The 71,532-nt window shown below is 45.0% G+C and overlaps 2 protein-coding genes across 2 annotated transcripts; both read left to right on the top strand.

The window, feature by feature from the left end:
• Window positions 1-19,168: 19,168 nt before the first annotated feature.
• Hand2 (heart and neural crest derivatives expressed 2) lies at window positions 19,169-21,888 on the top strand. Its single transcript, XM_052162085.1, has 2 exons — window positions 19,169-19,803; window positions 21,142-21,888. The coding sequence occupies exons 1-2, from the start codon at window positions 19,249-19,251 to the stop codon at window positions 21,238-21,240; spliced, it is 654 nt and encodes a 217-aa protein (XP_052018045.1). The 5' UTR covers window positions 19,169-19,248; the 3' UTR covers window positions 21,241-21,888.
• A 9,752-nt stretch (window positions 21,889-31,640) lies between these two features.
• Window positions 31,641-43,600, top strand: LOC127668474 (uncharacterized). The gene is made up of 4 exons (XM_052162124.1): window positions 31,641-31,809; window positions 38,308-38,516; window positions 42,550-42,739; window positions 43,363-43,600. Exons 1-4 carry the CDS (start codon window positions 31,641-31,643, stop codon window positions 43,491-43,493), a joined length of 699 nt encoding a protein of 232 aa, XP_052018084.1. The 3' UTR covers window positions 43,494-43,600.
• The last annotated feature ends 27,932 nt before the right edge of the window (window positions 43,601-71,532 follow it).

Consider the following 71,532-nt stretch of genomic DNA (forward strand, 5'->3'; position numbering starts at 1 on the left):
TTGAGCTCCTCTTGACTTTGATGATTTCCTTCTTTCTCTTCTTTGCCAAGCTCCATCTTTGTCTTGTAAAATCGCTCCAATGTTCATTTGGTTTTGTGCTGATGTTTTACTTGTATTGTTACTAATTTCAAGATTTGCACTGGTTTCAGTCTTAGGGGACTTTTCCCTCCCTTTGTCTATTTTGTCTGGAGAAACTGTGAAGTGAAGGGAAAGTCTTGCTAAGTTCTCCTGAGTGGGCATGGAAGTAGCAATGGTTTGTCCCTAGCACTGACCTGATTCAAAGGCCCTGCCCTTCAAAGCACTTCTTGGTGAGTACCTGGAGTGCTCTTTACATGTTGGAATGGTTTCTGCACACTGTGTCACCAGCCCCCTTTCCCGACACGCCCATTCCACTGCCCACTCTTTGAGTGAAATTTCTTATTCATAAATACATCATTGAATAAAATCTATTGGTCACTATTTGGGGAAAATAAGAACTTAAATGCAGGCTGGAGAGATGGCTCAGTGGTTCACAGCACTGACTGCTTGTCCAGAGGTCCTGAGTTCAATTCCCAGCAACCACCTGGTGGCTCCCAACCATCTGTAATGGGATCTGATACCCTCTTCTGATGTGTGTGAAGACAGCTGCAGTGTACTCATATAAACAAAAAATAAAATAAATCTTTAAAACTAAATAAATGATAAATAAAAGAGCACTTTTGAAATAAAATTTTCAGCCAGGCATCATGGTGCATGCCTTAAATCCCAGCACTTGGGAGGTGGAGGCAGGTGGATCTCTGAGTTGGAGGCCATCTTAATCTACAGAAGGAGTTCCAGGGCTGCACAGAGAAAAACTGCCTCAAAGAGAAACAAAAAAGAAAAGAGAAAGAGAAAATTCATTTTAAGAGTTTATAGAAGCCGGGTGGTGGTGGCACACGCCTGTAATCCCAGCACTCTGGGAGGCAGAGGCAGGTAGATTTCTGAGTTCGAGGCCAGCCTGGTCTACAGAGTGGGTGCCAGGACAGCCAGGGTTATACAGAGAAACCCTGTCTCAAAAAAAAAAAAAACAAAAAGAAAAAGAAAAAAAGTTTATAGAGAGGCTAACCTGCAGTTCAGTAGGTAGAGTACTGGCTTGAGCATGCAGAGAGCCCCAGTTTCAATCAGCAGTATATAAAAGGGAGCACAGTGGCTGAAGATTGGAGTCTCCCAGCACTCAGAAAGTACAGGAAACAAGATCAGAAATTCAAAGTCATTCCTGGCTACCAAGTTCAAAGCCAGCAAAGAGGTTAGGAATGTAGCCCTGTGGTGGAGCATTGCCTGGAATGCACACGGCCCTTGGATTTGGTCTCCAGAACCAGAAAAGAGAAACGGAAAGGAAAGGAAAATAAAGGAGAGAGGGAGGGAGGGAGAGAGGGAGGAAGAGAAAGAAAGAGAGAATAGAACATAGTGTATGTTAAGCTAATTGAAGCAGTTCTAGAACCTTCTAAACTTCCTTATTATGGAAATCATATTCTCTAAATTGGCTCAGTGTGGTGGTGGTACATGCCTCTCATCCCAGTACTCCGAATATAGAAACAGGCAGATAGATCTCTGTGAGTTCAAGACAGTCCTAGTCTACATAGTGAGGTAAGTTCCAAGACACCCAAGACTGTGGAGACAGTGTCAAAAATAAAAAGAAAGAATGAATGGAGCCTCTAAATTAGTGGTTTTCAACTTGTGGATCGAGACACAAGGGTTGCATATCAGCCTGCATATCAAATATTTACATTACAATCCACAACAGTAGCAAAATTACAGATATAAAGTAGCGATGAAAATAATTTTATGGTTGAGGGTCATCACAACATAAGGAACTGCATTAAAAGTTCCCAGCCCTAGGAAGGTTGAGAAATACTGCTCTAAATTAATATATCTTCATTCTACCATTGTGTTGAATACAATCGTTTCTAAAAGCTGTCACTTAAAGATTATTCATGGTGCTACAATGAAGCCAAACAGTCATCCAACTCATTGGGACTTTTTCCAGCTCCCAGTGGCCACCTGGGATTCATCTCTGTTCTCTGATTCTCCGTTTCAAATCAGCTGCTCCGAGATACTATTGCTGTCAACAGGGCCCCTGATTTATTTAATCCTTCTCCAAAGTAGGTTCTGAAATTCTTACAGTTTAACCCCTATGTAAGCCAGCAGCACCCCTACAGGGACCGGCTCTTTCTTACACTGGCAAGTGTCTCTGGAGGGCTCTGTGGCACCACAGTGGCCTGGGACAGGGAGGCCATCGTTTTCCCCTGATGCTATACTTTATCCTTTCCACACACCAACAACAAGGTTTTCAACAGTGCTTCCCACTACCCCTTTCTGAAAATAGCAACCTGCAAGCACACTGTGTGTATATTAGTCAGAACCCAATAAATGCCTATACTTCTTTACATTTGAAGAAGGATATCATTTCGCTAATTTAATCAGCAATGCATGAGAACACTTACTCTAGCTTCCCATAGCCCACTTCTGTGATACCAATACTTACAAGGCTGAGGCAGGAGGATGGCAAGTTCCTGGCTAATCGGAGTAAATACATAGTGAGTGAAACACTTTCAAAAACAAGAAAAAACAACACACTTACTGGATTTTTTAAAATAATTTTAATTTTTTAAAAAACCAAAAAAAAGAAACAAAGAAAGATAGAAAGAAAGAAAGAAAGAAAGAAAGAAAGAAAGAAAGAAAGAAAGAAAGAAAGAAAGAAAGAAAGAAAGAAAGAAAGAAAATGGAGAAAACGTAAGCGCGTCAAGTAAAACTTTTTATTCACCCAGTCTAGTTCTCTAAAGTCAATAGCACATCAGTGGTTTGCCACCTCTAACTGTTCAGTAATATCTCATAGTATGGACACATCGTGATTAATAGTGTTAACTTAAATGTTAGTAAAATGGCTAACAGTTTGTTTACCCACTGAAGGACATCTGAGTAGTTATTGGCTATTGCAAATAAAACTGTTATAAACATTTTATATGAACTTGAGTATTTATCTGGGTAAAAATGCTCAGAAGAAGCTCAATGCTAGGCCATGTTTAATTTTTGGGTTTTGTTTATTTGCTTGCTTGCTTGCTTGCTTTTGGGGTTTTGTTTATATTTTTGCTTTTTGGGTTTTTTGTTTTGTTTTTTGGATTTTTCGGGAGGGGGGTTGTTTTGTTTTGTTCTGTATTTTAAGAAACCACTAAACTAAACACTCTTCTAGATGGTATCATAGCTTAAGTTCCCACTTGCATAGTATGAGCAATCCAAGTTCTTTTCATATTTATTGGTAGTTTATTTTGCTGTGGTTAGTTTTTAGCCAAATCCAGAGATCAAATTTAGAGCAAAAACTTGCAAGAAAAGTTTAATACTCAATTTGTGGTGTTATGTTCACAGCACTTAGGCACGAATTTTTTATCAGCTGCTTTTATTTTAAATTTCACAAGCTAAAAATAATGTATTTGGACAAATTAGTTAACATCTCTGGACCTCAATTTCCTTATGTGTGAAATCTTCTCCTGCATGTCAAGCACTATATATATAAAGGATAATATGCCCAGGTGGTGATGGTGAGTACCTTTAACCCCAGCACTCAGGAGGCAGAGACAGGCAGATCTTTGTGAGCTTGAGGCCAGCCTACTCTACAGAGCTAGTTGCAGGACAGTCAGAGCTACATAGCAAAACTCTGACTTGAAAAAACAAAAGACAAACAAACAAACAAAGAGGACAAAGACTGTAAAGAATGTAGGATACAATGTGTGCTCAATGTGTGTAAGTTCTTTCCCTTTACCTGTTTGAGTTCCTGCTGGTTTTGGCTTTGTTCTAGGGACTGAAACAGGATCTCATGCACGCTAGACAAGGACTACACCATTGATCTAGCATTCTTACATATTTGATTATATGTAGTTTCTTTTAATTCCTTCACAGCATCCTTAGGAATCCCCACTTCTTTTCTCCATTCATTCGGGCTATTATTTTAAACACTGGTCAACAAAATGAAAGAGTATACAATTAATTTCAAATCTTTAAAGATTTATTTATTTTACATATGTGAATATACTACACAGTCTCTGTCTTCAAACACAGAAGACAGTCACCATCACCAGAAGAGGTCATCAGATCTCATTACAGATGGTTGTGAGCCACCATGTGGTTGCTGGGAATTGAAGTCAGGACTTCTGGAAGAGTAGTCAGTGCTCTTAACCACTGAGCCATTTCTCCAGTGCTTTTCTACATACCAGCTGTATGGACTCAAGTGACTGCTTGGCATCTCAATCAACACCAATGATAGCCCATCTCCAACTCTGTCTTTAGAATAAATAGGATCAGACCTGCCTTTGAGGGCAAGAGATGAAGAGTTCAATTAATAAAACATGAATAATTCATAAACAGTAACAAACGACTGCACCACGTGTGATAGAATAAAGTGAGATACAGAAATAATGCCCCACTTAGATTCATTTTGCCAGAGAATACAAGTTTAGAGAGAGGGCAGGAGGTTGAATAGCTTCTGGGTCTAGCATAGTGGTGCCCAAAGCATGAAATACCAGTGCTGTATTCCCCCTTGCATTTGCCTTACTACCAAAAATACAAAATTACACACTACCAGTAAACATAATCATCAGCTATAACACCTTCAGTTGGTCCTAGGTGCTTGCCCGGGGCATCTGAAAAAGGTTGAGTCCAAGATGGGCTTCCAATGGACACCTTCGAAGAACAGAGCCTGGGACGTGTTGTCGTCTGGCTGGCTGGCTCCATTGGGCAGCAGCTGATTATATAACCCAAACGTTCACCATGAATAAGGGGCTTAAAACAATTCCTTCAAAGATCCTTCCGTATAAGACCATGAAAAGAATGTGAGCAGAAACTATACACAGAAGACTAGCAGGAGAGACAGACGCTGCACCCTCCCAGTTAAAAGCTTGAGCAGGGCCCCAAAGCAAGGCAGCCCATGCACGGATCAGACCAGGAATTTTTAAACAGTCAAGATTGACAGCTACCCTAAAATACTTAAGCCTGTTACCAGATTCTTCCTTATCTTACCCCTTGTTTATTTTTCACATGGGTTTATTATGTATATTACATTAACAGTAAAGGAGCTTAAATACTTGTTTTTCAAATAAATAGACATAAAATCTATTAGGCAGGGGTTTTAAGTAAAATCATACAAAAGCCATCCCCTGTGTTGTTTTCTTTCCCGGAGATGTTATCTTTTTCCAGTGAGATCTTCATGTTGGCTACCAGTAGGTCATAAGCACACTGGTGCAGCTAACACAAAGGTAGACTGCACAGGAACATCTCCCATATGTTTTCTTGCTTTCCCCCTTGTTTGAGACTGAGTCACATTGTCATGTAGACTGGTCTTGAACTCAGGGAAGCCTCTTGCCTCAGTTTTATGGGCTGCTGCAATTACAAGCATGCCCCACTACACCCAGATCCCATATCTTTCTCCAGCCTCTGAAGATGCCAGAAGCTGTCTTTTATCCTCGCAGCTTGCTGGAAAGCGATGCAGGCCCCTCAGAGAGAACTCCTGAGGTTTGTGAGCTATCAATATCCTCATGATCAATGCTGTCAGGGAAGCAGCTGTGGCTTGCTGGTAGAACCAGGCCAAAGAAAATGGCTGAGGCTTATTAAGTACTTGGTATACACCAGACCCTCTACTAAGAACCTCGTGTGGGTATTCTCACTAACGTTTGTTACAGAACAACTGCAGCTCTTATCCCTCCTGTACATATGAAATCCCTGCACCAGAGAATGGCTATCCAGTTAGCAGCTGAGGTTCAGGAGTCTCTGGACCCAGAGCTTAAACACTGTGCTCTGCTGCTGCTTGGCAGGCACAGCAATAGCCTCACCCCGGTATCACCGAGATTTGCTTTTTAACAACAAAATGAATGTTGCATACTGGCTGCAGTCTAATTGTGATTTTGTTTCTCCCTGAGATCAGACCGCATCACTGACCTTGACCTCAATATCAAAAGTAAATTGCAATCGTATTTTCAAGAATTATTCTCACAAACAGATTTTGAAAAAAAAAATGCATCTCATCAATTCTTGAAAGTCCGTTAAGTCCCTTCTAACACAATAAAGTGTGTTCAGCTTCTGATTTGTTCTACAGTTTAAATTGCTAAACTCTAACATAACGTGAAAGAGACAGTATGTCAGCCAGTTACTTCCAAGTATCAGAGATAGCAATGAGAGAACAACGGAAAAAAAAAGAGCTGAGAAAATGTGTCAATTTTTAATGCAGCTAAATTTATACCATGTGATATTAATACATTTAAGCAGAGAAAACCCCAGTAAACTGCAGTGTCCATTCCCCTCTCATTCTAGAACTTTCTGATAAAATACAAGTGGACGTATGAACAGAGGGAAAGAAATAAAAATGTCTTTAGGGGGAAAAAAAAGGTGCTTTTGAGGGAAGGCTCCCTAACATGATTATATGTTCTTAGCTGTGCAAATTGGGGGCTCAGATTTCTCTTCTCAGACGCCCCCACTGGAAATACCAAAGTCATGATTTTAAATGCAGTATAATTTACAAAGTCCAATCAACACCAGACAGACTTAAATGTTACTTTGTTACTGTGGCTATTTTTAGCTTTGATAACCCCTCATATTTATCTTTGCAAGTAGCAAGTGGCTTTAGAAGTAATGCTAAATACTGCTATATCTAAAAAGAGAAAATTTCAATAGTAAAACAGCTAAGCAACTTAATACCTCAAGATGATGCATTCATTTTGTAATAAAGCAAAAATACCTACTTGATACAATTCCGTAATTTGGTTACTGACATCATCTTTACTTGGCTAACACACAAGATGCATAGGAACTAGCAATGCTTGCGAAAAGTAGAAATGATTACCAGGAGTGTGGGAAGACAGCATCTCCCCCTCTTGATCTCCTGTTAAGAACAGTTAAAATTCCTGCTTTCTTTCCCATTTGGCTCAGCAATTTGGAGTATATAGAAAAAAAATCTCACAATTTTTTTAAATCAATACTTTATGATACTAAAAGTCCCATGTATTGGGCTGAAAGGAATGTTCCGTATTTTAAAGTTCTTATGTTTCAGCATTGATATTAAAATTCACTGCAAGCCTGCATTTGCATATATGTAAAATATTTGCATATGTTTCTTTGGGGTTTTGAATCCACTTTAAAAAACAATTTTAAAATAAAATCACTGAATCAAAGAAAACAATAACCTTGAATTTAGTTTCTTACCTTTCTGTTTATGAACACAGTCAGACCTTCTCCCAGCAAATGTTCTTTTTCTTGTCTTATTTTTCAGGATCCTTCCTGTCTTTTTTTTTTTTTTTATGCACCTCTTCAAGCCATCAGTCCAAAACTACAATCAGGAAAGCACTTGCTCATTTTATCTGGTTTCACATTTAACAGGGTTTTTTGTTTTGTTTTTGCTTTAATTGATCACAAGCAATCTCTTAGGGGAAAAACCCCAGGTCCTGGTAGCTTCTACAAAGGGTGTGCCATCAGTCCAATGTTCTGTCTGTCTGTCAGTCACTCAGCAGAAATAAAGAATCCTATTGCCTACAAAGGTATTAGGAAAGTGCTCCCAGATGAAAGCATTTACCCAATTCCAATTGTTTGAAAGTCTAAAATACTAAGGAAGATACTGTTCCAAGAGCTACTGTTTAAAACAATGCCATCTCTGTTCATAGTGAAATTTTGTTACTTAGAAATCTGAGTTAGCTTTTAAAATAATAGCTGTGTATCCAAAAAGGAATTCCAAAGAAGCATTCTTATGCCAAGCACATGTTTTTAATTATAATAGCATTGGCTTACCTAAGTAAATCTATAAACCCTAATAATTGTGCCTTACATGTTGACAGTTTTGAATATTATTTTTGTTTTATTTTGTAAAAAAAAATGCTGAATAATAATGTAGAAAATGCAGTATCTGTCAGTATCAAATTGCTGTGGTTTGTTAGAATTGCAAAATACTGTAGCTAAAAAAAGTTCTGTTGAAAAATAATAACTGAAAATTGCCCTGATTTTAAAAGAAATGAATATAGCTATATTCTTATAGGATAATGTCAAATACAAAATAATCATATTTCCAGACAATCATGTTTGTTGGCATTTAAATGAGAATAACAGTGCCTTACGGTTATTTTCATAGTCGTTGACTTAACATGGGATTAGCTTCAACATCTTCATAATTATCTGAGATCACCGGATTGAAAGTGGTATGGTAAAAACATGTTAATGGTTACGACACTCTCACCATCTTAATACCAAACAGATTAACACACATGAAAGTAATAGTATAATTTGTACACGGAGTAATATGCCAGACCAATTCTTATGGTAAAAAGAGAATCCTTATGAAGTCTAACGACTGCTTCCTATGCCTTGGAATATTAAAGCAATCAGTTGCCTAGACGATGACAGAAGCATGCATGGGTATATGTAGCTCTGTGGACCTCAGATATTGATCTTCCATTCTGCCGCTACAGAGACTATGAAGCCATCAATCCTGAGATTTGCTTTAATTAAGATGGAGAGGAGGTTACAGGACAGTGAAATTATAATCTAACTGGGATTGAAAACCAAAAAGAGAAAAATGTCTAAACTGTGAAAGAAAAAAAAAGACTGTTTATTGTTCACGGTGGCTGCAAATTTAGTTTATGGCAAACAAATAAAAAACACACTGTACCTTACACGTTCTTCAGTAATATACGTCATGTCATTATGGATGCCAGAGTCTCATAAAAATATTCCCTTCCTCAACTTCCCCTACTGTAAAATCATCATGAAAGGAAAATGGCCCATCTGTTTGCAAAGTGCTATGAAGTCATAGCTACTCACAGTAACCCACCTTTCTTGAATCCATACACAACCTCACTGTTTGATAATCCTTATTACACAGTGATAAAGATCAGAATGGAGGGAGAAGTCTCCCCATTATGCAGGTGCCTCCCCATCAGGGGTGGAAGTGAGTTTTAGATGACAGCCTCTTCCAGCTCCGGCCATTCTTGAAAAAGGGGGAGTTGGGAGGACTTTAAATCATGTTGTTTCTACTTATGCAGGGAGAATCCATAAAAAAGAGATTTATTATTGTATTTTCTGTTTGAAATGTAATATTTGCTTTTTTTTTACTCCAAAAGTGCTCCTCAGTGTACAGCAGAGTAAATATTACAATTTCGTTAAACAGCCGCCAAGATTTAATTGTCTGTGAAATATAAGGCTTAGGAACTGACTTAACTACTGTTCTCCTGACACAGAAGAGGCTCCCGGCACCGAGGGGAGGCTACCCCAGAAAGAAAGAAAAGTGAGCTAGATGTCCCCAACCACATGTGTGGATAAGCCTGTCCGTGGAACTCGGGGAATGGTTCTTGCAGGAGATTTAAAGGAACTCTGTACAAAAAGTCAAACAAGAACAAACAGCTATGGCAAATACGACAAATCATGCTAGCAGTTTAACAGTGAGGGAGCAGGCGGAAATCCAGTAACCGCTAACACTTACTGAAGAAAATGTTCAGAGGACAAGAGAGAGGGGAAGAGAAGCAGAGGACGGACAGAAAGGAAGCTGGAGAAACGACACTGGTGTCCATATGTGGATTCTGCATTTTACTATTGTTGCTTATACCTTGGTGGCTCGGCCAGGAAGCTGGGAAGCCAGTGTTTAACTCCACTCTGAGAGCCCTTTGCAGAGGGGTTTGGGCTAGGGCTCCGCCAGCTCCAAGCGACCGGGTCACCTAATGCGCCCCCTCCCCACTTGCACCCCCACCCCCCACCCCCGCCCCTCGCTCCTTTCCCAGCAGTGGCTCCGCGGCCGCTTCCACCAGCCGCTCTGGGTGCAGAGGAGTCAGCGGGCCGCAGCATATTTGCCCCGGTGGCACCACAGGCACAAGCCAAGCCCGTAATTGCAAAGCAAACAAGGCTGAAATGTTGGATTCGCCTCCATCCTGACAAGATGTACGCTTTTGCCGCCAATTTGTTTTTGCAGCTCTATTTCAGGGCACTTGATTGAGGAAATGTTGAAAATAGCGGCAAGGGTTTTCCCTAATGAGACCGGGGGATGTTGGGGGAAGCGGTGGCCTTCCCTCAGCACCCGGGGCTCCGAGGTGAGCAAGAGGGGCGGCGCAGTTAACCCCTTCATGCCCGCATCGGGCGAAAAGTTCTTGGAGATCCACTAGAGGAAGGTACCAAGACCTGGTTAGTTTCCAGCAGCGGATCTCTCCTGACCCGAATGTGGTGGACCCGCTTCCTCTTGTCCACTCCATGGAAGGGCATGAAAATGGAATGAGAATTTGGCTGCAATGAAAGGGGAGAGATCTAGCATTCATCCCAGGGCCTGGACCACAGGTCTGTACAGGGGCAGCAGCTCCCACAGCCCCGGGTTCCTCTGCCCGAGAGTCGCTGCAGCTCTGAGAGCATTGCCCCTGCTCCGTTCCCCCCACCCCCCCACCACCCCCACACCCACGCAGTGAAATCCTGCGAGAGGGTTTTTAGCTGCAAAGGACACCGAGGCAGGATGCTGAGAGTCAGAGACTTGATGCACTGTTAGGCCGCACTGGAAAGACGCACTTGGACGGCTGACTCCCAAGACTGTCAGGCTGTGTCTATAGGCAACTAGGTCCGGAGGTGAATTTGAATTTAAAATAAAAGCAACTAAATATTGAAAGAAAGAAAGAAAGAAAGAAAGAAAGAAAGAAAGAAAGAAAGAAAGAAAGAAAGAAAGAAAGAAAGAAAGAAAGAAAGAAAGAAAGAAAGAAGGAAGGAAAGAAAGGAAGGAAGAAAGAAGGAAGGAAAGAAAGAAGGAAGGAAAGAAAGGAAGGAAGGAAGGAAGGAAGGAAGGAAGGAAGAAGAGAAAGAGAGGGAAAAAACGAAGAGGCAGGAGGAAAATATGTAAATAATTATTGAGCGTAGCTTGGTATCAGGCAACACTCTCTCTTGATCCTTTTAATCTAGGTCACATCCCGAGACCTGTTTCATTTCCACCACTATTTGAATGAAGAGAGACGCACAGGAACCCAGAACACTGACCTCGATAATACAGTGTTGAAGTGGCCCTGGCTGCCTCTTGAGTTTGGGATATTTAGGATGGGTACCAAATAAGCCAGGTCAGAGTTGGTCCTGCAGCCTGCAAGCCAGACTGATTTGGAAGACACTTTCTCCAGTGTCCACAAAGGCTTGAGGCTGAAGGTCTGTTCCTTTCCAAATGGCCTTCAAAATAGACTAAAATAACCCGATTGCAATTAGAACACCCGGGTTTCTCTAAATCATCTTCCCACCAGCTTTGGGGGCATCTTTTTGTGCAAAGTATTAGTTGTGTTGTTAGAGAACACAGACGCACAAAGGGAAAGATCTGCGCCCTGAGAACTAACTACAAGCCTATCTGATTTGGGAAAAGGGGAGAAAACTAACCAGAAGGCCTCCTGTGAGGCGGAAACAGTCAGGAAGGACCTGGAGGTAACAGTGAAGCTAGGATTCTTCCGCCAGCTTGGGAAGGTACGCCTTTTGTCAAAGAGGCTGGCGTGACAAAAGGTGCCAGACCCACATTTGGCGACAATGGAGTCTGGTTACCACCGACGTTCATTTCACAGCTCCACTTCTATCTTGGAGAATGACAGGTTGATCTGGTCTTGAGCCAAAATTCCAAACAGGACTTTAACATTGAAATCCCGAGGTTTGGGGGAGTTGGTAGTCTTTGGCTGGCTTTGGAATTTGTCTCAAAGGGAATTGTCAAGAGCAGGAACAGTGAAACGGCACTAGGGGCGCTCTCTCTCTCCAGAGGAAGGTGACTTCATGAGCCTACACTACACCTTTGCTCTTTTCCCTGGGGTCTAATCTGAGATGTACCTTGGCCAATCCGAAGTTTCTTTCTGAAGTCACATTCTCCTGTAGACGGAAAGAGAAGACCCCCAGGAGGTGAAGAATTGCTCAAGAATCAACTGTGCCTTCTGTCGGCAAAAGAAAAAAAAAAAAAAAAAAAAAGCATCAGTCACACGGATTTAGTGAAGTCTCCAAATGTATTAGAAATGGAATTCTCCTTTTCCTGTATGCAAACATTTGCTTCCTTTGAAGTTGGATGCTTTGCAAGAAAAATGCGGTTCCACTTTTTTAGTACTCGAGTTTGGGGCCTATGTTGACTTAAATGAGCACTCTCACACGAGTATTAAAAAGAAAACCATTCTCTTTTGGAAAATAGAACAAAGTAGCGCTTCTCCAATCAGAGTGCAGATACATAATCTGTAACAACAAATTTGCCTCCTAGTGCTCCGCATTTCCAGCAAGCATCCTGCCTTCTCTGTTTATATTATAGCTTTGCTGCCTGCAATTATTTTTATTTTAATTTTCTGTCACTTTAACAGAAACCAGATCCTTTTCTTTTAATGTTTTGTACACAGCATGTTCAACTTGATAAGATATTCTTTCCTATCCTCTTTTAGGTTGCTTTTCCTTGTTTAGAGTTCTGTATCAGAAGTTTCTAATATTTCTCCCTCTTTTTTTTTTTTTTTGAGAATTTGTCCCTGTCTTGCTTTATTTGTTTGTGTGAAATTTAGTTTGAAAGGAGATCAGAGAGAGCAGGAGGGGTTTGTAACAAGAGAATGACCGAATGACCCAAAGGCTGATTATCTATCATTAACTGGAGACTTGGTGTACCCAAATTACCAGGAAGACCTCAGTCTGCCGGATCCTTACCCGGCCAGAAAAGCAACCGTGGAATGCACACACTGAAAAAGACTCATGACATTGCAAGTGAGGACAGTGCGTGAACATATTTTCTTAAAGGATTTCTCCTTCAAAACTCAGCTCCAGTTGAAGGAATAAATTACTAGATCATAATATGTTATGTATAGGTAAAAATCTGTATCCCAATGTTAATTTTACCAATGTTTTTTGGAATAGCTTTCTATTGTTTCATTAGAGCCAAAATTGCAGTTAATTGTCTAAACTCCAGAGAATATTGAGAAATCAAGACAAGCTGCTTTTGATCTGCTAAACCCAGGGCTTGTAAAAATCGAAGTTTGCCATTAATATTGACAATAAAAGTGTTTCTTTTTGTTAACCTGAAACCTAACCTATCCTGGCTCAAGTCCCTTGTCTCTAAGCAAAGACTGTAGAAGAATGCAGGAAAGGCTTGGAGGGAACTGTCAGAGGTAAAGAAATCCATCTAGGTGGTGCAGCAAATGAAGTCATATTGGGGAGTGCCCCAACATGGCAGCTAGAACTGGGAAGAAAGGGGGCTCAAGTGACAAGGAAATCCTTCAGTCCCACAAATGATGCCTCAGAAGCTGCACTGTTAAACAGCCATTTCACTCCTATATATCCTGAATCCCAGACTGTATTGCATGCTTGCTTAAATCCATTGCTGGCTAGTTCTAAAGAGTGCACATACAAAATCATAGTGATGTTCTCATCTGAATTCTGAATGATTTCCTTATGACTTGGAAGAAATAATTCTCTTTATCTTTAACTTTTATGTTATTATTGTGGTTTTTATTATTTTTACTTTTATTTTTATTTTTAGTTCTGTGAGTGAAAGCCAGGGCCTGCTTCTCAAATGTACATGTAGCACTGAAATATTCCTGTATGTGCAATGCTTTGTGGATGTTTTGTAAATCCTATGGGATGTATTGTCTTATAACATTTTATTCTAAACTCACTATTTTACTACAAAGTGGCAAAGATCAGATTTATCATACTTCTTGTGATGACTGACAGCAACATATATTAAGCTTAATGTTATTATATATAGTAGTATCCTTTGCAATGCCAGTTCACAGCACATTTTATGTTGCCTTTAGTCTGAATGAGTATTTTTAATTTACATACCTGTCAAAGTACCAAACCCTTCTTCATCAATGAGAACTCTCCACGGCAGCAACATACTTTCTCATGAATGCAAGAATGTAGTTATGGGTTATTGAAGAAAATAGAAAACTAACTGCTGGTCATAATGGGTAGTAGGCTTTTCCATAAAGAATTTAAGGGCAAACTAGTCCTTCGTTCTTCCACAAGTCTAGGGTTCAGTGACAGGGCTAAATAAAAATATAAACCACAACATTTCTGGGGAGTAAGTTTGGAGAAAAGCAAAAGGGGAAGCAGAAAAATAAGAGGAAAAATGTGCAGGGACATTGGAAGTCTTGACTTTACTATTTCCTAGGTACCGAGGGTTCATTTTTTTTAATCATCCTCTCCACTGCCATCCCTGCCATTGAACCAACCCCTCTCTCCTCTATCCACACAGATCTGTTTTGAATGGAGAACTGGGTGGCAAAGGCTTACTCCCCAAATGCCCCACCCTTCCCCAAAATCCGAGAAGAAATTCCTCAGAAGAAAAGAAGGCCACGTAAGAGTCAGGGCACCTTCTCCTGCCCTTCATATATATATATATATATTTTTTGAATGGGACATAAAAGTTCAGTCCACCAGATTCTGTACTTTACAGTTGTCTACTTTGAAACAATTTTGCCACACAAATACTCAAAAAGGAAAAGGAAAAAAAGAAAAAAGAAAGGATCTCTCAGAGAGAAGCTTTGTCTGCCACTCAGCCCGTGGGCCTTGTTCTTGATGTCCTAAAACATGGTAGGACTAAGTGGCTAACACGAAATGTGACACAGTCCCTCCCCAGGAGAGAAAAGGCCTGCAGGGTAACTAGAGTGTGGCAGAAACAGTGACTTTAGAGTAGGTGCGGCTGAGGTTACATCTTCAGTAACAGATTCCTTTTTCTGTCATTTTCTAAGTTTGGTATTCCTTTGGGATCTTTAGCATGCTCTGGAGTTCACTTGGTTACAGATATTTCCAGGAATCTTCCCAATCAATTCTAGTACTTCAGTTCAGAAAGGAAGGTAAGAAGGGGCTTGAAAGATGATGAAGGGAATTGAGCCACAATTCCTGTAAATATAAAATGTGTGTTTATGGCCTTCTGGCCTGGATCTTTTCAGATCCAGTTTATTTTGAGTACTCGTGAGCAAAACACAAGATACAAAATTGCCCTTGCCTTTGAAATAATAAATACTCGGAAAAGATCTGTATTTCCCCTAAAAAAGAGACTGAAGTTTAAAAAAATATTTAGTTTAAAACAGAGCTTAAAAGTCATATCTCACATGGGGCAAAAAATGTTTGCAGTGGGGTCCCCAGCCTTTTTCTTGCCCTTTGAATCTTTTCCAGAGAAAGTGGCAGTAAAAGGAAAAGAGGCAAGAAACACGGACCCAAAGTAAATGTTTGAAACCAGCCTTGTCCGTTCGGCTGAGCATGTAATGTACAGAACTGTAGATACACCATCAGCCTGAGAGAAGATTATGGACACAGAATCTCCAACACTACCCTAAACCTGGGCTGCCTTCCTGTGATGATATGCAGACCCAGGACCACTCAGCCCCTTAGCCTCCCAGGGGAGAGATAATCCTCTATGGGATTCCTCCTTACACATCCAGAATGGCCCACAACCAGCGTCATCACAGATCTTTGGTGTTAGAGAATTCTAAACGGGTATCTTAGGGGACAGTTCACCAGAGGCCCCGCTTGTACAGCCCAAGAATGAGGGAGCAGGCTGATATCTAACCTGTAAACTGTACACCCATGTTCCTCTTCTCACAGAGTGCCAATTTCCCTGTCACATCACCCTGTTGGTGCTCTCAAAGCCACCCCTGGGGTGGGACAGCGCCCCCCCCCAAACTAGGGACTAATTTAAAATGGCATCTTAGCTTCAGAGTTTGCCAAAGCAGCAAGTTCACCTGGTAGTCCAAAATTATTGAAGTAAAATGTATCAAAAGATTCTAAAAAGAAAAAAAAATGAACAAATGCAGTACGGGTATATAGCTCAGTTAGAGCCCGCCAGCTACATGGTAGATGCCACCAAAACTTACCCACTGGACTCCCTCTCCAGTCACCTACAGAAAGCTATTCTGCCACTCTAGTCTCTGGGTTTGAGTTTCTGAGATACATGAAGCTTTAGACCCCTGGATTGTAGTAATTAACTGATAATGGTGCTGTCAGTGAGGAGTGATGGTCAGATTAGCATTTTTTTTTACAGCCCCTTTTCTGTCCCATGTTGTCCATTTCTTTTATCACTTGTGACGATGCTATCTGGAGCTATGAATTCATACCTCTACATTTTGTTGTTGTTGTTGGTTGTGGTAGTTTCAATTTTAAAAGCAGAAGGCTAAAAGCAGTATGTTCTGATCCCTAAATCCTCAGGCTACAAGTGAACAGATAGTTTCTCCATCCCCAGGCCTATCTTTGTCTGGATTCTTCTTCTGTCTCCCAACACCCTAAATGTCTATTTCCTGAGGCAGCCAAGAAACACATTTCCTAATTTTTTTTTATCTGTTGTTGACCACAACACAATCACCTTACCTAGTCTACCTGTTCCCAAGGCCTAAATGTTTTTATAAATGGTTTTTTTTTTTTTTTTAATGTATCAAATGTCAGAGGCTTGGACTACCAATATTTACTGATTTAGGATACCCCTCCTGCTGAAAATGTAAACAGAATCCCCCACACACATTACCTCTACTTGTTTAAAAAGGCTCTTCTTGTACCCCAAACTGCAGACCCACAGAAGCTAGAAAGCAGAGCTACGTAGGTCATTTTGTTCTGCTACCAGACGGCAAGCCTCTGGGCTAACCAGCAAGACTGGTTCCAGCTATTTCCCATCCTGGATGTGTTGTTCTGTCTTAGGACCCTCTGCTGGGGGTGGCCTGGAAAACTGACCCCTTGCAAGCAGTAGAAAGGCCACAACCTTTGAGTTTTCCCCCTCTCCCACCACCCAGCTCTAAAGCTCTAAACTCTTTTTCTTTCTTTCTTTCTTTCTTTCTTTCTTTCTTTCTTTCTTTCTTTCTTTCTTTCTTTCTTTCTTTCTTTCTTTTTTTCTTTTTAATTCTCTCTGATTACCACAGGGCAGTTAGGTCTCAGCCCCAGGCACCATGGGAGTAAGAAGATGGACCCTCCGATTTCTTCTGATGTGGCCTTCCAGACAGAATCACAGTCAGCCAGATTCTAGGGCCATGGGAAGGACTGTCCATGCAGGATTCTTAGCTTGGGGTTCTCCTTAATGTCTGGGACCAGAATGCTTCTGCCTCCAAAAAGCGATGCTAACGGTGGAGTCACTTGGGTCCCTTCTGCTTGCCTTCTCAGGTCCAAGGCCAGCTCTCGATGTGATCATATTTACAGCCTAAGGGCTTCTGTGGACACCCTGTTACACACCGACTTCGCTTCGTGTGAGCGAGTAGTAGAAATTCTCATACAGGCTGGAGGGTGATTTCACCTCCTTCCACTGACTGCCCCTACCCCGCACTGCAGCGGCCCGCTGACTTACAAGTGGAGATCCTTTTGCCGTTCTAATGCATTCAAGATCGCCAAGGCAAGCAGTCTAAACATCCACGAGCCTTCCTCCCTGCCTGTCTCTTAAACGTCCGTTTAATGGCTCCCCTCCGATAACTAAACCTGCTTTCCACAGATGCCCGCTTTTATGAGGGAGGCAGGAATGCAGAGATATATTTATATGTTTGTTCATAAAAACTAGAAAATAAGCTCCGAACACGCTGTAAAAACTATTCAGTTACTTACCAAACAGGCTAGTTAAGCCAGAGGAACACGGATATTCGCCACACCACAGATTCGAGAAATCGAGGTGCCCCATTTTGAAAAGCTTCGCAATCTCTCTTTGGGTTGCTGGGCGAGAAAATTATGCAAATGAGTGCGTGCACAAACTAAAGGTCTCGTTCCGTGCAAGTTGTCATCATAACCTGAATCATCCACTTCAGTGCCTAAGCAAACTGGCCACTGAAACTTTTCCAAAGTGTGCCGGGTCAAAGGAGCACTGGCGCTCCAGCCTGGTCAAAGAGGCTCGGCTAACTCCGAACCGCAACCTCCAGACTCTTGTCGCCGCCACCCACCACCACCACCACCACCACCCACTCACCCACCCCAAATCCCCTCCCCAGCCCAGCACAAAACTACAGGAGGCTGCAGGCTCAGTTTTCTGCCTCGGTTACCTACAAACACTTGAAAAAGCTTAATCTGCGTTCCTTCCCCCTCGTCATTCCACCCCTGTAATCAGAAAAGAAAGTGAAATAGTACTGTACCTGGTTTAAGATTCTTCAGTATTGGGGGGAAATATTTTAATAGCGAAGCATCTGTTAAACACTTGCATTAACCTATGGCTGATAAAAGTTTTTTTTAACCCTGCCCCCCCCCCGTTTTAATTATCTTATGATTATGAGTGGACAACCAATCCTAGAAGAGGACTTCGGCAATTAGCAACGTGAACATCAAAAAGTTTTATTGCGGAGAGCGCGAGGCGCCGCCCCCGCCGCCCCGGGATTGGCGTGAGGAGCCTCTGACGACATATATTAACCCGAGCGGCCCTAAAGATGTAGCTGTACATGGAGATCTTGCTGGGAAAATCGGCTTGCTCGCCTCACCGCGTCCAGCCCAGGAGAATCGCTGCCGCCACCCGGGAGCTTCCACGGCCACTGTGCACACCCCTCCGAGAGTCCATTCGCCGCTTCCCAGCTCCGAGGCGCCTTCAGGGGCCCAAGATTTTTGTCGGGAGAGGAGAGGATCTTAGAAAATGGATGCGCTGAGACCTCTCTGCAAAGCCTCGGAGAGAGCCTGAGAGGAGCGAGGACGGACACGTTACTCGCAGCTTTAAAAAACAAATCACACCCAAGGACCAAAACAACAACCAAATAATTTTTATTAAAACAATAAGCGCCCAAGAACCCAGATCGAGCTGGTGGGGGAGGGGAAGGGGCGGGAAGGGGAAGGTCGCACCAAGGTAGCTCCACGCTGAGCAGCGACCCCGCCGCCTCCCGGCACAGCCGGGCCGGCTCCTCCAGCCCCGGCTCGGACTCTCCCCGGATTCCAGGTCAGCTTCGGAGTCAGGAGTCCCGTGCGGGCGTCTGCGGGACAGCCTCGCGGGAGCCGGCCGGCACTTTTGCATGAGCACCGGAGCGCTCTGCCTGGTCGCTGCAGCGGGGAAAGCGGGAGCCGGCGCGCGGGCTGTAGAGCCGGGCGGGCGGCGGCGGCGAGCAAGGGCGCACGGTGCCGGGACCAGCTCGCCGCGCCCCATGGGGAGCCGGCGGCCGCGGCACAGCTGAGGCGGGCCCGGCGGGCCAGGCGCGGGCCCCGGGCTGCAGCGGCCCCCTCTGCGGCTGCAGGGCCGGCCCGGGAGCCCGGGGGTTGGGGGGTGGGGGGTGGGGGAGGCCGCCGATCGCCGAGGCCGGAGCCCGATCGGAGGGCGCGGCGGGGCTGCGCGCACGCTGGGGCGCGTGGAGGGCCACGGAAGGCGAGATGAGTCTGGTGGGGGGCTTTCCCCACCACCCCGTGGTGCACCATGAGGGCTACCCCTTCGCCGCGGCCGCAGCCGCCGCCGCCGCGGCCGCCGCCAGCCGCTGCAGCCACGAGGAGAACCCCTACTTCCACGGCTGGCTTATTGGCCACCCGGAGATGTCGCCCCCCGACTACAGCATGGCCCTGTCCTACAGCCCCGAGTACGCCAGCGGTGCCGCAGGCCTGGACCACTCCCATTATGGGGGAGTGCCGCCCGGTGCCGGGCCTCCCGGCCTGGGGGGGCCGCGCCCGGTGAAGCGCCGCGGCACCGCCAACCGCAAGGAGCGGCGCAGGACTCAGAGCATCAACAGCGCCTTCGCCGAGCTGCGCGAGTGCATCCCCAACGTGCCTGCCGACACCAAACTCTCCAAAATCAAGACACTGCGCCTGGCCACCAGCTACATCGCCTACCTCATGGATCTGCTGGCCAAGGACGACCAGAACGGAGAGGCGGAGGCCTTCAAGGCGGAGATCAAGAAGACCGACGTGAAAGAGGAGAAGAGGAAGAAAGAGCTGGTCAGTACTAAGGGACAGAGGGTGGTGAGGAGCTCGGGGTTCTTGGGACCGCTATTCTGGTCTTTCCAATCCGGCTGAGAAATTGTTTGCCGCATTCTTTGACTATATAGTGAACTGCTTTCACCAGGTGATGAAGTAGGCATGCTTTCCTCAAAAGCAAGAAAGGGAGGGTGTCAACAGCAGAATTTCACGCTTCTAGTTTTCCTTCGAGGCTCCAAGCCCCTCTAGCCATTTAGGACTGACTTCCCAAAACGCAGGGACTCACCAATCTCCCAGTCGCACTGACCGGGTCACCTCAATCTGTGTTCATTGAAGCTATCTTTGGCTTCCAACCCAAACTTTCTACTAAATACTTCTAAAGTAAGTTACCTAACGACCTCTCGGTTCCAGTTATTCCACTATTGATCTCATCCCCCACTCCAAAACCGAGGCTGCCTCTGACTCTGAACAGGAAGAAAATGTTATGTTTGTTCACATTGCTATTAGCACGCGGGAAGTAACGGTAAACATTTTACCTTTAACCTTTAACGTAAAAATACAGCTTTAGTTTCTCTTTGGCAATAATGTTAGAGTGTGAATTCCCCCCCCCCAAGTAATTCACGAGTGTTTCTAAGTGTATCTGAGTGAGCTTGTGCACTTTAAGAGGAAAAAAAAATGCACATTGTGGTCATTGTTGTCAATTCTAACATGAAGTTATGCCAAGCCACTTAAAAATGTTCTTCCAACTGCCGGTAAAGTAATGGTGTTCAGAGTAGGGCATGGCCAGGAAGAACCTAGGAAACAATTCTACTTGTGGAGATTTTCTCTTTTGCGGCTGGCAGCCCTTTGATTCGTGCATAATGGAATGACCCTCTGAATAACCAGAGATTTCCAGGGCCTTGGAAGAGACTTGCTGCTGGACTCAATGCACAGAGCTGCTGCTAGCTGGCGGGAGAGGCCCAGGCCAGAGCAGATGGGGCCTTTGGATGTGGGTTCGCTATTGAAAACAGAAGGCAGGTTTAGCAGTGGCCTCTGCTTCCACTCCTGCAATGGCAATAAGGGAAAATAAGAACGTAGGCATCTCTATAAACGACTAGAAATCGGCCGTTTGTTTATAAACTTGCTGACTGGGTCCTTGAGCATTTGGTGAGGAGGCCTCGGCGGCAGCGGCACTAACTAAAGCACAGGAAACCAGCACGAGTGTTCTGCAGGGGCTGGTACCTGCGTCATGCCCTTCTTTAGGCCTTCCCTCGTGCCCTAGTACTCTGTATCCTCTAGCCCTGGGATTGCTAAGGCGGCTGGGAGCAGGCGCTAAACCTCTCTTTCCGTTTCTCTCCCTCTCGCCCCCTTTCTGTTTAGAATGAAATCTTGAAAAGTACAGTGAGTAGCAACGACAAGAAAACGAAAGGCCGGACAGGCTGGCCACAGCACGTCTGGGCCCTGGAGCTCAAGCAGTGAAGAAGAGGAGAGCTAGCGAGCCGAACCGGGAGCCAAGGCGTCAGAGGCAGACCCAAGACTCCCCGAAAGCCCTCGGGCTCTGTTCTGAGGACTTCTTGCAGTTGAATCATCCGGTTTATTTATGTGCAATTTCCTTCCCCCTCTTTCTGCCCCTCCTCACCTTTGAGCATCTGCTCCCCACCTCCCTCTCAAAAAAAAAGTGGATATTTGAAGAAAAGCATTCCATATTTTAATATGAAGAGGACACTCCCGTGTGGTAAGGGACCCCGTCATTCTCTGTATGTGAATGTTCCCTCTTGGCTGTGTAGACACCAGCGTTGTCCCCCGCCTCCTTACCCAACTCTTTCCAGATAAAACGAAGTGGACACTAGTGTACATGTGAAGTGTATCTTTTTAATACTCGGCCTTCGGATATAAATATTCCTGGGGGTTGTAAAGTTTTATTTCAAAGCAGAAAATAGGGCCGCTAACATTTCTGTCGGGGTCGGTTAACTAGTACTGCCACATTTCAAATGTCGTTGTCCCCTAATCGAAGATGTTTCCACCAGCTTCGTGTTTTTGTGCGCTTCCGTCCGTGGAATTTAATTAATATTGAAGGTGTAAACGTTGTAAGTATTCAATAAACCACTGTGTGTTTTTTTTTTTACAAAAAAAAAAACTAATCTTTACATGGGCGATACCTCAAAAGAATTTTGAAAACAAAGCTGTTATACTTGTTTTCATCGTATTTAAAATATTCAGAAGTAAACTAAATGATCATAATTGCCTCCAATTTTATTTTAAAAGAGTCAGTGGTTCTAATCAATCAATATGATCTGAGGCTCCCTAGCTGAATGAGCTGTTATTAAAGCAAACTGTGCTGGTGAAAATCCTGACCAAAGGCCTGGGCTTCTATCCAGTCCTGTCTCTTTTTCTTCTTGCCAAAACTCCCAGGAGAGCTTTGAGTAGTCTTTAGGAGTATCTGGTTGGGAGAAGGGCCTGTGTCTTGTGCAGAAGGTTTAGGTGGCCATGTTTTATATGTATCTGGAAGCCCCGTGCCTGGTGCTTCGTTTTGTGTTTGGGGAGCTTCTCTCTCTCTCTCTCTCTCTCTCTCTCTCTCTCTCTCTCTCTCTCTCTCTCTCTCTCTCTCTCTCTCTCCTGTGAAGGAAGTGTGAGGAGGATCCCAGGCCTTATTACAGGCATAGGAAATAGTCTGGGGCGTTTAGTTCGAAGTATAGGGCTTTTATCCAAGTTTTTTTTTAAGAGGGAAAAAAGAGAGAAGGAGGTTTAGCTAGCTGTCCAGATCGGAAGATTCTCATATGAGCAGTGGCGGTGGAGGAGGGGAGTGGAGTCTTTTGAAAGAGTCTATGATTAGGTAACAAGGAATTTTACGTCAAGTAAGAAATCGCGAACAAGACCACAGATTTAAAGGGGGGCGAGTGGTTGGGTTAGATTTACAAGGAGCTACAGGGAACTCAATATACACTGCTCGGTGTCTGAAGTCTTCGAGCAAGTGGTAACGTACCCCCTGAAGAGCAGCCGCCCAGAACTTCACCCTGTCCCAGGCTTTGCAGTTCTGGGGTCCTGTACTATCCCAGAAGAAAGTTCACCCCTGGCTCTAGAAATTAAAGAAGCGGAAGTGTTATTAGGAACGTGTGGAAAACTGGAGAAGATAAACATTATTTGAAAGCGGTTTGTTTCCCGGATGCTTCGTGTAAGGATATCTGGTTAAAGGGTTCCAGCTTTAACCATCCTTGGGGTGATATTCACACCTTGCCTCCAGGCACAAACCCTCAAGAGTTCCCACGGCTCACCCATACACCCATAGTTTCTCTGACCCGGGTGGTCTGCAGTCAGCCAGCCCAGCCCTTCGTGGGTGAGTGTAGGGGGCGGGTACGTTTGGTGTTTCGGACTTCTGCGGATGGCTGACAACAGGAGGGTGAGGGGTTAGAACAACTAGGCCAAAGCGATCTGAACTTTCTCCCCTTAGGTCAGCCGACGCCAGGCGGACCTGGTGGGCTAGGGGCTGTGTTTACAGACACTTGCCTTTGTTTATAGCTGGGGGAGGGTGCGGTTGCCCAGGTTTTCTGTAGCTCTCTGGATCCTTGTCTGTTTGACCAAGCGGCTCTCTCCTTTTGCCTGCGGAGACCTTCTGCTTCTTCCCTTTTATCAGCTCAGAAGAAAGATTCTGTGTTTTAGAGGTAGAAGAAAGGCACCCAAGAGGGTTCTGGAATGGATGGAGGTGAGTTGGGTGACGGCCTCAGCACTTACATTATCTTCACCATGAGCGTGTGTGCCTGTGCCTGCTCGCGTCCTCTCTTCTAGGCCTTAAGGAAGTCCGGTTTGATCAGCTGTTCTGCTTTATTAAATACCAGCACAAGGGAATCTAAAGACCCCAGTGTACTCTTACTAACTAGTGTGTTTAGACTGGCAATCCAGGCATCCAGTCTTCAGACTATCCAGAGTCAGTGAGCTGCAGAGACCCCTCTCCCTCCGGCCAGAATAAACCCAAAAGCTCAGTTGACCCTACCACTCCAACGTCCAGGAAACCCCAACTGGCTGGAATCCAGCCGACTTAGTAGTACAGCCAGTAGAAAGCGCCCCCCCCCGCCCCCCACCATGCTCCAGTACTTCAGCTGAGCAAACCCGCTAAATGGACACAGTTCTGAACTCGCTGGACCCTTCAACCCACTGAACATACAGACAATCCTTTCTTGGTCCCAAATCTAAACCGTCCCAGCATCCCAGCCACCTTATTTTCCCTCAAACTCCCACGGAGCAGGTTAGTGTGTTGCAGGGGCGGGGGGGGGGGGTGGGGGTGGGGGTGGGGGTGGGAAATTTCTCCATTGCTTCTGCGCTTTTTCTCGGCTACACATTTTTTAATTCTTTGTTTAAAGGCGATGGAGGGGAGAGGTTCCAAGCTTCTGCTTGTGGGAATGGCTAAAAGGCCTCTGCTTTAATTGCTCGGATAATGTGTTTGCTGCCATTTTGTTAAGAGCGATCACTCCTGCAGCGAATTCACAAGCGTTCTAGACAGGCCGGAGCCGACAAAAAATGTAGGATTTGACGTTAAAAGCTAAATGGGAAGCTGGGGGCGCGGAAAGTAAATTGATGGTAGAGCTGGCTGTCAGGGCTCAGCCCCAGACCTCCGAACAGGACACAAGTCTGATAACAACCCTCAAGCGCATCAGGGCTCGCTCTCTCTCTCTCTCTCTCTCTCTCTCTCTCTCTCTCTCTCTCTCTCTCTCTCTCTCCCTGCCTCCCTCCCTCCCTCCCCCATCCCCCCAATTTGGGAATGGATCGGAAAGGACCTCAGTATCCTCCTCGGCTGGCTTTTCAGGACTTTTGCTCCCAGCCACAGACACTGACAGCAGCTACCAGACAGCGTGTCCGAAATGACAGCTAGGTCACCGGGAGACCCTGCATGTCTACTAAAACCCAGAGACACACACGGAGGAAGCAGGGATTTCAGGCTAGTTCCGTTGTAGCATTTTCTTTGGAGGATTTTAGATTGTAGAAGGAACTGCCAGCCGGGGATGTTGGCTTCAGGGATGGAAATGGATGCAGCGGTGTCAGAGGGCGATGCCACTCTCCGTGACCCTTTCAAAATATGCCACCTCACTTCCGGGTGGAGTGATGGCCCACTCCGCTTCCCCCACCTGAGGTTCTGCTGGCTGTTGCCCCCACGGGGGCAGAGAATCTCAGAGCTAGTCTCTCCTGGTGTCAAAATATGAGGAGAGGGGCAAGGAGCAATTTAGGACTTCAGATTTTTGAAGGAATGGTTGTGAGAACGTCAGAGCGGTTTCAAATGCAAAACCACAGGAGGCAAGGGCTTTGGGGTTAGCTACTTCCAACCTCCAACCCCCACCCCCGGACTTCGAGGAGAGAACCTAGGTCAGGTGCTAGGGCCTTACAGGGAGGGCTACCAAACAGAGCAAAGGTCTCCACAAAAGCCTGGACTTGCATTGGAACCGCGGGGTCTACAAACTATGGGAATCTGCTCCATCACTCCTGGATCTTTACCCGTATGCTGTTTCTAAGGTCGGTTTTTTGTTGTTGTTGTTGTTGTTGTTGTTTTTGTTTGTTTGTTTTGTTTGTTTTTTGTTTGTTTTTTTGGTTTTAGGGGTTTTTTTGTTTTGTTTTGCTTTGTTTTGTTTTGCGGGTCGTGGGCTTATCATCCACCGCCGCCTTTCATTTTCCTTCCTTCTCCTAGTGCGTGAGCCCCTACCTACGTGCTTGGAAGAAGGGTTGGCTGGTGGACACAAAACAGAGTTTGTTTGAAAAGGAAGTCTGTGGCTGCATAAACACCATAGACTACTGAACCTGGGCCCTGGCCGCTGCCAATCTAGTCATGTATCTTTGCCTCGGAGAATCAGAGCCTCCGAAAGTCAAATCCTCCAGCCCAGACATCCGCACGAGGAGGGCGCTAATGAGTCCCCGGATTCCTCTCTTGTCCAGCCCTTGGACCTCGTGGACAGACATAAAATTCCCAAGGAACCGCCCTCAGACTGGGGTTCAGAAGCCGGCTGGAGGGCCCAGCAGTCTAAATTACTCTCGTAGAGATTATTGGGGTGTGTGGAAGAGATCCGTTAGATATTTTTAACTGTTTAAAAGAGGAAGAAAGGGGGCTGTTCCAAAAAAGGAAACCAATCCCACGTTTCCGGGGGCCGGACAGTTCTAAGAGCGCCGCCTCACCATCCAGCCGGTGTGCTTCGAAGCACAGCAACTGTCTGCTCCAGTCACTAGCCGATGATGGCTGAGCGCCTTTTGGCCGGCCAACCTCCTTAAAGTAATGTAACGGAGTCCGGGACTCCTGCGCACAGTTCTAAACTCCCCCCCCCCCCCCACCCTGGTTCTCATCGGTTCCCCCAGGTTCCCACCATTTCACCCTGCCCAAGTCAGTTCTCTTGCAGGAGCGAGAACAACCCCCTGCATATACATTCCCTCCAAATTTCTCCCGCTATTTGGACCGCTTTGATGATCAGATGGTAGAGCCCTGATTACAAATTTATTCCCGGCCTCTCCGTCCGTCTTTATCTCCGCTATTAGGGACATCTGGGAGTGATTAGTGCCGCGCCCGCTCCCGGCCGCTCTCCTATCTCGCCGCAGCAGCGAGGCCCAGAGCCTCGCTGACGTCAGGGCAGACGGCTCGGAGCCATCCCAGCAGAGCTAGCTGGGTGTAATCGGCGGCTGCGCGGCCAAGTCCTCCCGGGGCCAGGCAGGCAGCTGGAAAGCTCTATCCGCCTGCGCGGAGGGAACCTTCTAAATACATATTTTTAGCCTGGACCACTTTTTCTGTTTTGTTTTGTTTTCCTTGTTTGAGGTGAGAAGGGGGCCAGTTGGCGATGCTTACTAGAAATCTTCCAACTCTCTTGGTCCTGTGCATTCCTCTTAGAAAAGCCTCTAATAGCCTAGGACTATCAGCCTGGGACGATTAGCCTACCGATCAGCGCTCCTTTGCTACCCATGAACCACGCGCTGCTGCAGTCCTACACCAATAAAGGCAGCCTAAGGGGTAACGCCAGTGCAAACCGGGGACCCACGTGGTTACTAGTGGTATCTGGCCAAACCACTCTCAGGGAACTTTTTTGAGGTAATTAGTGTCCCGCCCACAGCACCCGCCTGTACTATAAGTAGTTCTCGGGACCAAAATGGTGGAAATTTTTACCTAAGGGGACGACCTGGCAGAAGTGATTACAGAATGTCACTTGAGACTGCACCTCTGCACCTGCTTTAGAGCCTAATAGATCTAGTGACAGCTGGCCAGCTGGTGACACCTCTTGAACAGGACACGCGACTAGCCGCCTAGCGCAGCAGCTTTGTCCTCTGCTGTGTTGCAGCGTCCGGAGCAGATATGTGTGTGATTCCTAGATGCTCATGACCCCTGTCCCTGCCGAGCCGCTGGCAGGCAGGACAGGTGCTGTGAGGAACTCAGTATCTGAACTGTCCAGGGTGGAGCTTCCCTCCCCCACCCCGAAAGTAGCAAAATTACAAATCCACCCATATTTCATCTCCAAACTTCCAAAAATTCAGATTGGGCAAGCCAGGGACTTCATTTCAGAGCTTTTTGTTGTTGTTGTTTTGTTTTGTTTTTGTTTTTTTGTTTTTTGGGGGTTTTTTTTGTTTTTGTTTTTCGAGACAGGTTTTCTCTGTGTGGTCCTGGCTGTCCTGAAACTGGAACTCACTCGAACTCAGAAATCTGCCTGCCTCTGCCTCCCAAGTGCTGGGATTACAGGCGTGCACCACCACGCCCAAGCCCCCCCCCCCCCACTTAGAGCTTGTAATTCTTAAAACTCCTGCAGAAAATTCTAGAAACACTGTGTGAGGTCACACCCACCACCACAATTGGTTCAGAGTCTTAGGAATGTTTTCCTTGAGCCACCAAAATACTGCCTGGTGTGGGTAAGGGTGCACTATCAAATATGAAGAAAGAATAGGCCAAGGCCTCCCTTATTAGAGTCTACACCCTCCAAGAGAGAATTGGACAAGGCGTGTATCACCCTGTAGCTCAGTTTGCCTTGAACAAGGATACATGCCTTGCAGCAGCCTGGGGTTTACTTTCTCATACGTGCAACAGGGCAAATGTCTGTTCAGTCAGAGGCTACACTGGATTTAGAGGTAAAGAAGAAAGGCTTGGTTTAAGGGAAGAGATAAAATGACAAACTCCATGTAAGAGATTATAAAAAATAAACTGGGGAATCAGAATTGAGAATTCCCAAAAGTTCTCCTTCACAAGCATCTGAAGCAAGTCTACAGAATGAACTCCACACGTCTCCTTGAGATCTAGACTGGAAAGGGGCCATCTCCTCTAAGTCAGAGAAAACTGTCTTCCTGAGCTTCCATTCCCATCCTCTGCACACGGAGAAAGCACTCAAGTGTGTGCTTTGAAGAATCCATCCTTGGATTCAGGACTTGGACTTCAGGACTCTGGCCTGGCTGAGAAACAAAGGGAAAACCGGGCACTCACCTGGGTTTTACAGCACTGCCAGGTGGGTTCTCCATGGCCTGCCTTAATGTTGGAATCTGGTTGGTTCAGACAACCAATTTCTCAACCAGGGCACTCAAAACCACAAAGAACCACATTATTCTGACCTACAGTATTTTTTTTTCTCCAGGTAAAAATTATATGAGGGTGGAGTCAAATCAGATGGGCCACTAGCCCAGAGATCTCAGTGTAGGTCTTCAACCAAAGAAGCTAGACTTGTAGGAAGCTGTGCCTCTCTGATAAAAGATCATGAAGTATGGACATTTCTAGTGTCCAACCGATGCCTCAGTAGCTTTTGTTTTCCAAAGTGTGTTTGTATCTGTTGCTAAGACTTACCCAGAAACTCTCTATTTAGACTAAGTCTCAAAACATGACAATCCCTTTGCCTCTGACTTTCAAGTGCTGGGATTCCAGGCGCATGCCTTTATACTCAACTTCAAATAATATTTTTAATGCACAACCCATTGGCCCCAACTATCCTAATGCTTCTCTCATGGCTAAATGGAGTCTTTCAAAATACCAAGCCACATTCCAAGCTTTGCTGACTGAGAGAGAGCTGCAGAGTCATAGAGACCTGCAGAAACATATGATTTGTTCCCCTAATGTTTTCTACTTGGCCAGGTAAATTTCACTTAAAACAAACAATGCACTTACTCCAGGGCCGAGTGTTCAATCTTCATTAAACATATTGCCTAGAAGAGGCTAGAAAAGATAGTATTCTAAACCAAGATGGCAGAAAGTCCCTCCTTTCTGAAAAGACCAATGGTCATCCACCAGGGCCTTCTTCTTAAGATACATTGTTGCTATTGCTTGGCACTGATATTTTTGTCTTTGGGATAAAACAGAAATGCCGAGAGAGAGAGAGAGAGAGAGAGAGAGAGAGAGAGAGAGAGAGAGAGAGAGAGAGAGAGAGAGAGAGAGATGCTTGTGACTTTAGTTTTAAAGGAAATAAACAACCCTGAAAACAAAAATCTAAGTTTGTAGTAGTAGTTGGGGAAGAAGAAAAACTGATGTGGTTTTAATGGGGGGGGGGGCGGTCAGACCGCCTGACCATCGCCTTCCCTTGAAAATCTGGTTTTCATATTCTCGCTCAGTAATCACCCAAAGCCATAACTGTCTCTGAAATTATTCATTAAAGTCATTTTCGGGGATTCTCACAGGATGACTCTTACGTTTATGGTCTGAAAGCAATGACATCAGCCTCTGTCTTTTTTCCGCTTTTAATTAATGCTCTGGGAAGACAGGGTTGGGGGAGGCTGTGAGCCTGGGGAGGGGCGGGAGGGGTGGAACCCGTAGGCCTCTCAGTTTCGGCGCGGTCAGCTGAGCGCCGGCTCGCAGACATCCTTTGATTAAGGAGGGTATTTCGGGGAGTGCAGGCTGTGCAGAAGATCACGGCTGTGCCCTGTGGTGCTGTCAGCAGTGACAGATCCCAGATGGGGCCGCTACTGTATGGCAGATTGAGTTTCTCAACAGAAAACTCACCCTTCCTCCTAAACGTCTTCAAAAAAACCTTCTCCGGATGCTCCATTCATCCAGGTCGTGTCGTCTGAAATAGAAACAGTCCAACCCCAAAGTTGGTTTTGTGTGCGTGTGTGTATGCTAGGTTTATCTCCACCGCCATGCCCTCCCTTCCTCTTCTCTCTGCACTTCCTCTCCTTTGTGCTTCTTGGACTCACAAAGACCACTCAGAGCATAGAAGGCGGTGAGTCGGGGGCTGGGGGGGGGGGGTCCATGTTTACCAGGCTCACAGCGCCAAATGGTAGAACCAGCCTCAAGTCATCGTCCCCTCACCCACCCCCGCACCCCGAAGGACAGGCAATCCTGTGGGTAGAGAGATGCGGGGTAAGGCAGTGGATCGCTAGGGGAAGACAAGGTGGACCCAATGAGTCACTTTCTCTGGAGTGGAGAGGCTGGGGGCGGGGAGCGTGGGAGATGAAGGAAGAAACTGGAGGCGCCTTGTCCCAGCTCCAGCCAGCTTAGCTCTTTGGAGGTGCAGTGTGGAGTCCTAGAAAGGGAGGCTGGTCTTACCGCTGAGGTCGGTGTGGTCGGTAAAGTCTGCAAGAGTCAAGCACCCTCAAGAGGCGGAATCGCGGGAGGATTCGAGCAGCGATCTGAGAGGTAAGGCCTCCTCGAGGTGAGAGGGGAAGACGGGTGAAAGCCCAAATTTCTACACAACACTCTCCCAGCAAATCGGGTTGTAGAAATATGGACTTAATTGCAAACTGTTCTTTAAAGGTGATTTCAGAAATGTCCCAAACCTTTGCTCTGCGGAAGCAACAGAGATTCCTCCCTTTCCCCGGTCCTTCTCCTCCGGAAGAACTCTGGCCAGCTCGGAGCTAGGAGCAGTGGTTGAAGAGAAGGGAAAGAAAGGTCGAAAGCACCGGATTCCTAGCCCTGCAGAGAGCGGTTTCTAGGCCTCACACACCCTCCCCACAAAGGTTTTCTTAAAAGTGAATCTTACCGCGGTTTTTGCAGACCAAACATCAGAAACCCCAGAGAGGAATCTAGAGAGCGCATTTTGTTCTGTTTTGCTCTAATAATAAGTAGTGTGTCCTTTTAAACACCCTAGTAGCCGCCTCCCCCCACCCATCCACCACCCCCACCCCCGGCCCCGGCCCGGTTTCTCCCACAACCTCTCTGGATAAGAGTCTGTCAGGAGCTTCTGGAAAACTAAAAATAACGTTCCACCTCTACAGGGTGGGGATGCTGTCGGTGAAAGGTCATCACCTTCTTCACGCGACAACCTGACAACAAAGCCCAAGCAGTTGATTCTTTCTTTCTTTTGTGACCAGGATCAAGTCCGAAATAGGTGGGGGAGGCCCCCAATCTTACTGCCACGGGGAGAACGCTTCTCCTCTTGACCTTTGGTCCAATCTAGAGACCACACTTTTAATGCCTTCCAGTGTTCCCCTTCTCGAGTCTAACTTTTGCAAAGAAGCGAGATGGGACCATTAGACTCTGCCTATGTTGCTGCCATCTGGTGTTGCAAGCATCTCCAGCTTGGGCTAAGAAGCAGCACGGGCTGAGCATACTTAGGGGTAAAGCTATGAACCCGACCCCACCCACCTCCGCCAATGTAAGAGTTCTTCCTCCCCTCCCCTGACAATTCCAGCCTCAATTGTCAGATAAAAAAAAAAAAATCGAAAAACTCTTTATATAAAAACAAAACACGCTGAATTTCAAAACGACCGCTCACCTCCTCTACAAGACAGCTTTTATTTTCATTGGCCATGATGGATGAAAGTGGTTTATTTTGATTTTGTTTTCTTGTACCCACATGTCTTGTAAAAGGTTCCTGTGCACGGGCCTGCCCCCCTCCTCTGATGACCGCGGGGGCCTCGCTCCCAGACTTTAGTCCCCACCATTAGGTTTTAAGCCCTCGCCTGGAGCCGAGGTGTAATTGTGACCCTCCCCTAGCTCCGATCCTCGCGGGGGTATGGTTGGCCTGGCCAGACTGAGGCCGGGACCTCCCAAGTGGCGGCCGGGACTCTGGAGCGTCGAAGTCCGCGTCTCCCAGCCTCCCCCAACCCCCTTTCTCTCCTCTGTCGACTTTGCAAGCTTTTCCTCCTGGGTCTGTGCTTTCCTCACTCCCCAGCTCAGAAAGGGTAAACCTTTTCTCCCTTTGTATTTGCTTTATTATTATATCTTTTCCCTGCCAGGCATCTTAATAGGGCTCGCGTGGTCGCTTTCCCATTGAAACCCCAGGTCCACAGAAGGTAACGGTCTTGATGGAAATCTGGGGCAAAGAACCGGGAGCCTCTAGCCAGCCCCCTCCGCGCCGCGGCGCAGTCGGATCCCGGAGCGCTTCTGCATAACGTCAGCGCGCCGGGTAATTTACCTTTCCTGCGCGTCTGTCAATATGACTAATTTCCACCCGGGTCAAAAAGCCTTTCTCCAGCAGTCCATCTTGGAGCGCTCTCTTAACGCGGTACACGGGGGTGGTTGTTTTGTTTCCACCCTAGAAATAAATACTCTTGGGGCGTCCCAGCCAGGGCAGCCCTGCGAGGAGCAAGCGAATATACACCGTGTCAATTAAAAGTAGTTTGCCTTGAACTACGAACTGTGATTGGGTTTCAACGACACGACTTGCTTGCCTTTCTAATACACATTACCTAACTCGTCCTTGATTCCAGTGCTTTCTTTAGAACCCTATTTTTTTTTTCCAAGAAGGAAGTAATTATTGCTCCAATTCTTCTCCATTGGGTGCAATTCCCTAATGAAACAGGGTGTGTTTTAAACATCGGATATGATTGCTAATCTGGCCTAGGCTATATATCATCCAGGCGATGTTTTACAATAATTTTTGAACTGCTACCGACCTTTAAGTGCGGACCATGTTGTGGAGGGGAGTTAGCCGTTCTCACAGAGACCTCCAATGGAAGCTGGTAGAAGATACCCTGGCTAGAGAGACTGGGTGATTCTCCAGCATCAGACTCCATCTGAAACAAAGGAATAGCTGACGCGGACACTCGTCTCTGGGTGGCACCCAGTTAGGTCCCTTAAGCTCTGAAGCATTTTTGCTTCATGGATCCAGGGACCAAGGTGAAACTGGAACCGAAAAGTCTTCAATAGTAAAAACACAACTCATAAAATTTAAAAATTTAACAAACTTGAACACACACACACACACACACTTGGGGAATTTCAGGGAAACCTGACAACTAGGAGGCGAGACCTCTGCCAGGGGAGGTGAGTGGCAGACACACCTTACACCAGGGCTCAACACACACCATCACACCTGTCTCTGGTGATCTCTCTCTCTCTCTCTCTCTCTCTCTCTCTCTCACACACACACACACACACACACACAAACACACACACCTTGCCCTTTCTCATCTGCTGGAGCATTTATAGCCTAATGAAAGTATATCCTTTAGGAAAAAGACCCGTCTATAAAACATGAAATATGGGGAACCGGGTTGGATAGTCCCACCCAGGGTCTGGCCTGGTCCTGGAGGGATGTTTTTAGCACACACACACACACACACACACACACACACACCTTGACTCCTGCTGCATTCATAATCTCCTTGTTACTTTTACCAAACTATGAAAGAAAAAAATTAGTGACCCCTGTTTATTCTCCGTGGGAGGGGAACAATGGATTTCAGCCTGAAGACTTATCTTTATTTGCAGGGAAGTCATAGAGGGGGGGAAGGAATTTTACCATCTATCCTTTGTCATCTTTGAAAAACCCTGGCACCATATGTTCCAACAGCTGGGGGAAACCAAGGGCTCTTTCGATTCCCTTTCGGTTCCTTCCTATCTCAACGGATTCCCTCTATTGCTTCCTTTTGTGGTAGCAGGCCCATGCTTTCTCCTGATCACTAAATGAAATCCCTCCTAGTGTCCTGTAGAAATCGCATAAGCACCTGTTTTGTGGGAAAAGATAACCTAATTTTAGTTCCAGAACAGGATCTGTTGCTTTACAGAAATGGACAGAGCAGGGTGTATTCCCTGTTTGTTTTTTCCACGTACTGTATCTTTAAACAGGACAGTTCCCTTTTAAGTCCCTTTCATTTGGCAGTCTGACCTTTGCCACTAGAGCAGGTCAGGTTGTTTACTAGCCAGGACTATACAACATGAAAAAAACTTTTGGAGACATAAACATCAGAGTGAACTGCAGGGCAGTGTCCTTTGACAGGGTGGATTTGTTTATTTGCACATTCTGGAGGACCACAGCAGTTCTAAATTAAAATATTTTGGGCATGCAAGCGCTCTTTAATTACCTGGAAGTAATGAAAGTGAATGGTTATCCAACCCCAGACATTCAGTTGGTTCCTTTGATTTCTGAATTCACCCTTAGTTTTGACGGCTTTTATTCTTCTTTTTTAAAATTTAGGTTTGAGCCAGGCGTGGTGAGAAGCCTATAATCTGAGTGCATGGAGACTGGATACAGGGGAAATCACCAGAAGCGGCAAGTCAGGACTCAGCAAGTTCCTGCCAGGACCTTAGAGCAATACTCTGTTTCTGAAACAGACACACACACACACACACACACACACACACACACACACACACCTTTAAAGCATTACCTTTTCCTTCCTGAGAAGTAGTTGTCCAACTTTTACCCCTTTAGAATTCTGGCAAAGAGGCAACGTGTCCAGCCCACTCTGAGAGGTAGAACAGGGTGTTGGTTCTCTGAGAGGAAGCCCTTTCTAGGCAAAGACTCTTCTTCAAAAACAATTTTTTTCATAAAATTGAAATTTTTACAAAACATCTGCTAGAGACTGTCTTTTCAGTTATATTGTAGCTTACTCTTTCCCTGAGACTCTAAAGACTCTCAGTCCTGCAAGCCCACCCTCCCAGTATCTTAACTGGAGTTACAAGTGGCTTTAAACAGGCGGGGCCCCTGTTTGGCAACATCATGGATTATGCACTTTTGTCTCATCTAAAATGTTTTTTTCTCATAAAAGTAGCATTTTTTTTCTGGTCAGATTTTCAATTTAGAACACATTGAACAAAAGAAAATGTATACCGTATGCTTTTAGATCCTAGAGTCTACACAGATAACAACTAGTTCTTCAGTATATGATAGGTGCTAAATATGCTACTGTATGTCCCCATGAGATGCTTTTACTTGCTTTTGTTTGTTCATAAAGACAGTATCTGCCTCAGTAATCCAGATTGACTTTGGTCTAAACTTATATCCCTTCTATGTCTATCTCCCAAGTGCTGGGATTACATGTCTGCACAATTTTACCCCATGAGATACTTTCCTAATGAAAAGGCAAGATGTCCTTGTGAGTCAAAAGCATATACAAAATATACAGGCAAAAATCCTTTCCAGCTATTAGTTTCCACTGTTGTTCGTTGCTTGGGAATCTTCTCTAAGCTTCCTAATACGTGGAGAAGCCAAAAAGAATGTCATTTCTATGGTTCTAGCATTGAAAGATCCCCCCTCCCCACCCAATGGAGACAGATGGGGATGGAGATCTTTGGAGGCTTGGAAGAGGCACACAGAAAATTCAGTCTACTCATGGTATAAGATATATCTGGATTGTGACTTACATTTTACAACACAAGGGTGTATGTAGAACAAATGATTACACTCCACATTGGACTATGTGAGCGATGCTAAACAGGAAGGAAAGAGGGAAAGATACAACTAGAAAGACAGAGATTGTAAAATCCCTTCTTTTAGAGTTCTGAAAGTGACTTTTTTGTATTTTAGTGTGGCCCTCCCTCCAACTCAAATGGATTTTTGTGTGTGTGTTGTTCTGGGTGCTTAGGATTAAGCCTCAGGCCTTGCACAAGCTAAGTATTCCCTTTCCCAACAATCTATCCCTTCATCCCTCCCTCCAGATTGGAAACAGCTAAACTGCTACGCATCAAATAAGTCATGAATAAATTTTCTCTTATTATAAAAGAGTTTTTTACAATGTTCTCATCTGCAGTTAATTTGCACAGGTTACAAATAGATAGGCCAAGGATTAGATGATGCATATCCACTGTAAAATAATCGAGATGAGTTCTGTAATAGCCATGTGGACTTTCAGGAGTTTGGTTATTTAAAACTCACCAGAAGTTGAAGAGTTGGAATGATCAGTGATAAGAGTGGTAAAGCCCTTGCCCGCGTGCCTGAGGCCCTGGGTTTGACCTCCGGAGACATATGGCCCCCTACACACAGCAGTCAAAGGAAGGTAAAGCACAGGTGATTGGTTTTTATAAAAAGTAAGAAAAATGCTCTTGTTTCTCTTAAGGTCCTCTGAATCTTCCCGCTTCTGCAGGACAAACATTTTCATCCACATCTATGTGGTCTTGGGGGAAGTTGAAGAATCTTAGCTCCTGGTTCTAACCTAGACCGGGGCTTATCTTTACTCTTGTCTCTCTGAAAGGTGTGGATGGAGACCTTTTTTTTTTTTTTTTTTTTTTTTTTTTTTTGGTAGGAAACATTGCAAGACATGAAGTAGTTCTGTCTTCTGGATGTGGTTTGACTTCCAGTACTGCACCAGAATTATAGTGAAGTTGACTCCAGCCCATGCCCTTTCTCATCCTTTATGTAACCATTTTGGAAGCAGTTTCAGCCCCTGGGAACACTGCAGCCATAGTGGAGGGGAGGGGGACTGCTAAGTATCTACACATTTATTAGTAACAAAATGTGTCTGTTTTCATTTTGGACTGTCCCCCAACCCTGCATAACAATAGCACCCGAATTAACAATTACAGCAAAGGTTTTTGTTTCCTTTAGGTTTTTAGGTTTTTGCCTGTTGCTCTTAGGGACCCGGGGACAGAGTTTTGCCTTAGGGGCTGAGGGTAAGCTATCTAGGAAAGTGGACTGGATTTCAGATCATGTATTGTGTCTAACTACTGATGGTCTCTTGGTGGGACCAAAGGGCATTTGATGGTGAAAGGGACCCCAAACCTTCTACCCCTGCAGCCCCAAAGCTGTTCATCAGACTAGCAGCCACAGAGCCATGTCACTCTAATTAACGTGTTCGCATGTTGGCCAGCATCTTGGCCAGTTTTATGAGGTTTCACTGGCAGGGTCAGAGGGTCTGATGCTAGTATTCTCATGAGGATTAAGGGTTCTAATGAATCATGTGACTGTGAATAGATTGGGATGATGGCTGTGTTTAGGAGACTTACTTACCCACCCTCACCCTTGGGGTTTCCACCCTGGAGGTCTGTCTATATATTCCCAGAAGGGAGGTCTGCTCTTTAAGGACCAACCAAAGAGGATGCTCTCAGAATTTTAAAATGTTCTCCTCTTGGTTTTACCATTGGCAATGTAAATGAAGATGATATTCAATAAAAAAAAAAAGTTCTCCTCTGCATCTTGGCACAGACTGTTACAAATGTTATATATACACAAGGGTATAGAGTACATTTCTGAAAACCTGCACTTGCATGCATATAGATACCTGACTACAGCAGAAAAGAATTAAATCCAGCTGTAGGTGTGGACTTGCAGATTTCATCTGGTCTAGCCTTGTCTATCCATGATAGGTTTGAAGATGCCCCTAGTTCTAGGCCAGCAAGTCTCATTAATTCGTGGAGAACAGTGGGCTCCTCTTCCTTCTGTGGGTAGTATTTTCAGGGAACTCCTGTTTATTAAAGATAAATAAAGAGGATGTTTTGGCAGGAACTGTTTTAAGGAGGAGGCAGAATAGAGAATCAGATGGGAAGATAGAAATGTTCCTGGGGGTCAGAGGATTGAGCAGCCCTATCTCCACCATTTCCTGACGTCTTTATTCTGTTCCAAGACAGCTGTTGGAGCCTGTTGATTTTTCACACCACAGATACTTCATGCTGGCTAATAGTCTACCAAGCCACCTAGGGGAAATGAACCCATCTCCTGGGGCAAACAGAAAATAGTGTCTCTAAGAAGAAAACAGTCCTAATTCAAAGATGCTGGACCTGGCTTCCTTTAATGCCCGAAGTTGCTGAAGTGGGGTTGGGATCATGGGCCCAGAGGACTTCCAGCCTAAGCCAACAAGGTACTGATCTGTTGGCCCTGCCCTTCGGCTGAAGGGAGGCTAGGGGACTAGAGTGGATTAAGAAACTTAAGAAATGTAAATAGATGGAATGGCAAAGAGGAGCGCGCTGGGGATTGTTTGGGTGTGAACGGAGAGTTCTGAGTTTGTACACAGTGAGGAGCCCCCTCCCCCAAGTTACTTGTTTTGCACAAATAACCTCCATCCAGCGCACACCCCACCCAGCGCGCCCCACGAATCTCAGTAGGGGCCGAGGCTATAGGTGTTCAGGTTTCTTGGCTGTGAGGGGACGCTCAGAATCAACCAGACAGGGTGTAAAATCAAAATCAACCAAGGAACTCAAGCAACCCGCACACACCAGTCTTCCATCTCTGAAAAGCCGCGCTCTGACCCGGTGCTCAGTTTCCCAATACGAAGAAATGGCGTCAGATCTCATACTACACTCCCGGGACAGAGTTTTAATGTAAACGTAAAATATGCTTGTAATAATCACTTGTGGGCCCTGAAGCGCCACTAGAATCTCTGTTTAATTATAGGGCATGAGAGGAGTATTACCAGCTAATTAAACCCCATCCTATTGGTAATTCCTCCTCTGCTGCTGCCGACTTTTAAAAGCCAAATCGCCTTTTCTTTTTAATGCTCTTACATATGAATTTTTAAAAACAGAACTGAAGGGAGAAACAAGGCGAAAGGGGGCGGGGCAGAAAGGAAGAAAGAAGGAAAAGAGCCTCAGGCCCTGGCCCAGAGTCAAATGGGCGTCGAGAACACAGGCCTGGCCCTCGGCCGGCGGCCGGGGACTGCGACAGCCGCTTCCTCTGGATCCTGGGCTTTCTACTTCCGCTCTTTTCTTGGATGAATTCCTCCGGGCTCCGAGCGTAGGTCTAACAAGCCCCTGGGGGAGAAAGGAGAAGGGTGAAGGCCGGGCTGGGAGTCGCTGGCTGCCCGCTGGGCAGCATCTGGAGGCCGCAGCAGGGTGCAGGCGAGGGGGATGGAGCAGCGCCGGAGGAAGTGAGCTCACCCCGGAGGGAAGGGGAGGAAGGAGCCTGGGCTGAGCGCGCGAGTCTGGGTGGGAAAAGAAGCTGCGAGCCCCGAATCAGCGGCCTCGGCTCTCGGGAGGCCCGTTTGCCCCGGGCCGCGGGTGCTGCAGATCCCTCTGCACTTGCCCTGTGTCCCCGGGAGCAGGAGCGCAAGGTGTGACTTTGGAGCTTCGGGCCTTGGGATGGAAGTTGGAGGTTTGCAAAGCACGGCCGGTTTCCGGCCTACTCCAGTGTCCGTTTCTGATTCTGATTTTCCTTGCGCATCCCCATCACGCCCTCGCCAGTTTTCTCCTGTAGCTTCGGTTTGCTGTTCCTTAGAACGTGGAGTTTGTTTGTTTGTTTGTTTGTTTGTTTGTTTGTTTCCACGAAAAAGCCAGTGACTGCGGACCGCTCACTTTTGAATAATGACTGAATACTTGTTAAGATAGAATAATATGCTCTGGGGTCTGTTTTCAAACCTGGTACCAGTCTTACCATCTGCCAGCACCTGTATCATGGCTTGACCGCTGCGATGCAGCCTGATGGAGTCGTGTGCTTGCAAAAAGGTCTTCAAACTGTTGCTAGGGGAGAAGCCAGCTGGAGGCACAGAAGCGCCGGCGCCTGTCTCTTAGGTGGCATTCTCTTCCCTCGCCCTCAACTGAATGTGGAGAAGTTGCCTCCGGGCTCTCGGAAAGAGGCAGGGATGCCCAGGGATGCAGAACGTGGAGAAGGGCATCTATGTGCATCTATGTGCATCTATGTGCTCTTCTGCCCGGGAGTGGGGGTGGGGTGGGGGTGGGGAGGGGAGGACAGTGTTGTGTCTTTATTTCCCTATCCCCCAAGTCAGGGAATGGGGAAAATGGCACCTCTCGAGGATTATTGAGAAGGTGGGAGGTCTGGCTCCCTCTATTCCTTCAGGTAGGATTTGCTGAGGCCAAGGTAGGAAGATCAGAACGCCTGTGAGTGCATTGGAGGAAGAGATAGTATTGTCAGAATTGGGGGAGCCTTTGTCCACAGGGCACCGCCTAGGCAGCCAGGTTTGGGTGCTCTAGATCTAGGGTTGAGACTTTTCCATCAGTTCAGCGTCTTGGCTTTCAGTCTCCACCTCTTGAGGAAGCCCCCACATACTTTCTTTCCGGGCCCTTGCTGAGTTGACAGGCGTTTTAATAGTATAAAATATTGTTTTCATCGTTTATATACATTCACGCATAAGATGCAGTTGAGGAGTACAGGAAGCAGGGCTTTAGTTCCAGCTGTCACACGGGTCATAGTTCGCACCTCTCTTCTTTTCTCCCCCCCCCCCCCCCATTCCACCTCCCCCCTCCTTTCTCTGCCTTCCTGTTCACAACTCCTGGAGCACCACAAAGGGGCTTAGGGACTCTGGGTCCTTCAGGCCAGCCAGAGCCCCCCACCCCCCGCCTGCTTGGAAACGCTCCATTTTCCCACAGTATTTCACGTCCATATTACTTTTCACACCCTGTTAGGCAATAATGGCACGGAACCTGCTAAATACTTCCATGCACCAAGCCAGGCCTCCCACAGCACGCCAGATCCTGAGGAGCCTTCTTGCAGCCTCCAAGAGTTGCTTTCTTCTCTTCTCCTCAGACTGGCCACCCTGCCCAGCTTAATAAAGTGCTGGGCACACGGGTCTAGTGAAAGTCTTTTTAAAAGTGGGGGGGAGGAATACCCAGCCATTGGAAGACAGGGCTTGGGGACAGGTGTGGTTTCTCTTAATAGCCCACATTAGATTGGTGACTTGAAATCATAACAGCGCTAGCTTTGGCGTGAGCAAAGCCCTGGACTCTCTCCCCAACAGCAATAAAGACATAAACAAACAGGGCCACGCTCCAGCCCTTGTTCAGGAGATGGAATCTAAACCTAATTACTAACAGTTTGTGGTCATCCTTTCCCTTCAAGGGCACCAGGCCCAATGGGGTAGCACTTGGGCACTAAGGGACTCTGAAGGCGCAGGATGCAGTGTCTCCCACCCCTTATTCTGGCTCCTATCTGTTATAGCCAGGAAGGCTGGAGAAGGGGTGGAACTGATCTTGATACTGGGGGAGGGGGTGAGAAATAGAGAGTTATTTAGATCATCTATGGCAGTAGCACTCTGAGAATCCACCTGGGATGCCTATAGGCCCGAAATGGAACACTATACACCTCTGTACTAGCCCTCACCTGCTCAGGAGACTGCTGAGTCTGCCATCTTAATAGGTCTGGGGGTGGGCTCTGGGTTTCAGTGGAAGGGTTTCAGGGCAGTTAATGCTCCTCCACAGCTCCTGGCCTCAGCTCTTCCATCTGGAGGAGTCATAAAATCTGCCCACCCACCCACCCCACCCCACCCCACCTCCTACCTTCAGGACAGAGAGGAAAGGAACTAGCTTTTAATGAGTGCCTATTAAGTGCCACACATTTTACAGGTTCTTGTTTAATCTTCACAAGCTACAGAGAGGACATTTCTAAACGCTTTATGCCCAAAAGGACTCGGTGGCTGTATAAGAAACAGCCCTAGCTAGAGTATGTGCATCCAAATCAACCCCCACATTCCTAGGACAGGATGGTTTTTCAGAGTGCTGTAGGCTGGACCAGATGTCCTGGTCACATGGAGAGAAACTTGAAATATCTCCCAGGAGCATCCTCTGCATGCTCCTAGCGTGATGGAAATCCTGTCCTGAGCACTTGAAGACTTTTGTGATACATTTTAGACTGTAGTCCCCGAATGAATGAATGAATGCCGAGTCTAAAACACTAATGGCAAAGTCATTTACTCCCAGAGGAACCCAGAGTCTAATGGCTCCCCAAAGAGTTCCTTCTTCTCTCCTCACCTTTCATAGGGGGTTTGAAATGATAGAAACTCAAATTGGACTTGGTTTCTGCTCCTGACATTTAAATTGAGTCCAAAGCTCCCTCTTCAGCCTGGGGGTAGGGACCCCTCAAAGCCAGAGAGGCCAGTAAGGCAATTAACTTGGCTCTAATGTATAAATGCTACCTTAACATTTTTTCACTTGGCAGGACCAGGAGTTTCCCTAGTAAACAGAAGGGGTGACCTACTCCAAACTGGGGGTGGGGAGGGAGCAGAGTGTGGGATTCTGGAAAAGAAGACCTAGGAGGTGGTTATCTGCAGATTTCCTTGCCAGTCCACATGCAATAGTAGCTTCAACACATCGCAGACATCGTTCTTATCTAAACAGGGCATCTGTGTAGATAGAGCCTTAGGTTCTGGGTTTATGGGATCTGTGGAATGTAGAAGGACTGACAAGAACTTCCAAAGCCAGAAAGGAAAGCAAGTACATTTCTGCCTTCAGGGAGAGGCGGTGTGACCGCCTTGAAGGAAACTATTCCCTCTTTTTTTCCATCCCTACCAAGATATGGTCCCTGGATAGACCTACACTCTCTGGCCATCAACTGGCACTTGGGGGGGGGGGGTCTGAAATGAGGATTCATGTAGCCCATGCTGGTTATATGGATGAGGACGGTTGGTGACTGTGTGTGTGTGTGTGTGTGTGTGTGTGTGTGATTTGCAACTAAGCCTCTGGGCCCTAGTTATTCCTGTAGCACTAAGCCAAACCTGGAGGAGGCTAAATGCGTGCCTATTTAATGGGACTTTCTAATCATGCGACAAGGGTATATTAATTCGGTTTATAGTTTCTATGGTGAGAAGAGAGAAGATGGTGATTTATTTTCCTCCACTCACAAATACTGATTCTCTAGCTCAGCCGTGACATTACGCTAACTGGCAGGCAGGTGGGAATGTAGTTCAGAAAGGTTCAGGTTATCATCTGTGGCAGCTCCTGCTGCTTCCGGGCAGTGGTGACTGCACAGGCTGAAGACTCAAAAGTCCTGAAACTGGAAGACGCTAATTTAAATGAAACTCTGTCTTTCCTCCCCTCAGATTGGCTTCCCACAGGAACTCCAACCATCTGGAAACAACAACAACAACAAAACAAAAACAAAAAACAAAAAAGCAAAGCAAGCAAACAAACAACAAAAACAAAACAGGACCACCAAAGGGGGAAATTTAAAGGAGAGAGAAACCATGAAGAGAGAACCGAAAAAACGCAAAAACACGAAATTTAAGACTGGTATTTGAAAGCGTGCGTAATTTTGCCCAGAGTTTCCGCAGCTCTAACATTTCTCTGCCTGCTTCCTTGAACCCAATTTCCTCGTTCTTATTCTCGAAGTTTTTTTTTTTTTTTTCGTTTAGTTTACTTTAGTTTGCCTGAGAAGTGCACGTTTGCACACTCCTGCAGGCTCCCTACCATTGACAGTGGACCCGCGGGTCCAGTCTAAGCACTCCCCTCGGGGTGCGCGGTGTGCAGGGGCAGGCAGAGCCACCGGCCTCCCCGAGATAGAGCCTCTGGGCCGCTGGCCACTGGGGTGATCTGGGCCAGAGTCATCTTATTGCATTTATTAACGACCAGAGAGATTTCTTAAGCCAAGTCCCTAAAGAAAGATTCCAAAAATGAGTAAAACAGTTGCAGCCCGTGGCTCTGGCCAAATTCGGAGTGGGGAATCACAGCTCCTTCTCAGGCCTCCTCCCTTTGTCGCACGAGGTGGTGCTTACTGGTGGGCTCCGCTCTCTGGGGTTTGTGGCCTGCGTTGCTGGAACTTGAACTATTAGTCTACGCTGCAACGCGCTGTTGAAGACGCTTCTGGTATGGTTCAGAAAACATATTACTGATGGTTTTTTTTTCTTCCGCAACAGATTTAGTGTCAGTCTCTACTAATAATGGTACTCTCCTCCTAAAAGCCGTCAGGAGCGTGGAGGACAGATTCGCCATTCTTGTAAAACCGAGAACTTCTTTGAGAGTCGCTCATCAGAGACCGAGCCACTGAGCGCCTATGGTGGATGCTGGTGGACTTGGGTCTTGGATTCTGGACAGACTTGTGACTTCCTTGTCTGTTTCACAAAACATCAACATTAAAGTGCTGCTACCTCTTGACCGCCAGTTTCTTCAGATAAAATTTCCGTATTAGGGTGTGGCTTGCCATGCCCACAGCTCTTACACTCACACACACACACACACACACACACACACAGGTCCTTGACTGTGAATTCTAGCCTTTCCCTGGGACCTCACTAGCTTAATATGCTTCCAAATGCATTTCCCAATCTTACTGAGTGACGTTTGATCTTCGAAGAAGTCCACGTTCTGGTCCCCCCCACTCACAGGGTGGTCCGTGGGAGTTAGGTGCATGGGTTTCTCTTCTCTGCCTTCTTCCAGGACAGTCGCAAAGCCATAACTAGGGGATCTGAGATTGGGAGAGGCCTGGGGTTGAGCTGGCCACAGGAATCAAGTGGTGACACATGCGATATTGTCCCCTCGGGATCCCAGGGCTGCACGGAGAAACACAGGCTAAGTGGCAACCCCTAGATCAGAGTTCAGCCTCTCTGTCCTCAGTCCTCCCTGAAGAGTTCAAAGCCCCAGGTATTGATTGTGTGCCTTTTAGATGTGTGCTGCTTCATAAGGCGTCTCTCTTTGAACACCAGGCCTCCTTTTCCTTTTTTTCTCTTGGTAAGGAAAGTAAACATCTTGTTTATATTTCCATAGTGGTCAGACCCTAATTATGCATGATTCCAGCAACACGGCTGCTGGAGCCGGAAGGCGCCGGCCTAGGAAGCTGCCTGGAACTTCACATAGATGATTTTTTTTTTTTTTTCTGTTTTAAACAGAGTCAGGAACCACAGGCTGAAGGTTAGAAAGGGAACAGCCAGGATTCCCTAATAGGGGCAGGGAGTGATACCTGCCTGAGAAGACAAACCAACAGTGAGCTTACCACTGCACTGCCCCTGCGGGTGAGCACCAATCTCAGCCTCAAAGACCTCGGTCCACATCTGATCAGTAAAATCTAAGCGCGTAAGAGAGTAAGGAAAGAAGCCGGCGCGATCGAACATGGAAAACATCTTCTAGGTCACGTGAACTTTATTGCAGATGGGGAAGTTGTCGAACAGCTGCCCAAACTTCTGATTTCAAGCTCCAAATGTTGACCCTTCCCCACACCTCCCCACCCGGTCTCCTCTCGGGAATTTTCAGATCTCCTCTTCTCTTCCCAGCTTCTACCTGCATCTGGTTGGTTGCGTTTGGAGTCGATTTTCCTTCCTTCAATTCGCCACACCAGCCGGGCAGTGGTGGCTGCAGCGCACGCCTATAATCCCAGCACCTGGGAGGCAGAGGCAGGCGGATTTCTGAGTTCGAGGCCAGCCTGGCATACAGAGTGAGTTCCAGGACAGCCGGAGCTACACAGAGAGACCCTGTCTCAAAACAAAAACAAAAACAACAACAAAAACAAAAACAAAAACAAAAAAATTTGCCAGGCCATGGCTCCCAAGCTCACCTGGGCTGATAGATTCCTTGTCCACCCTTTAGGAGAACTCCCAATCCCCTCCTGCATAGAAAGCCAGGCTGGGGGAGGGGTTAGAAAAAGGAAGGCAAGCTGAGGGTCTATGTATACAGTACTCGGATGCTCTGCATGCCTTTGATTCGGTCCAGAAAAAGCACGGCAGAAAAAAAAAATAATTTCAGTGGGCGCCTAAGCCAGGCTTGTGCACTGAGAAACTGACTTTGTCTCCCTGAAAGGCCTGAGCACACAATAGGTGATTCCTATTGGCCTTGACTGATGGGAGTTCTGAGAAAGAAGGGGCAATGGTTATTGATGGAAGATCAGAAGCAGAAGCCCGAAAGGACCCACCAATTTTTGTGCGGTTCGTTTCCTGACCCCATAAGAGAACTGAGAGCATCGCAGGAGGACCCTCTCCCACCTCCCACTCCATGCCTCCCCAAACCCCAATTCCTCCTACAAAACGCACCTAGTATGGAAGGAGTCTACTCTAGCTGACTGATTTAGCTAGCAGGACATTACTGGACCACCGTGTGTGCATTTCCGGACCCCGAAAGGTCAAAAGGAGCAGGGTCAATGCGCCCAAGTCTAAGCATAATCCAGAGGCCTGTGTGTAGAAAACCCATCCATCTTGGGCCCAGTGAATTTACTCTGTGGAAGGACAGTGTGAGATCTGCCCCATCCAGGAAAGGAGCCGCTACCGGAAGACTGAGGCAGTCTCCTGGCCACGCAGCTGCCCGAGCTGGGCAGCTTCTTCTGAGTTAATGGACATTCTGATGTTGCCCACCTGGACAGTGCTGTGCCCCATGGGGTGTGGCACCAAGCCCTTTGAAAACAAAATTCTTTATTGGAGTGATAATCCAACCATATTTATCCTAAGCAGGATGGTGCACACAGCCCGGAAGTGCTTGCTGAGACCCGGAAGCACCTGGATGGAGCTGGCCACGCTCCTCTTTAGGAGACCTTTGCGCTCACCTCGTTTTGTCCCACCCACCTCTGGAACCTAAACCAGCTATTGAGGGAAGGGGAATCTCACGACCCCGGAGGGAGCAACCTTCAGGTCGAGCGGAGCTAGTCCTTGGTTTTACTTAAACTGTCTCGGTCTGCCCATTGGGGCAGGAAACTAATGGATACTTTATAATAGGAGCCGGATAACTAAGCACTCACCATAGATTATAGGGTAGATGTACTAGAGATCTTCGGATGGGATTCATAATTCCACACATAATAAAACGTAACCTGTACTCCCTCCCTCTGTGTACATCTCTGCGGGAAGCTCCCAGTGATCCCGGAGGGGCGAGAAGTGGGCGCGCAGAAGCTGGGGCGCACCCCTCTGCTCGCTGGGGAGCCGGGCTCGCGGGCGCCTAGCGGGCCCTGTGACCTGCCGCCGTCTGTTGTAAGAAAAATGTTTCAGATCCAACCTGAGCTTCTTTCCGTAGCACAGGAAACATCTGGGAAGTTTTCTCCCAGCGTTTGGAAAAGCACTTACTTCTGAACTTGGCGCTAAGGTGTTCTAGGACCCAGACAAACCTGGGTCTGAAGAGGGTGGGCAGGGGTTGCCAACTCTGCCTGGGTACAAACTGGGGATCTAACTGGTGGCAGACACTTGGGTGAAGGACGAATTAAACACTTAGTCCCGCGTCTGCGCCTTCTGGCCTCATTGTTTTAATGTCTGTCCTACTTAGCCACAGTTTGAGAAAGAATAATGCCTTTACATTCAGAAAAACTTCAAAGACCTGGGCTTGCTCAATATGGAGCGCACATGGTAGTCTCCGAAGGCCTTGTCTGCCAAAACATGTTTCTCAGTATTTTTCTCTTTTCTTCCGATCTCCCATCCCCCAACTTTTTTTCCTCCCCCAGATGGGAGGGAACCACAGGCTCAGGTTACCTCGGGTGGTTTGCCTTCACGTGAGGCAGCTAGGGCTATCCTAAAGCATTTCGGGAACAAAATCTCAACTAGGAAGGGACTTTGAGGATGGACCGGCTCTCCAGACGAGATGGAGAGGTTGTAAATTGACCAGGACCCAGAAGGGACTGTGGCAAAGTAAGTGCCTCGTCGCATTTACAGACGCTAAAACGCAGTGCCCTTTTCCCGCAGATGCACACTTTCCTGTCGGTAAGCACTTTTAAAGGATGAGGTTAAGATACACTGGCTGCATCTCTGTACCTTAGCTCATAGCTCTCAATGTAGAAAGTGCTTCCTGTTTATCCAATGACTGCTGAACTAACCCAACGAAGACAACAATACACTTTTCAATTTTTTTGTCCAAGCAATATCAGTTCAGAAGTTTTTTTTTGAAACTATTATTAGATAACTTATCCCAGCTTCCTTTTCTTCCCCCCCTTCTTTCCTTTCTTCCTTCCTTCCTTCTCCTTCTTTCCCTCCTAATTTATCCAGCAAAAAGAAGCAGATAGTTGGCTAGAAGTTCAGGTACATTGCTACAGGAATTGGGTCAAGGGAAATCCCCCGCACCGCCCCCCCCCCCCCCCCGCAAAGGCAAAGGTATTTTCGCCCAGGGCCCCTAGCTAGGGTGGAGCTGGAAAGAGCCCCTTCCCAGGCTCACTGTGGGCTGGGCTCATCATCCCGGGGCTGCGGGTGGGAGATCTTCAGGTAGCCTCCTCTCCTTTTAAAAGGATTCCTTTCAACACCTCTGGGGGGAAAAATGATCTGGGGGATATTATCCTTCATCGAATTTACATGCAGAGTTAGTATTCAAGGCAAGGGTGGGTTCTTAGGACTCCCATTTTAAAGACGAGTCCTGCTGTCGCCAGAACAAGCAGCTTTTTCTAAGACAATATTGATGGTGGTGGGGACGGAAGCACGGCACACATGGAGCTGATTAACCACGAATCTTATCAAATCTTCCAGCTCTCTAGCGGCAGGCATATAAGATATACACAGGGCCAGCAGGCAAATTACCATGGCAGCACTTACAAAACCTGTACTTCAGACCTGGCTTTGCCACCGACCTATTGTATTCAACGGCCAGCCCCTTTCTCCCAGTTTCAGTCTCTTGAGATAGAAGTATACATGTATGTAAATACACATGTAAAATATATATGCATTTAAATATAAATACTAATTTTAAATCTAGATGAACTCTTTGGCCCATAAACCTGAATTCTCTCCCCATTTTCTCTAATATTGTATTTATCAATATTTAATAAGCTTTATGCTCACATCTGGTGGAAGGTGGAGCTTCTTATGTGAAACACTGAGAATGGGAAGGGTTTGAGGGTACTTTAGCCCCTTTATCCCACAGATGGGCCCAGAGAGGCTTCTTCAGGTCACCCAGCTGGACACCCCAGGTTGGCTTCCTACACAGTATCACATTCTTTCCAGAAATTTATTACACAAATGGGACCTACTAGTCTCTGCAGTTAGCAGGCTACCTCTCCCTGCCACTCCAATAATCTGCAGGCCTTACATGGCTTTCTATTTCATGCTATAAATAATAGATACAGAATGTAATGGTTTTCAATTCAGGAGCATGGATTTAGAGCAGAAATCAGCCACAGTGCCCGTACTTTCCACTTGGGATTTTCTTCTTCTTCTCCTTCTCCTTCTCCCCTTCTCCTTCTCTTCTCCTCCTTCTCCTTCTCCTTCTCCTTCTCCTTCTCCTTCTCCTTCTCCTTCTCCTTCTCCTTCTCCTTCTCCTTCTCCTTCTCCTTCTCCTTCTCCTTCTCCTTCTCCTTCTCCTTCTCCTTCTCCTTCTCCTTCTCCTTCTCCTTCTCCTTCTTCTTCTTCTTCTTCTTCTTCTTCTTCTTCTTCTTCTTCTTCTTCTTCTCCTCCTCCTCCTCCTCCTCCTCCTCCTCTTCCTCCTTCTCCTCCTTCTCCTCCTCCTCTTCCTCCTCCTTCTCCTCCTTCTCCTCCTCCTCCTCATCATCATCATCCTCTCCTCTCCCCCCCTCTCTCTTGCTCTATCTCTCTCTTCCTCTCTCTGTTTCATTCTGAGACAGTGTTTCACTGTATAAACCAAGCTGGCTTGGACTCAGATATCCTCTCCCTCTTGAAGTTCTGGGATTAAGGATGTGTGCTAGAATGCTATTTTTTTAAAAATATTCTAGCTCTGCGGTGTAATTCAAGACCTTTGAACAAAATTATGGGTTCCCTAACGAGAAGCACAGCAGCAGATCTTTTTTTTAAAAAGACTGAAGTCCACAGTAAGATAGATGAAAATCACTAGTCAAGTCAAATAAGGAGGGCAATTAAGTAAGACGCCATTCATAATAGTATTCAACTGACCCTTCTCAACACACGGCCAACTCCCAAATTACAATACTGGGGGCCAATCAGAGGAGCTAACAAGGTTGACTCACCATAAGGATGACATCATAATTTGCACTGGGGGACTAACTTTTGTGAGAGCATGGTTTAAAGAACTGTCTTCCAGCTTCCTCTTTCCTACCCACCTTGCCCCGGCTGGCCTTGACTAAGCAGGATTGATGATGCTTGGCTGAAATCCAAACAGTTTCAAGGGACAGTTGGGCTGCATAGAGGACCAGGTACCTCTCTGCTCTGAAGTGCTTCTCCTTTAGTCATCCATGTGCATGACTTGGGAACCTAAACAGGACCAGGCTTCAAGGAATTCTTCATCAGAGCGCAGAAACAAAATGAGAATGAGTCCTAAGAGCCACTGCCAGATGTTGTCCTAGAATGACAGATGCTAAAAGCCCAGCTATTAGGAGGGGAGACTGGCTCCTTACACTGGCCCTAGAAGAACTGACTGGTGAAGGGAAGAGAGCAAAACTCAGGATCTGTCACTTAGCTTTGCCTGGTTCCTCTGGCCTCTGTGTGCATCTTGCCTTTCACACCTCCCTCCTGCATCAGACTTTATTCTGATGCAGTCCGCCTCTCCTCAAAATCCTGTGCTAAGACTGAGGGGTGTGTCATTTCTCAAGGAAAGTTGCTTGAGGGTAGCAGAATATATCTCTGCTCTTTATTTAGTGCCCAGATACCGGATAGGTATCCATCAAATGCTTGCTGAGTAAGATGGTGCTCAGTGTTAAGTAACTTTAGTTTGCCATCAACAAGTGAGGGAAGCGATTTTTCTGAGCATCAGTTTTTCCTGTGTGTAAAACGTGTGGGAGGTTGACAACAGCCCCGAACACTGTGAGAAATAAATGCAAGCTGAATGCAGAAATCTTTGTTAACTGATTGACGATGTATGTGTGACATCATCATGACCATAGATGCATATTTCCCTCATGTGTATACATCATCACAAATGCATATTATTTACCTGTGTGTGTGTGTTTCCAGCATTGTACAATGGATTGAGAGAAAAAAAAAACTTCCAAAGGTTTTCTCTAAATTACCATTTTAAAAGGCAGCAGGCTTAAAAAAAAAAAGAACCCATAATAATTACTTTGTATCCCCTTTTCTTGGTGGTAAGGGTTGACTCTAGGGCCCAGGGCATGCGAGACAAGCACTCTACCAACTGAGCTTCATATCGTAATTACTTTCTGAGACCCATTCCATACACTAGATAAAGGAGTCTCTACCATCTTTAGCCATCGTTCTGTGAAACTGTTCCATCCATCTGCTTAAGCACAAACTGCTAATTCACAAGGCACTAGACGGCTAATAAAGATCAGTTATCATTTCTCTACGACTTATTAAACCTTCCTGTATAATGGTATCGTCGAAGGGGGGAAGGGTCTACCTTTTTATCTAAATTCCTCATTAGTCTCTTGGAGCAATTAGGGAAAGCATTATTCTCATTACATCCGCGAATTAACAAGGCACCAGGTTGTTGGGGAGAGTGGCGTAGGGATCAATCATAACCCTGGGATGCCCTTTCTCCTCTCCCCTCCTGGCTACCCAGAATGGTTGGTGTAGAAGTCCATACTTCTATGTTCTGTGGTGCTTACTTATTATAATGTTTTAAGTACCACAGTTAGTCCTGCAGAACTCACAGTGTGTATATGGGGTGTGGGTTGAGGGGTGGGGGGTAGCTCTCCAGCAGGCTGATGTGCCTCATGCACAAGTCGGGGTCCTTGGGTTAAGGGATCAGGATGCCAGCGCCGGCTTTGCGGGGAGAAGAGAGGGAAGAGTGCCCTAGCTTATCGTTGGTCGACTGCTGGTGCTGCTACTGGGAAGGAGGGAGCCTGGCCTCTTCCACCTCCTCTACCTCCCGCCTCAGTGTTCTTCTTTAAAAAGCCAGATGGCGCCAACTCTCAGTGGTTCAGTAGCGGAGGGCTCCAGGGCTGGCTTAGAGAGCCAGGGGGCGGGTGGACCCTCACGGCTGGGGCGGGCGCTTTCTGCCCGCCTCCGCAGACACCGGTTGGCTTTTCTCTTTTTTCTTCTCCCACACCCCTCGCAAGATGCCGACAAGCCCAAAGGAAAGCGGAGTGTCCTGTGTGCCACATGGAACTCGGGGAAAGGAAATGATTAAAGCCGTGAGGTTTCCTGGCTCTTCGTGGTGTTTACGGTGGGTTTTGATTTGGGAAGAGAGCGAGGAGAGGTTAGGGCCGGTTGCCATCTGCCAACGTCCTGAGTCTATCTGGGTTGCAGATGACATGGGGGCGGGTGGGCACGCGCGCTCCGTGTGCATTCCGAGTGGGTGCAGGAGCGTGTCTCCGACTGTCTTGTGTGGTGGTCTACCTGGCAATACATGCATGTTTATAAAGAAGAGATCTTCCAACTTCAAGAGGAGGGGTTTCAGGGTCTTTCACACATCTGAGGGGCTGCATCCTTCTAAAATGCACACGGTTCTTTTTCAAACACCATTTAGAAAATTTTGTAATGTTTCCAGTCTTTGCATATTATAAATTAGCAGAAATAGGAGAGAAACCCCATCATTAAACACTTACATTGATTAATTTGATTTAAATCAAATTTCACTGAGAGAAAATGCTTGTTGAAATTTTGAAAATAATTATTATGTAGTCATGATATTTGGACATTGCAAGTATAGACAATCATCAAATCTGAAATTAAGATAAATCTAATAAAAGTAATTTTTAAATGCATTGGAATGTTGTGGGAATAGAGTTGGTGTATGGTCTATAGCTATCTTAGGATTTTAATTTAAATGACAGAAAAACATACACCAACACATAAAGCACTCAGCAACATTAGTAAAGACATGTGTTGTTGATTTTTTTTTTAAAATAATGCTGTTCGTATGTTTATTACAATGTGCACTTTGGAGCAATGTCTTTCTTTCTTTCTTTCTTTTTTAGAGCAGTGGTTTTTAAACCACAGGTTGTCAACTATTTGTTCATCTTGAAACCAATACTGTGTGAGAGAAATAGCTGGTGTCAGAAAGTTTGCAAAAGATCCTGGTGTCTTAACAGCTGCTGGTAGAATGGCTGAGGGCCTGGTGTACTTCAGAGTACTTCAGAGGTTCTGTGACCCACGCAAGGGTGAAGACGCAGCTCCCACCGCTCTTTCAGTTCCACTCTTCCCAGTGCTCAAACCCCAGGGCGCAGATTAAAACACACCTACTCTTTTCTGGGAGTCACCCTTGTAGACTTGACCTGGGAACAGCAGCCATCTCCCTGTGAACTACATTCCACTTGCTGAGGTTGCCTGGCTGAGTTAGACTCTGACTTGGGTGTGGCCTTCTAGCTCTCTTACCCTACAAACATATGAAGCAAATGGCTTCGGGTGTCTGTACCATCCTGTCAGCGAGGGGAAAGGAGACTCACATATACTCTCGGTCAAGAGGACCCTGCCCACAAACTCCATTTTAGGTTTCCTAGTGTTCTGACTTGAAGAATATGCTGTTTTTCCCCCTGCTGCCAACCTAGAAGGCATCATTGCTAATTTTCTAATATTCCAGAAATGCATTTTCCGTTGCAGCATCTGCTTTTAAGCGTTAGAAGGTAACAGAATTGCCTAAATGCCTGGAGGGTGGGGTGGTAAGAGGGTACCATGGGTAAAGGAGTTTTGAATCTAGCCAATGACCTGTTCAATCACTGACATCACACACACACACACACACACACACACATGCCCTACAAGCTAAATAAAGGTTAAAAAACAAAACAAAAAAACAGTAACAAAACAAAAAACAAAAAACCAGAGTCCTCATTTCTGATTCATTAGGTCTGAGGCAGAACTTAAGAATCTGCATTTCTTAAAACTTCTCAAGTGATGCTAAGGCTGGTCCAGGGAACAGACTTTCAGGACCACTGCTGCACATCCTCTTAAGAAGGTGTGAAATGGAAGGTGATTGACAAGGCAGGGTGAAAGTGTTCCTGAATTCTTCCACACTCACCTCAGGCTAAAGCTAAGAGCAAGTCTTGTGCACTGAAAAACTTCACTGGAGGGATTTAGATACAGTAGAATTGTATCACCCTACGCATCTAAATGACTACGCCAGAAATATAAATCTTAACACATCATAAACCATCAATTTTTGTCTCGTGTTTAGTCTTGCCTTTTTTAAAGCTGAGGGGGAGAGTCAAATCAAGATAGTGCAATGGAAGCGTAACCAGTGGGGATTCTGTTATATAAAGATAGTATTCACTACTGTGCCGCTAGGGACAGCTACTCTGTAGTAAATGGGAGCCGTGGGCTGCAGCTGAATGCCACTGACTTTCTGCCAAGAAGTTCCTGGCTCCCAAGGTCTGGCTCCTGTGGCTTCCTAGTTCTGGGCTCAGCTCTGGCTGCTGAGCCTCGGAGACAAGTGGGGTTGTTATGAAATCCCTGTTCTTAATGAAGCGTTTCTCGAACCTGAAGCATGCGAGGCAATGACTCGCAAAGTGAGATGAGAAATTCGCCCAACGAAAAGTCGTTGACCTTTCCAGGATGAATTTTAAAATAATAGGTTTGTTTTATTTAACACTGTGGGCATTATTTAATAAAACGCAACAGCCTCAAAAATTGCCCATGTTCAGCAGCCTGGACTATCTACACTAAGTCCCTGAAATGAGCATCGTGATTGGCGAAATATTGTTGCAAAAAATTGGCATGGACTATTTTGAAGTGTCAGACTTCCAGGCGCTATTTCAGAGCTGGCAGGAGTCAAAGGCTTTTTATTGATTTAATGACATTTCTTTTCCCTCATTGTCCCCATAATCACCTGCTTTATGAACTGTGGCTAGGGTTGATGTTGCAACTGGTAATTTTCTTAGAACCCAAATTCATTTATATATTTTCTGTCTTTTGATTTCCATCATTTCTTGGAATTGTTAGTGGATGGAACAAAAAGAGAATACATTATAAACAATTCAAACAAACCAAAAACAAAATTCCTTGGACGTTTTACAGATCCCGCACATGCAAATAAATGTGGCTCTGCATTCCAACAGCATGGAGTAGGGAGTGCATTCTCCACATCAACCTCTTTCTTTCCCCAAGCAGTATTGTTTTTCAAGCATGTTTTTTTTATCTAAATCCAGGTTGACATTTTAAATGAGTTCACATCAACTCAACGCAGATGAGGAGGTAGAAGAGCTTCTCCTTTTGACCCAGCATTTGTGCAATCCGGGCTGGATTGTTCCCAAGTAGGAATGCCCACTATTTTAGAATGAACTCTGCAGAGAGGTTGTGTGGCTTGCACAATCACAACCATCCACCCACCGGAAGTGTTAACTCTGCTCTTTCCTTTGTCCTGCATTGCTGAGGGAAGAAGCAAAAAAGGACAGTCCATGATGTATACCTCGAGGATGAACATGATGCTCCTTATAGCAAGCGATTTATACAATAGATATTTTTTGGTTTCCGTGATAAGGACTTCGAACACAGGACAGCATTCAATTTATGCAGGTACTCAATTCTGAACCTCGCCGCCAAGGCCTGGATATATATTCCTAAGTGATGGAATACTAAATCTATTTTTAATTAGTCATAACTAATACTATAATTCCTGTGTGTGTGTATATATATATATATATATATATATATATATATATATATATATATACAGACATATACATAAGACCTTATTCTGAAGCAATGGGAATTTTATCTCATTTCTCCAGAAAGTCAACAAGGCTGTTAAAGAAGACTTCACAATTTTAGGACATGTAGTTCAGTGTATGCTTTGTAGGCAACAAGGACTTAGATTAAAATCTCAACATAATAAGAGCCAGACAAAGAACCTGGTGGTAGTGTGGTGGTGTGGTGGTGTGGTGGTGTGGTGGTGTGGTGGTGTGGTGGTGTGGTGGTGTGGTGGTGTGGTGGTTACTGTGGCACCTGTCTTTGATCCCAGCACTTGTCCTTAAACCTTTTAGTTTAAGGACAGCCTTGTCTACAGAGTGAGTTCCAGGACAGTCAGGACTGCTACACAGAAGAAACCCTCTCACAAAGAACAAAAGGCAGAGGAGAAGGAGGAGGAGAAAGGGAAGGAAGGAAGGAAGGAAGGAAGGAAGGAAGGAAGGAAGGAAGGAAGGAAGGAAGGAAGGAAGGAAGGAAGGAAGGAAGGAAGGAAGGAAGGAAAGAAGGAAGGAAAGAAGGAAGAAAGGAAGGAAGGAAGAAAGGAAGGAAGGAAGCAAGGAAGGAAGAACAAGCAGGAATGTAACTTGACTTTTAAAAAAATCTTTTATGAACATACACAAATCTACGATTGTTGCTCTAATACAGAGCAAATATATGTGTTGCTTTTGGTGATGATATCTGAGAAAAGATGAAATATTTTTGTTCAGTTAGGTAATGTCTATCTGAAAAAAAATCAACAAGGTGTTAAAAGAACACTCAGTCTAGAACAAACCTTCCAGCTTGGGAAACCCTTTATCAAATGTCTCCACTCTGCTGTTAGCTCTGTCCTCTTATGTCAGTTCTTTTTCATTCCATCATCTTATTATGTTTTCCAAAGCCCGTGATCCTAGCTCAAGATGGCATGAGTTAGGGTTGGAGAGAGGATGAATACTCGCTCACAATTCTAAAACACACCCTTTAATGTTATTTGACACCATTTTTCTCCATGTGCTTTCTACTGAGAGCTTGTTGGATGAAACCATATTGCAAAACTAAATTGTTGACAAAATGCTTGTGATTCCAAAAGGGCCTGCTTGATTGAAAGCAGTCTCGGGGCTTTGATGTGAGAATGTCGCTGCCCCTGTCTGTTGGTGTGTTTGCAGATTCCTACAGGTAACAGCTCTGGACATCAGCTGCCAGTTCCTCCATAGTGAACTCAAGGCAGCTTAGAACTCAAGGTTTAGAACTCTCTGCTTCTAGATTTTTATTTCCTGAGTTAGCATCCAGGAAAACTCTATGTTCATGCCTTGGCCATCTTTAATCCAACTTCTTTCTGCATCCAAATCATGTCCAGGGTCACAGACAAAACAGCTGAGTCATACTTAATGCTTCCCCAAATGTGTTGACTAAGGCCAAACTCAGCAAAACCTCCTTCAAGATCCCTAACAAGATACTTGTTTCAAGTCGTGTTTCAAGACTTTAGGAGGTCTTTCCCATTGGTTCCAGTCTGCTTAGTCAACACTCAGCCTACCTTTGAGAATGATATCAAAATAGCTCTGCCACTGACCAGAAACAAGGGCATTTCTTCTGAGAAAAGATTAAAGTAGCCTTACAGAAATCTAAATTTTCTTACTTAACCATCTCCCTAATCTGTTTTGTCTTGCTATAGACAAATGCTATTGATTGGATAATTTATAAAAACTAGGAATTTACTTGGCTTATGGTATTGGAGGTTTGGCAATAGTATGATGCTGCCATCCCAATAGTGGTTTTGTGCTGGGTCTTCTAGTGGCAGAATGCAGAAGAGGGGGCGAACAAATGTACTAACTTTATAACTAAGTCACTCCTCACAGCATTATTCCATTCATGAAGTCAGAAACTCAATGACCTATAAAATAACTTTCAGATCCATGAACATGAAAGGACACATTCACAACATAATAATGGTAATAATTAGAATGCAAAAATTTAAATGTTGTGTGTCAAATTTGATAAGAAGTAATTTTTAGACACTAAGTATATTTGGCATAGCAATTACTTCTTGGCCAATACAGAACTAATGACCCGAAAACTCATTAAGTAGGGAGAAAAATTGCTTTTTGCGTACTTGCTTCCTTTGTCAAATTTGTGTCCCAATTAATAAGAAAATCTCATGGAAAACACCATTCATTGTTAGTTAGGATTTCAGAACAGCTAATTCCCTGAACCATGTTTTATGATCATTTCCAAGGACTTTTACTGTTTAACTTCATCTTGTTTAAAGATGTTAGAGCTGTGTTGAGATTCATATCAACAAGCAGAAAGTAATATCATGGTTCTGGTTGCCATTATCTTACTTAGACATGCTAGAACTAGATTGCTTGTGTTAAAATTTAATGGACTAGAGAAGAGAAGTTTTCAAAAAAATCTTAATGATGGAGGCTTTGACTAGTCAGACATCTGGCAGATGTCTTATTTTCTAAATTCAGAACATCTGATAAATTCATGATTTCCTCAATTAGTGTTCTCAGCTTTGACTGCACGTTAGGATATCTCTAGATTTTTTTTAAGAGGGCTGAGGGTGCAGTTTAGTGGTAGAGAACGTTCCTGGCATGCACACAGCCCTGGGTTTGAGCCCAGCAATGCAAAACTAATTAGATAAATTGAGTTGTTTATCGTGGCACTTGCAAATAACCTCAGCACTGGGAAGTCGAGGTAAAAAAATAGAGAATTGAGGTCAGCCTGGGCTGCAGTAAGCAAGTCCCTACCTCAAAAAAGAAACAAACAAACAAAAAATCGAAAGCACACCAAAGGGGGAAGAGTGTGGCAGGAAGCCTTTATCCATTACTAATTAAAGCAGAATCTCTCTGGGTTGGGCTCCAGATGTCATTGTTGTTATTTCTAAGTGCCCCCAAGTGATTCAAATATGCAGCCAGGCTGACAGTCACTAGCTGCATGAAAATGCCATCTTTTAGAAGAGAGAGGAAGTGATGAGGAGGGTTAACACCCTGCTTCTAATTCTGGCCAACTAAAAGGCTTTGAATGGAAAAGTCAGAAGTGACAGGAACCTGGACAAGGACCACCTGGCCATCAGAAAATTCCAGAGGGGTGTCGTCACTCCCAGACACACTGTTAAACCAGAGTTTAAGAAAATTTCAGGAAACCATAAAAACCTGACTTTCACACCCTTCTCTGGAATTCCAAAACGACAAGGAGACATTCTGCCATGGCAGATTCGGATGCTACCATTTCAAACGGCAAAAAGCGGAGGTACTTCAAAAGAGGTAGCCAAAAATATTAGTGCCTTCCATCAGGAAACAGTCCTCTGAGCTAAGATATATTGGAAAATGCTGGGTCTCAAGTAGGAAAGGCGATTTGGGGTTAGGGGAGCATGAGCTCAGAACAGATTCGCCCGAAATGTGTGAGACGAGACGAAGAAAGCCTCTGTCCATAAGACAGCTACGTCCACATAGCATTGTGGACGTGATGTCTAAGGCGAAAGAGACAAGGTGAGAGCACCCCAGGACGCAGCTGCTCTGCGGAGCAGACAAGTGGTGGGTAGGCAAAATTTGGTAAGGAACTGAAGAGGAGGATTCTGTGCCAATGAATGGTAGCTGTCCTAAATAAGTCCAAACCTTGGTCTGGAAATAGCAAACCAGAGTGTTAATAGAATGTGCAGATGAAATTAGTTTAATCTTTGAAAAAAATATGGAGAATAAGAAAGGTTCCCAAACTCTGCCCTCCCCCCATCTTTGTTTTTCAAGGGCAAAGCAGGAAAATTCTTAGAACTGTAGACTTGAACGTCTGCTATTCAAAAGTTCCAGGATTTACTTTTAAATGCCATTCGAATTGAAGATTTGATAATTAAATCATAACTAGGACGCAGTTTGTGAACAGAGTACAGACAAGTCATAAAATTTTAAATCAGCTTATTTAAATTCAGTAGTTCCTAAGCTTTAAGATCCAGATGAAAGCACAACTTTGAAGTTGTCAGCTAGAGTGCACCAAACCATCCCTGAATCCTGAATCCAGCAGCCCAAAATCCAAAACCTAACCAACACTTTCTGAGCACCGACATGGCGCTGTAGGTGAAAAATTGCATTTGACCTCGTTTGATGAAGGCAAGTCAAATTGTAGACACATTAAACATGGCCTATAAAATTAGCTCCAGGATCTATGTAATATGTATATGTATGTGTGTGTGTGTATGTATATGTATATGATGTATATGTATATGATGTATATGTATATGATGTATATGTATATGTATATGTATATGTACAATAAGGACTGTGTCTAGATTTGGTCCTATCTATAAGATACCTCAATATGCATATGCAAATATTTCAAAATCCAAAGCAAATATGAAGCTGGAAACCTTTCTAATCCCAAGAAATTTGCATAGCACATATATCTCCATTAAGTTGCTCACAGTTCTACAACTATGAGCCAACCTAATTGGTTCTTTTCATGACTTTTTCTGGAATCTTCCTTCTTATTTTCTTCTATTTTTGCTTTAATTTTTATTTATATTTTTATTGGTTATTTTTTGTATTTACATTTTAAATGTTGCCCCCCTTCCCGGTTTCTCCTCCACAAACCCCCTCCCTACTGCTTCTATGAGGGTGCTCCCCCACTCACCCACCCACTCCCACCTCACCATCCCCCTATGCTAGGGCATGGAGCTTCCAGAGGACCAAGGGCCTTCCCTCCCAACTGATGCCAGATAAGGCCATCCTCTGCTACACATGCAGCTGGAGCTATGGGTCCCTCCATGTGTACTCTTTGCTTGGTGGTTTGGTTCTGGGATCTTTAGCCACTTAAGTCATCCAGTATCTTAGGTGATGCTGGGTGATCCAGGTAGTCTCGTCATATGTTTGGTGGTGGTTTCTGACTGGAAGCTGGGCCATGAGTAGCCAGCAGGCAAACTAGAGATGATTTACTTCATGGCGACTTTCCAAGAGAATGACAGAGAAAGCTTGAAGGTTGCTTAAGGCCAATGCTTGGAAGCCACATAATATCTTTCCTGCTGCAGTCTCTTGATGGAAAGAAGTTGCAGAGTCAGCTCAGATCACTGGGCAGGAAAGCACATGATACTTAAGACAGGAATTGCTGCAAAGATTTATGATAGCATGGAGTTTTACACCTCTTTTCATATGTGCACACTATCACATATGAAATATTTTAATTGCAGGGGATTCATGGATCCTTTAAATCCCAGCAAAGACCCTTCAGTCTATTTTATCCAAGACTGTATACATATATGTATATATGTGTGTGTTTGATATACATCAATTATATACCAAATATGAATATATTTGACCATATATTCATATTTGATTATATATAGTTTTTTTGAGACAGGATTTCTCTGTGTAGCCTTGGCTGTCCTGGAACTCACTCTGTAGACCAGGCTGACTTCTAACTCAGCGAAGAATATATTTTAGTTAATTATTTAATTAACATTCTGTGTTAGCTAGAGTGTACCATGTACTCATGTACATGCACACAAGCACACATCATGGCAGACACATCTAAGTCAGAAGACAACTGTGGAGGCTTGGTTTCTCTTTCTACTATGTAGGACCCTGAGATCAAACTCAGATAATCAGGATTGGCATCCAGCACTTTTACCTGGTTAGAAAGGAGTTGTCATAGGATCAAAGGAGGAACTAATGATTCTTTCTTGTCTGGGTTTTATTTCATTTGGTTTTCAAGACAGGATTTCTCTGTGGAACCCAGGCTGTCCTGGAACTCACTTTGTAGACCAGACTCTGAGTCCAGAGTTCTGGGATTAAAGCCGTGCACCACCACTGCCCAGTGGAACTAAGGATTTTTTTTTATTATTTATTTATTTATTTATTTATTTATTTATTTATTTATTTGGTTTTTTTGTTTTTTCGAGACAGGGTTTCTCTGTATAGCCCTGGCTGTCCTGGAACTCAGTCTGTAGACCAGGCTGGCCTGGAACTCAGAAATTCGCCTGCCTCTGCCTCCCAGAGTGAGGATTTTTTTTTTTATTATTACCATAACTTTTTTTTTTTTTTTACAGTCCAGCCGTTATTCCCGACCTGGTCTGCTCCCCACAGTTCCTCATCCCATTCCTTTCCCCCATCTCCAAGAGGATGTTACACCCCCAAAACACCACCAGACCTCCACAGTCCCTGGGGCCTTGAGTCTCTCCAGGGTTAGGCACATCTCCCACTGAGGACAGACCAGGAAGTCCTGTGCTGAGCTCGAGTAGGAACTACAGATTTTAACGCATACTGAGACTAAAGACTTGCCCAAATCCAATAGATGTTCATGTGTTGACTGTCATCCTGGTTTCATAATTTACAGCTCCATGCCATGTCCATTACACCCAACGGAAGGACATGCAGCAGGAAATGAATCTCAACACAGTTTGAATCGTCACTCAATCACATCAGGCAGAGTTCCTCCGAAGGTTTTCAGTAAAATATAAATATTTATTAGATTAGCACAGTTTACACATGCATACAGACAGAAAAGTAGGCTGGATAAAAAAAAAATCAGTGAGACAATTAAATGGCTTTGCTAATCTGCAAATTGGCACAGCTGCAGGCAAGTCTCTAAGTCTGTTTCACAACAGGAAGTTACCCCAAGGGGTATTAACACAAAAGGAAACGCTGGTTGTAAGAAACAAATTGCAATTAGCAGAATTGTTTTCACAGTTAAATTGTTTATTATAAAAAAGCGTTCATTGGGACTGGGGGTGCACCTCTTTTGGCAGTGTTCTCACTTAGCATGTGTGAAGTCCTAGATTTGATCCCCAGTACTGCACTGCAGGCACACACACACACACAAAATCATTCACAGAGTCATACACTGATGAGAATCCAATCTATATTCATTTTAACTTGTGTAAAAACCTGCCACCACTTCAAATTTTTCTTTTCCTTTATAAGATGAAAAAAGATGCATGAAGAAAAATGTATGTGGTATAGTTAAAAGGATTATTTTTGCTGTGGCTGTTTTTGTTGTCAGTGAATGGGAGGGTTTTTGTGGAAGGGCTGCAGTTTCTACTTTATAGTTGTGTGTTGTTTGTTGAGACAGTGTCTTAGACTTGTGATTCTCCTACATCAGCATTCCAAGTGCTGGGATTAAAGGCATGCCCCACCACACCAGGCTTAGATTTTCCTTATTTTAAAATGTTTTTAATTGCATTTACCTATTGACTTATTGTGCATGTGCATGGCCACCATTGCATGCATGTGGAGATGAAAGGATACCTTGCTAGAGTTGACTCTCTCCTTCGACCATGTGGGCCCTAGGGGGTTGAACTTTGATCGTCAGACTTGGTAGCAGAGGTGACTTGACTGGACCACTGAGGTGGCAGTTTGAATGAGAATGGCCCCCATAGGCTCATATGTTCGAATGCTTGATTGCGGGTTAGTGGAACTGCTTAGGAAGGATTAGGAGACGTCGCCTTGTTGGAGTAGGTTCATCACTGGGGGTGGGCTTTGATGTTTTAAAAGCCCATATCAATCCAGTCTCTGTCTCTCTGCCTGCATCTAATGGTCTAGGCATGAACTCTCGGCTACTGCACTGGAGCCATATCTGACTTCCTGCTGCTATTCCCGCCACAATGACCATGGGCTAACCTTCTGTAACTGTAAGCAAACCTTCCTTTTATGAATTGTCATGGTGATGGTATCTTCTCACAGCAGTAGAAGAAAAAGATACCTAGGTTTTACTTCTCATCTTACAACGTATTACTATCTTTTGGAGGACGGGGTGAATTATACAGGTTGATCTTCACCCAAGCAGATGAGAATAACTAGTACATTTTTGAAATATCTGACTTTCAGACATTACTCACTCAGTTAGTGATGGTGGATATTGTGCTTTGGATGTGAAGCATTCCCTGAAGTCGATATGTTTGAATAGCTTGTGGTTCCCAGCTGGAAGTGCTGTTTTGAAAAGTTATGAACCTGTAGGAGGTAGAGCCTTGCTGGAGAGAGGGGGGCTACTGGGAGCTGGGAGGAGGTCTTGAGGTTTGATAGATTGGCCCCACTCTTTGATTCCTGACTGCAAAGATAATATGACCTGCTGTCACAACTTCCCTGCTCTGATGGACTGTATCCCCTTCAACTGTCAGCCAAAATAACACTTCCCTCCATTAACTGCTTCTTGTTGGATATTTAGTTACAGAAATGAGAAAAGAAAGTAATACAGTGAGGGTTGCTTGAATGCTTTTGTTAGGTTCTGTTCTTGGTTCTGCTTATAGTACTGAGTCCATGGCCTCATTCCTGTTGTGCTATGGAAATAAAGGTGAGGCCCTCAGAAAAGTCCTTTATCTTAAAAGTGTATCAAAAAAAGGAACCAAAGAATAGTGCAGAGAATTAGAAAATTAGTAAGTCAGCATCCTAACCCCAAACCCTTCCTTACTCAGCAACTGTCGTTTGGCCATGTTCATTCATCCACCTGCTTCTGTTGCTTGCTTGTTCTTGCCCAGATCTCACTATGTAGCCCTGCTCTCTGGAACTCACTGTGTAGATACATCTCCACCTCAAACCATAGAGACCCACCTGCTTCTGCCTCCCAAGTGATGGGATTTTAGAGGTGTGCACTGCTATGCCCAGCTGAGCCCTCTTACTTGTAAGACCATTTAAAACCCATTCTTTTTCATCAGCTGTTGCTCACCACGGTTTAACATTTTTCATCCTTATATATTCTATTTGTGTAAAGTCCTACTGATTCAGGTTTCATATTCGGAATAACACCTTATGGCGAGGAGCCCAACTTTACAGAATGCCACAGTGGACGCACCTGAGCCTGGCGGCCCCACTACCAAAAATGACAAATTTAACCTTGAGTTAAGTCTGGAAACATCTACAGTCACCTTCACTGGCACAAAATAAGAGGCCATGAACTTGAAGGCCAGCAAGGAGGGGTATACAGGAGGGTGTGGAGGCATGGAAAGGGAAGGGAGAAATGTTATAAATCTCAACAATAAACAAAAATTAATATTCATTACTTGGATATCAGGAAGTGCTTGCTGTTAGCTTTTTGTAAAAACAAAATAAAATATAATGCAAAAAAAAAAAAAGAAAACAAAAAGACTATACTTGGGATGCTCCACTAGACAGGTGAGACTTGCCTTGTCAATTTGTTGGTGATTGGTGGAGTAATAATTTGATATTGTAAAAATTTCCAGCTCTCTAAAGTGATTACATTACTGGGTTCTTTAAAATGTACTGATATACTTTAGATAATCATTATTGCGTTGCTGACTGTAAATTCAACTGAGACTGAATTCAAAGCTTCAGACCTGCAATGACCTACCCGGGAGATCCCACCGATTCCATGATCCTTATCAAAGAGCTATATTCTCGTTTTTGAAAGTTCCTTCAGGGTGTTGCACAATCTAAAACAATGGGGGAAAAAACCAAGTGTCTGCTTTAAAACTTGAGACAATTTTTATTTCCTGCTCAACTCTTTGTGGGTTAGCAGTGGTCATGTCTACATGATGAGTGATTTGGGGCATTACTGGGTCCTCACCCATCCACTTCATTTCATGATCATTATGACATGCCAAGTCCATAAATGGAGTGAGAATGTTGTAGGAGTCCATCCACGTGCAGTGGAGTGAGATCAAGCGACCGCCCACTACATTGAGAAGCCAAGCTCTCCTGTAGAGTGCATGGCAAGCTGACGCTTTTTCTTTTAACTATTTATTTTAGTTTTATGAGCATTGGTGTCTTACCTGCATGTGTAAGGGTGTTGGATCCCCTGGAACTGGAGTTACAGCCAGTTGTGAGCTGCCATGTGGGTGCTGGGACTTGAACTCCCATCCTCTGAAAGAGCAGCTAGAACCCTTAACCAATGAGCCATCTCTCTGGCCAGGCAAGCTGACTTTTGGTGTGAGGTAATTGTGCCACAGGCTGGAGTTGGGATAATGCTTCCTTAAAGTGAAGTCTTTGTTTCTGGTTTTCAAAAACAGGTTAAAAGAAGGGAGTGAGCACACACCAATAACTGAGCACGGTGGTATGTATCAATAACCGAGCACGGTGGTATCAATAACCGAGCACGGTGATATGTATCAATAATCAAGCACAGTGGTATCAATAACCGAGCAAGGTGGTATGGTGCCTAGTTAGGAATAGAAGATCATTTCTAAAATCTGTGTCTGCTCACTTTCTTTTGTTTGTTTTTGTTTCATCCTCATCTGTGATTCATTTGCCTTTTGCCATCTTCCACAATTGCTTCTGCAGGGAAACCAGGCTTGCAATGTACAGCGTGGCTCACACCCACTTCAAACACTGTTTAAAACTTCATTTATTATTTCATACTGTGGTCTCACTTAAAAGCCAATGTTACAGAGACTGGAGGGAGGGAGGGGGATGGAGGGAAGGAGGGAGAGAGAGAGAGAAACAGAGAGAGAGAGAGAGAGAGAGAGAGAGAGAGAAAGAGAGAGAGAGAGAGAGAGAGAGAGAGAGAGAGAGAGAGAGAGAGAGAGAGAGCGCATGAGGCATCCCACAACAGAAATATGAGGAAAAGGAGTCATATGAGTAGATGAAGTCTCCAGACACCAGAAAACTGGAAACCACCCAGGGTTAGGCTTAGCACCGCACAGAAATGTGATGAAGACCAGGGCTGGAATTTTTTTCCCCCAACAAGAGGTACTTACTTAAGGACCGCATTCCCAGGATTACAAGGATTTGCCTGAATATCCAAGGGAACATTTACCTACAGAAAAATTAGGAAAAAAAAGGAAGAGGTGAGATTCCATGGGAACCACCTAGTCCATGAGACTCTAGTTAGAACTTGTAATCGGCACGGACATAATCATATTACATTGGTATGGGCAGATGAAAACTATATTAAATAGGAATTATATTTTCTCAGTTAGCTAACATTTCAGACACCAAAACCCAAGTGTTTGTGAAAGTCAAAGCCAATTAAAATCCAAAATGGTTCAGCATTATTCTTTTGAAGAAAAGCAAGCATAAGATCACATGCTGGAAAGATTTCATGCCAGCAGCTTAATCATTCATTCAACTTCCTTTCCTTCTTCCACTCCTGAGTATAGATGACACACACCCCAGTGAAAACTACATATGATGGGCCAAGTTGTCCCAGCTCTCTGCAGGACATGCACGATATTAATTAGCCCCTACTCTGTAGCATTTTGGCAATGACAGGAGTTGCGGTAGGGAAGCATCTAACAGAAGACAAATGGAAAGACATCTTCCCGTAGTTCATGCAGTGGATACTTTCGCCCCACTGCCCCAACTTCTCTTCTCTCTCCTTTTCTTCTTCAAGTCTTTATGTAGTGTTGGCTGTCCTGGAACTGTATATAGACCAGGTTGGCCATGAGACCCCCCTGCCCCTGCCTCCTAAGCACTGGGATTAAAGATGTCCACCACCTCGCCCAGTCCCACTCCCCCACCCCCATTTCTAAGCCCTAAGTCACACTTTCACAAGAGTCTGGAATTTCAGACCACACCTGTATGCTAAGCAACTTACCTCAGCAGCTGACTGCAGTGGGGGTTTCTACATTCTGAAGAATGAGACATGGGGTAAGGGGACGACAAACATGGAACACTCCTTGCTGAGGGGAGCTTGGCTAAGAAGGACATTTCCCAAGTTTCCATGTTTCCTTTGAACACGTCTCTCACCTGTCCTCAAAGGCCAGACCTCCAGGAAGTGTTTTGTGATACTAGCTAGTGCTTGCATGTCCATGTCACAGCACACAGCATTATTGCTCTCCCCCTCCCCTCGCTTTGGAATAGAATAGTTGCCATTCTTGGGGTTTTATCAGAGAAGTAAGGCCCAAATTGCCTAAGTTGCCTATATTTTAAACCTGTGAAGATTTTTGCTCATTCTTTAAGAGAACATAGAATCCTTACTCAACCACCCAATCCCTGCTTGCAACTCATGCTTAATGACCTTGAACTTCCAATCCTTTAGTCTTTGCCTCTCAAGTGCTGGAATTACAGGCCTGTCCCATCATGCCCGTTTACGAAGTGCTAGGGACAGAAGCTCAGGGATTGGGGCATGCTAGTCAAGCTCTCTACCAACATCACCAGTCTCATTTTAATCATTTTAAACTATGTACAGTTCAAGAGATACCAAGCGTTCTTATAATGTTGTATAATCATTCATCTCAAAATTTTGTCTTTCCCTCAAACCAAAACTAAGCATCTATTAAACACTCACTTCCCACCCACTCCCCCCTTCTCTGCTGGGGGCCATGGCAAGCTACCATTGTGTGTTCTGTCTTAGTGAGTTTCACTGTTGTAAGTACTTCATAGAAGTAGAATTACACAATGTTTGTCTTTTTGTTGGTGGCTTGTTTCATTCAATGTGATGTCATCAAGACTCACCCATTTTTGGAGCATGTGTCCTAATTCAGGCTGGATGACACTTCATAGTATAAATGTACACTGATTTTCAAGCCATTCTTCCCATAGTGGACATTTGAATTGTTCGCCCCTTCTAGCTGTCGAGAAGGATGCTCTGATGAACATAGATTCTGCTCACACACCTGCTTTCAAGGGCTAGGACAAGGACTGGAGCTGATGGAACCTGTGGGACATTGTTTAATTGCTAGCTGTTCTGCACACTTGAACATTTTACAATCCCACCAGCAGTGTTCAAAGATTGGACTTCTTGTGTGACTCGCTACCAAGGGTGATTTTGACATTTGGAGTTTGGACTCTTCTGTTATTCGAGACTTCTACTTCTGGTCATTGATAAGTAAAGGGCTAATACTTACTGATGTAGGTAACACACACCTTCCCCTCCCCCACACGCTTTCTTTTTTTTATTTTATTCGATATATTTTTAATTTACATTTCAAATGATTTCCCCCTTCCTGGCCCCCCACTCCCTGAAAGTCACATCAGCCCACTTCCCTCTCCCTGTTCTTCCACCCACCCCTTCCCACTTCCCTGTTCTGGTTTTGCTTATTCTGCTACACTGAGTCTTTCCAGAACCAGGGGCCACTCCTCCGTTCTGCTTGTACCTCATTTGATGTGTGGATTATGTTTTGGGTATTCCAGTTCCCCACAAGCTTTCAAATGTTGTTTGAAAGAACAGCTGCTCAGGTGGAACTTCAAGTTTTGCCAGAATTACTTTCTTGATGTCTGAAGGTTTTGTGTCTATGAACTAGCACCACAGGAGACAATATTCCATTCTCAGTCCTGTCCCAACCATTCTTTGATTCAATAGTCAAGGAATGGAGACAGGAGGAGAGGGAAGGACGAGAGAGGATGGGTGGAAGAGAGAGAAACATTTCAAAATATTAACTTGTATCATGGGATCTCTTTTACTTGTTTCTTTCTCTTGAGTAAGCCTTTCTGCGACCTTCCTTTTCTCAAATGCAGACTTTTAAGCCAAAGCCTTAGGCATGCAATATATCCTCTCAAAGCATAATATATTAGTGAAACAAATATAGTGATGCGTGGAAGTCCTACCTGGAGCACTGGGCTGACCTGGCCATCTGTGTGTCACTGACTGTGACTTGTCAGGTGTTGTGATGCCATATGACTTCATGTAACTCCAGTGGAAAAGCAAGAGAGTCAACTGAATGACCACTGTTCTTCTCTGTCTCTCTCTGTCTCTCTGTCTTTCTCTCTCTCTCTCTTTCTTTGTAGTAGAAATTGAGAGTTTGTTCCCCATCTTTGATCAATGATTACTGATCATTCCCAAATAAAAGACACAGAACCTTTATATTTATAGGCTTTAAAGCACTAGGCCTGGGCAGATATCTACCCTCTAAACTATTTGCTCTACTTCCCTGTCATAACCCCAAGTTATAACTTGCCACGCTCTGTCTGGGCAGCTCTTACGCCAACTGGCCAGCGCTCATGGCCTTGTTCTCATGACTCACCTAATACTGGGTGTCTTCTCCTGTCTTCACTTTTCTCTTCTCCTCTTCATGGTCTTTGGTCTTTGCCTTTGACTCCAAGCCAGGTAACCAAAGCTCTGACTGTCTTTTTCCTGCCCAGCTACAGGCTGTTGGCATCTTTATTCAAGCAATAGTTTTAAATTAAGGAGCAAAGTTACATAGCCTCCGTTGGTATACATGAGGATCTCTTTGTCCCTAAGGCAACCAGGACCAGTATTTATCATACATAGCAACAGACTAGACCTCAATACACAGATAGATAGACAGACAGACAGACAGACACACACACACACACACACACACTGGTTTTTTTAAGGCAGGATTTCTCTGGCTATCCTTGAGCTTACTCTATTGAACTGGCTGACCTCAAACTCAGGGTTCTTCCTGCCTCTATCTCCCAAGTGGTAGAATTAATGAGTGAACTACCACCTCTGGGCCACTGTCTCTTAAAAACAGTGAAATTAAGTTATTTATCTCAAGAAGTCATATGCCATGTGAAGGATCTTTCCAGAAGTATGAATATCCTTCTCCTTCAGTGTTTACAAATTGTGTATCTTTTCTGGTTTTTAAAACCATCTGGTGTTCAAATCATCTTCTTTCTTAGTCTTCAGAAGAGAGAACTGGCTAGTTCTTAACCACCTTACATAAGACCTCTGAGTTGGCCTCTTTATCTGAAAGGCTCTGGATTTGCCCCAGCCCTGAACAGCAGTGGCTCATAGCTAGGCAGGGTGAGCCAGCACATGATCCCAGGACCTGGGAGGTGAAGGCCCAAGTATCGAGAATTCAAGCCCAGCCTCAGCTACATCATGATTTTAAAGCCAACCTGAGTTATGAGAATGAAAGAAAAGAATTGGTAGCTATTTAAAAATATATAAATTAAAATGCTTTTCCCACAAGAGTCCAAAAACAACATTCTAACTGGCTAGGATAATGATATTAATGCCTCTCTTCATGTCACTATTGTATGAGCGTAAATAGTCAACAGTCTGCAAGGAAATACACTGCCATTCAATTAATCAGTTTTAAGTTATAAAAGAAAAAAATCAGAGTACCTGGTAATATCCTGTACACACATAGATAATGTTAACTAAAACTTTCCCAGGCGGGAAAGCAGAGGCTTAGGACCCTGGAGCTCTACTTGGTATGGGCTATTCACACACAGCCTTCTAATAAAGAGCTTGGCAGTTATGACTCTCACCTTCACGTGACGTGTCCCCACACCCTTCTCTGAACAACACACCTAGCAGTGTGTTAGCAGCTTGGGACTTCCCCTCTCATCAAGCTACTCACGCACCCTACTTTTAACAAAGGAGCTTTTCCTCCGTTTGCAATTACACCCCACTTGTGACCATATATGAAGGTAAGAGAGGCAATCTGGCCTCAACTGGTTTTGGGTACCTGAACAATATGGCAAATGTGTGTCCGCAGGTGAACTTTTAGGGAGAATCTCCTACTTATAACCTTATTCCTATGCGTAATTTGATGTACACATCATTAAAGTCAAATGTGTCATGGAAAAGAACATGCACAGTAAGCTAAGGCCTATCTAACCCAAGCCTGTCCATTAAGCTATTTGCACTATGATTCTTAGCAACCAAACTCCGCCTTTGCTTGACTCCAGTAGAAGAAAACCTCAAACAACAGGCGGGGATTCACATACTTCCACCCTTAAGTGGATTCCTGTTTTCTTGGGACCTTCTGACTTTTTGTATTGCTCACTTTGAATAAACTTTCCTTCCTACTTCTCAAATTCATGTGTGCTACCGATGTTTTGAAGAGGGCCTACCTAAGAATCTGGAAACACCTGCACAGACCTGGTCTCCAGGAACAGCGGCGAACTTAACCTCCTCAGGAGCTAGAACTCGGCGATCAGAAATTCCACAAAAAGTGATGAACTTGATGGAAAAAATAAGGATGTCAGTAATTCTGTTTTCCTAACTTCTCAAGAGTTGTTTCAAATGAGCAAATAACCGGGCACTGAAGTTTTAACAGACTGGTTTTGGGTTTTTTGGGTTTGGGTTTTTTTGTTTGTTTGGTTTTTTTGGGGGGTATTTTTGGTTTTGTTTTTAAGTATAGTTCTCAGCTACTGTTGGCCATGTCTTTGCTGTATGTCATTGCCACCTGCAGGATAGATTCTGGATTTTGGGGCTTCAAAGCCCGTGACTCTGCTGCTTCTCTTAACCCTTTGGCACCATTCCCCAGGCATGCCAACTTATCTCTAGAAGCCCTGAACTCACTGCTGATCTCCGTTTCTTTGCTCTTACGGTTAACTACTTTCTTTCACAGTGCTCTTTTTTAAAAAATAAGATTTTTTTTTTATGTGTAGGAATACATTGTTGTTGTCTTCACACACACCAGAAGAAGGCAACAGATCCCAGTGCAGATCTGCCATGTGGTTGCTAAGAATTGAACTCAGAGCCTCTGGAAGAGCAGTCAGTGTTCTTAACTACTGAGCCATCTCTCCAGCTTCTCACAATGCACGATAATCTTTTTTCTTATTCTATTTGAAGCATCCTTACTTTGATTGCACCAATCAATCCCAGAATTGAGGGCTTGCTAGATAAACCAGCCTCTCCCTCCAAAGATGCTCCTACTCTTAGAAAGTTAGAAAAGACTTATTTACTTTATCTATGTAGATGTTTTGCCTCCATGTGCATTGCATGTATGCATTACCCACGAAGGCCAGAAGAGGGTATCAGCACCCCTGGAACCTGAGGTATAGGCAGTTGTAGGCCTCGATGTGGGCACTGGGAATGGAACACTGGTCCTCTGGAAAAGCAACCAGTGGTCTTAACTACTGAGCCACCTCT

The sequence above is a fragment of the Apodemus sylvaticus genome, chromosome 18, assembly GCF_947179515.1.
Source record: "Apodemus sylvaticus chromosome 18, mApoSyl1.1, whole genome shotgun sequence".
NCBI lineage: Eukaryota > Metazoa > Chordata > Mammalia > Rodentia > Muridae > Apodemus > Apodemus sylvaticus.

Excerpts from the sequence above, each read along its gene's own strand:
- Hand2 (XM_052162085.1), top strand. The coding sequence starts at position 19,249 with ATGAGTCTGGTGGGGGGCTTTCCCCACCACCCCGTGGTGCACCATGAG. Across the intron at positions 19,804-21,141 it reads AGAAGAGGAAGAAAGAGCTG|AATGAAATCTTGAAAAGTAC; the intron begins GTCAGTACTAAG and ends CTTTCTGTTTAG.
- LOC127668474 (XM_052162124.1), top strand. The coding sequence starts at position 31,641 with ATGGTTGGCCTGGCCAGACTGAGGCCGGGACCTCCCAAGTGGCGGCCG. Across the intron at positions 31,810-38,307 it reads CACTCCCCAGCTCAGAAAGG|AACTGAAGGGAGAAACAAGG; the intron begins GTAAACCTTTTC and ends TTTTAAAAACAG. Across the intron at positions 38,517-42,549 it reads AATTCCTCCGGGCTCCGAGC|ATTGGCTTCCCACAGGAACT; the intron begins GTAGGTCTAACA and ends TCCTCCCCTCAG.